The sequence below is a fragment of the Solanum stenotomum genome, chromosome 1 (genome assembly GCF_019186545.1).
Source record: "Solanum stenotomum isolate F172 chromosome 1, ASM1918654v1, whole genome shotgun sequence".
Taxonomy (NCBI): domain Eukaryota; kingdom Viridiplantae; phylum Streptophyta; class Magnoliopsida; order Solanales; family Solanaceae; genus Solanum; species Solanum stenotomum.
The window spans coordinates 42803491-42875579 of record NC_064282.1 but is presented as its reverse complement, the minus strand read 5'-3'; the positions used below and the strand labels follow the sequence as shown (position 1 = coordinate 42875579).

Genomic DNA, 72089 nt, shown 5'->3' with positions numbered 1-72089 from the left:
TAGAACTACTTTTGACCAATTCCAGGTGGATGAATCAAGCAGGTGCAGCCTAACAAGGTAACTTTACATGCACTTGCTGAACCCAAAACCTAGAGTAATATGGAGGAACTTAATGTAAAAAAATGCAGCTAGGCCAAGAGCAAGATTTACACTATGGTTGCAAGTGAAGAATAAGCTGTTGACTACAGATAGACTTATCAAGTGGGGGATATCTGTGTCTCCAATATGCCCCCTATGCACTTTGCACAATGTTTCTAGGGATCATATTTTCACTTCTTGTGTCTATGGAGTAGAAATTTGGAGAATAGTGCAACAGTTGATCAAAGCCAAGCCAATTCAATCCTTGCCATGGGATCAACATCTTACTGAAGTGCTAAGGTGTGTGAAGGGTAAAAAATAAGCATCTCAAGTTTTCAAAATGGTCTACACAGAGTACGTACACTATCTGTAGATACAGAGAAGTATGAGAATTTTTGAAAAAAAGAGTAGAGAAACAAAAGCTAAAGAGATAGCTTTTGTTTGTAGTGTTTGAGCCCCACCCAAGATTAGTGCTCTCATATCTAATTTCAAATTTAGTTGTGACTGAGTAGGAGCTTTTTGATGTATTGGATAACTAGCTATGTGTAGTTAGCTATGGAGATTGTAATCGTTTTACATTGGTGATTAATGAAATCATTAGTTACCAAAAAAAAGATCAAGTTTTGACTAGGTAAGACCTAAATTCAAATCACTTTAAATTATTGATTTCATATTAATTTTTTTTCAACAGATATTCGATACAGTTCCTAGGAGAAAACTGTAGTTGGAGTTTACGAACTTCAAGGTTGAACAAATCTCAAATGTTCAAGATTAGAGATTTTGAAAGCGAACACACATGTTTGTAGCTACATAATTCATTATTGGAAAGACAAGCAACCAAGAGTGTTGTTGGGAGTATTATTGTGGGTACATGTGTTGAACCAGATGTTATTTACACACAAAAAGATATATAACATGACATGTTAGCTGAATATGCACTACAAGAAAGTAGCCATTTCCCAACAATTTTTGTTGTTGCCTATATTGTATATTGTTGCCAAAAGTACTTTTGGCAACAATAAAAAAGTTGTTGCAATAAACGCCGATGCGAAAAGTTTTTGCAACAACATAATACCTTGTTGCCAAAAGCTTACCTAACGCAACCAAATTTTTTTTTGCCATACATTTGTATAGTTGTGGCTTATAAAAATTTTCACAACAAAATCTAATATAGCCATAAATTAATCTTTTTTTACCAATAATATTTGTTGTTGCAATAACTTAGCAAAAGTTAGTTACTTATCTGTTAGAAAAGAGTTTAGCAGCAACAATTTTTATTGCAACAAATCAAATGTTTTTTTTTTCATACACCTTTAGCAACAATTTATGATAGTTTCTACTTACACAATACACATTTCTTTTAAAAAATCTACACAAAAATATTTAAATTAAGAAAAATATATATTTGCAAAGGTTAATACATAAGATTGATGCACTAGAAACTTATTACATATGATGTCTTTACTTTTATATTTTTTCTTACATAGCAAGATGTTCTATTCTAATCCTACTAGTAATTTAGAAAAATCAGGAAGATTAGAAACTTATTACATATCATGTCTTTACTTTTATATTTTTTCCTACATAGCAAGATGTTATATTCTAATCCTACTAGTAATTTAGAAAAATCTGGATGACTAGAAACTTATAACATATCATGTCTTTACTTTTGTATTTTTTTCCTACATAGCAAGATGCTATATTCTAATCCTACTAGTAATTGGAAATAATAAAATGATTTTGTTGATATATTCGAGTAATTAACCGTTTCACAATTAGGAAATTAAATTTATTGTTATAACCTGAATTTTCCAACAAAATCGACCTATTTCTATTTAAACCATGATCCTGAGCAAGTGCATAAATATACTCCTGAAAGATAAGTGGATATAGGAAGATGTTTTGTTGTGAGCTATCTGGGTGTAAATATCTGTGGATTTCTTCCATTGAAATTTGATTTGAACCAAAGATGGAAGATTTTGAGAAATTTAGAAAAATCTTCTTCTAGTAGTACTTGTATTGCATCAGTGTTGAATATGAATGTTCATCCGGTAAATAAAAGATAAAACATAATTATATTTTGATAGTAAATTATAAAATACACAAATATAAATTTAAAAAGCAGAAAGGATCACATAATAATACACTCTACAAGTATGCCCAACTCACTTTGATCTTCAAGTAAATCTCCTTATTTCATTTGCCCTTAGTTAAAAATTGTAATGATAATGTCTTCGGCAAAAAGTTTCTAGTGTTCACATATTTTCAGTTTGTGCTGCTAGAATTTTATTACTTGGATATTAATATCATTTGAAAAAAGTCAAAACTTATCATAAACATTAAATAAGAACCTCATACATGAATATATAACATATGAATACCAATGGGACCAAAAAAATAGAAACAAAATGTAAAAGGTAAAGTTATTTGGAACTTCAATAACAATTGAATATTTAATTTTGTAGGTGTTTTTCAAGGTTCCACTCTACTATTGAAATCAAAGGCAACTACATTACTAAATATGATCTATCTTGCTCAATACTACAATATTACTCCACTTCATATTAAATATTGAATTCACGCTAAACACAAAGACATTTAGAAAATATACCTCACTTGATTTCTTTTCCAGCTCTACGATTGTTTTCTCAAGTGATAACTTTTCACTCAAAATCCTCTTCTTTTTGTCTTCTGTAGTACACAACATAGTCTGAGCTCTCATCTCTTCTTGAATCTTCTGTAAGTCACATGAATTTGTGTTTTGTAGTTGACTAATTCGGCAAAGATCAAAGGCCAAATGCAAATCTATAGCTCTACCTAATTATTTGCTTCAACCAACTCTTTTAGAATATTGTTCTTCAAACCTAGAGAACCCAACTGATGTTAACATAAAAGAATAAACTCCATTTTCATATTACTAGCAGGATATACTTTATACATTCAACATTCAATTCTGAATTTGCATAAATAATAACTAGATTAATCATTTTGTTGTTTTTAACAAGTTGATCTTGGAGGTATATCCACCAGAAGATGTGATGCTCAAAGAACTAATAACATATTTTTTTGTAGCACCTAACAGTAGCACTTCAGTATGTAATAATAATACTAATGCCCTTAGATGTATTTTAGACTTTCATATAGTGTCTTAAAATAAATTATGAATTTCACTCTTCCCTAATCATTTTGGTCTTCACCAAGCACATGAAAACAAGGTATCAACCTTGAAATTAATTGTACTCTCTTATACAAACGCAACATATTTTCTATGCAAATAGAGGGATTATATTCATTACTCAAATATTTATTCAATAAAATAACACCAAAGAAAAGAATAATACACGAGACTCTGAATATATATTGGCAAACTAAATGTAACCTATCTATGTATTGAAACTAAAATGAAAGTAAATTAGTGTTTCAAGTTTCATTTTTGCTTTTATGAGGGGAAACTAATCCTCTTATTAGAGTGCTTGTTTATTAGAATATGACAACTAGTCAAGAGAACCATATACTGAGAGTACTGACGAAAGAAGAAAGGAAATTTTTAACCGTTTCTGCACAAGACTTTGAGAATACATTGCCAACAAACTGCTTGAAGTGGATAAGGAATAGCAATCATAACTTAACTGATCATGTCCCCCAATGCATACAAGCTGCTTGAAGTGGATAAGGAATAACAATCATAACTTAACTGTTCATATCCCCAACGCGTACAAGTTGCTTGAAGTGGAGAATGAATAACAATCATAATTTAACTGATCATGTCTCCGACGCGTACAAACTGCTTGAAGTGAATATGGAACAACAATTCCGTTTGGACTGAATATGCCCTTTATAATTTCTAGAACCTCCACAACAGATTCAAGAGGAGACATCTTTTCAAATCTTACTGCTATTTCTCTAGCTACAAGTGCAATTAGAAGTGGTCCATCTAAATTTGAAGAATAATTATATAACAAAAAAACTCAACTTTCATATTCGGATCCTTAGTCAAGTATCCAAAAATATCAATCTTCGCACCCCAAAAGTCATAGAAAAAAGAAATTACAACCTTATTCAATAATTCAAATCATAATATCTCCATTGCATTTATTTTAAGTTGATAAAACTCTAACACAAGACTAAAAACATATATTGCTACAATCTGTCGTTTCTGCAGAACTCTTTAAAGTTGTTAATGTTGTACCCTACAATCATATTCTTGAAAAAAAATCATCCCTTTTTAAATTGATACTGGAGCTGATAATTTTTGTAATTGAATATTTGATTTCTTGTGGAAATTCTCAAATAACAATTAAATCATATGATTTTCTCTAACGACAGAACAATCGATTTGCGGAAGTAAAACAAAATCTAATAACACTTATAAGTAGTTGAAACATAATGTTAGTTCATAATGAAGAGATATTTTTACCTGATAAAGTATTTATCTCATTAGTTGTGGTCAACTTACTAACAATTCTCATATGATCATTTTCGTGAATCAGCATAGTCATTTAATGGAGAATGATCCAGAATATTTGTTTTTCTGTACCTATCAGTAGGATATTTGCAAAGATGCATGATATATTGGTATGCATCCTATTGTGAGATTGTACCACCCCAGATTCGAAAAGAGGTAACATTGTAGAATTGGGACTTACAGGTGCCATCCACAAGGGCCAACCACGGTTCGTGGGTCGACCTACGTCCGTAGGTGGGGCCGTGGGTAGGCAAGTCAAAATTTTCAGGCAAGGACCACGGTGGGAATCTACGGACCGTAGGTGGGACCACGGTCCATGGTCCAGTAGACGTCGTTTGGCCCAAAAGTCTCTGACAAAGAACTACGGTCGACCAGGACGGACCGTAGCTCAGTCGACAGACCGTTAGTCGAGGGTCCAAGGCCTTGAAATCCAAGTCTCTGATCATTGAACCACAATTGATCAGGATGGACCGTAGTTCAGTCGATGGTCCGTCGGTCGAGGTTCCGTGGTTCGTGTCTGGCAGTTATTTTTAGGGACTTATGGTTCTTTTTCGGTTTTAATTAAATCAATGTGGTGTCGTTTTGCCTAAACCTAGACTACCTATATAAGGATTTTAGACCCCTAAATTCACTCAATTAAGGTATTATCTCAATTCCCAAAAGAAAACCAAAAACCTCTCTCATATATTTTCTCTCTAGAAGGTGGAAGAAGAAGAAAAAGGTTGAAGCTAGGTCAAGAACAAGTCTCCCAATCTTCAAGCAATTGGTTGGCATTGTGACTAAGGTATGATGGCTTTTCATCCATGGGATCCTTTCTCCCATGGAGTCCCTTGATTTCCCCAATTGTGAAGTCTAAATCTCCAATTCTAGTTAGGGTTTCTTCCAATGTTGTGGATTGTGATGAATGTTGATCCAAATAGTTGGATTATAATTGTTTATGATTGAATTGATAGAATTGCATGAATTTAGGATGAAATTACATGTAACCATGCTTAACCGATGATTTTAGGGTTGAATTGCTATGATTGGGTTGATGCCATGAAGGGAAACTTTGTGGGTTAGATATATCCTTATAGGATTGATGAATTGTGACTATAATTGCTTGAGAACGAAGCATAAATGATGATTATGAGATGTAGTGCTTTGAGAATGAAGTCTATTCTATGAATTGTTGAATGTTAATGATATGATGTGGAAGGGATACTTCCCATAGTGAATTGCTAAGCATGATTGAATGAATGTGAAAGGTTTACTCACATAAATGATTCTAGGTTGAAAGGATTGTTCATCTAAAATGAATCTAGACTAAAATGCTTAATGAATGATGAGGCTAGAGATGACTACCCTTGACCTCCATATTGAAGGATATGTGGTGATTTCCTATACTCTTTAGAATTGAACAAGAGGTGATTCCCCACGTTCTAATACTGATGAATGGACATGGAGACGAGTACCCACGACCCTTATGAAATGATGTGGAGGCGATTAACCGTGTCATATGATGTGATTGTGGAGGCGAGTACCCATAATCTTAATGTAAGTAAGGCAAGGGGCGAATATCCATTAGCTTTTGTAAGCTAAGCACTGAGGCGTATCCCCATGTTTTTAAAAGTAAGTATGTGATGTGATTACATTATGAAGTTGATTTTCTTGGAGTGTTGCTAGATATGCCTTCCATGATGTGAGCTTGACTAGAGGTGGATGACCTATGTCCTGACTAAGGCCAAGTGAGGTTACTTAAAAGAGTATTTCTCTTTCATTATGATGATCATTATGTCTTGATTATACTTATGCCTTATGTCTTATGATGACTAATTCTTATGTTTATGTTGTTTATGCAAGCTATCATATTTAATACATTCTTGTACTAACGCATAGTCTTACCTACATTTCTTATCAAATGTAGGGTTCGGCGTTCCCGATTCACACACTTGTTGCTAGGTTCTTAGTTGATCAAGGAAGTGAAGCTTTGGTCAGTCCTCATTGTATTCGAGGATTGGATCACCCATTCTCTTTTATGTCTTTCTTTTCATGTTGGACTAATGTATGGGCTTCGTCCCAATATTTAATTCTTATGTTAGATGGTTTGACACAATGTTGTTAGACATCCGCTCGTTTTATGAAAGACTTTGATTGTTTGAAATGTTTTAAATTTCTGCACCTTTTCTATTACTTTATGTTATGATATGATAAGTGGCTTGTATGAGGCCTCTTGGGGTCTTATACACCTTGTACATCTAAGGGGTACCCCTGGGTCGTGATAAACTTGGTAATTAGAGCACAAGATTTAGAATGGTTCTAGGATCTCTCAAACTACGTCTAGTAGAGTCTTGTTCATAAGTGTGAAGTGTGCCACATTTATGAATGAGAGACTATTGGATGTTTAGGAAACTTCACTTCTTCACTTCTCTAAGTCGTCCTTGGAGTTTAACTCTATAAGTCTTTCTCCTAATCCGTGTTCGATGGTTTTCTGGATATGAATACTAGAAGGGAAAATTTTAGAAGGACGGAGGGAGAAAATATTGATCGAGAGGTTCCTCCCATGTTCCTCCCTAAGCTCCTCCTCAAGCTCCAATTGACTCATTGAATGAGAATGTAACAAATGTAGAGTTTAGGTCGGTGTTCCAAGTATTTGCTCAAGCCGTGACAACACAAGCCAATAGAGAGGTGGTAATCCCCATGAACCCAAATGTGGGTACGACGGCGTCAAGAGTAAGGGATTTTACAAGAATGAACCCTCCGAAATTGTTTGGCTCCAAATTTGAGGAAGACCCTCAAGAGTTTATCAACGAGGTCTACAAGGTACTTGCTATTATGAGGTGACTCCAGTAGAGAAGACGGAGCTAGCCTCTTATCAACTCAAAGGGGTTGCTCAAATTTGGTTCAATCAGTGGAAAGAGGAAAGTCCGATGGAAGCGGGTCCCATAGAATGGGAAAGGTTCAACAGTGCATTTCTTGACAAATTCTTCCCTCTAGAGATGAGGGAGGTCAAGGTACTTGAGTTCATCAACCTTAGGCAAGAAAATATGAGTGTAAGGGAATACACTTTGAGGTTCACTCAACTATCCAAACATGCTCCTTCCATTATGGCTGATCGTAGGCCAAATATGAGTAAGTTTGTGTTGGGTGTGTCCGACATGGTAATCAAAGAGTGAAACACTACTATACTTGTCCATGGCATGGAAATTTCTTGCCTTATGGTACATGACCAACAAATTGAGAAAGAAAAGCTCAAGGAAAGATCTAGAGAGGCAAAGAGAGAAAGAGTGGATAAGATGGTAACTATTCACATGCTAGGTCCGGTGGACAGGGTCTTTAAAGGCTTCGTCAAAACTTCTCCGGGCAAGGTTCTTCTAGTGCTCCTTCAAGGCCTAATAATTATAGGGTGTCTAACCCAAAACTGCAAGGAGATAGTAATAGGCCTTCAATGCCTACTTGTGCTAAATGTGGGAGAAATCATGAAGGGAAATGTTTAGCATGGTCGAATGCTTTCTTTGGATGTGGGAAAATGGATAAAAAAAAATAAGGAATTGTCCTTTGGTTGCTAAGAATGATGGAGATGGTTGTCGTAGGTCTCAACCCTATCCTTCATTTGGTCCAAGTGGTTCGGGTGGGAATGATCCTAAGCAAAGCCTTTTCTATGCTCTCCAAACTTGCGGTGATCAAGAGAATTCCCCGGATGTGGTTGTAACACTCCGAAAAATAATAAGTTAAACTAGAGCCTAAATGTGAGGATGAACGTCTTGAATGAGAGTTATAATAGTCAAGGCCATGAGGCAAGTGTCATGGCCAAGGGACCAAGCCATAGCCAAAGGCCAAGGCTGCCCCTAGCCTTTAGCTACTGCCTCAACTTTCACGAGAAGGACCACGACCACAGCTTGTGAAAGTTGGCGTGGCCTTGCCTTGGCCATGAATGTTTGGCCACCACTTTCCTAGCTACTGCCTCAAACTTCACGGCCCTCACCACGGTCCATGTTCATGACCACGACCATGGGAGGCTACTGCGTCAAGGACCACGACTCGTGGTCTTCACCATGGATCGTGGAGCCCCTCGTGGTGATGCCTTGGGTGTGTAGGCCTTGTGCCACCTTGGAGGGGCTACTGCCTCAACCCTCCACGGGCATGACCACGTGTCGTGGTCCACTTCATGAACCGTGAAGGGGCTGATGGAGATGACTTGGGCTCATGAGCCAAATGCCCCAAACACCAAGCCACTGTACCAATATTTACGAGATGGACCACGAGTCGTGGTCCTCACCACAACTCGTGAAGATGGGCGTGGTACCTAGGCGTGTGATTTTAATGAGGGTCATTGATGTGCCACGAAATCGTAGTACATTTGATACTTCATAACTATGAACTAACACTGGAATTAAGTGATATTTCAGGATTATTTTATGGATTTGCTAATTGTGTAGGCAGAATTTGGGTTTTACAGAAAAAGAAGCAGAACTGATGTCGACCAAGTGAAGTTCACGGCCAATGTAACGAACCGTTAACTTCATAACAGTCCGTGGTTGAGCTCGTGAAAGTGGGGCAGAACTGGGCCCTGAAAGATGAAAAGCAAGAACAACCAAGTGAAGATCACGGAGGGGCATACGGGCCGTTGTTATTTCCATGGATCGTGGTACCTACCGTGAAGTTGAACCAGTATAAAAGCAGAAAATAGTTGAAAGAAGATTTGAAAACAGAGTGAAGACCACGGGTGACTTCACGGGCCGTGGTACTCGCTACGGACCGTGGTGTCTCTCGTGGTACATTTTCCAGTGACTAAGTTTGAAGACCCACTGTGGGGAAGATCCAAGGCAAGACCACAGAGGGCTTCACGGTCCGTGAATCCCTTGATGGATCGTGGTAGTGGCCGTGACAAGGCCCGACAACTCAATCCTAACTTGATTAGGACTCATTTTAAACATTCTATTTTGAATTACTTTAGGTCATTTTGTATATTATTATTCATTATCTGACGTTACACAACAGGGGAACAGAGAAAAACTTGAGTTTTAGATTTTGGATTCAAATTATTGTCATCGGTGGGATAGTGTTTCTTTCAATCTTGAGATTATCAAGTGGTTGTTGATTTACCGATTATTTTTGTAAGTAATTCTTAATATGTTTTCATTATCTATTATTGATTCTTGGCATAAGAACATGAGTGGCTAAACGTCATGACTCGGTGTGTGGGATCTATGATGATATTCTAGTTGAGATTCCGTAAAATGAGTAAAAAGGCAATCTTTGTTTACAACTTGTAGTTTACAACTTTAATTATCATTTTAGGCTATTGAGTGCACGCTTTAGACATGCCTGTATCTGGTGTTTGTTCGAGAGAAAAGCATCAGTTGGGAAAAAGCTAAACTAAGTTTACGAATTGGAGTTAAAGTTGGATTTCAAGAGAAGGGATCTTTAACACCGTATTAAATTAAGCGAAGTCCTATACCGATAACACTTTAAGTTCGACAGAATTAGAGTGGATATTATCTAATTAGGCTGAGAAGCGTTAGATTTATTTAAATCGCAAAAAGTCTGTAAACATCGATTTACTTGACACTCAAATTACGGAAGAGCGTTATAATCGACGTCATAGTGAACACAAAACCTGGTTTCTTTAACTTGATTGAATCAACTTACAATGAGAATTTTTTGTGAACTGTGTAACTAACTTTTGACTGGAAGTACTTGCTGATAGAATACTTTTCAATTAAACCCAATTTTACTTTCCTTGTTAATTGTTTAGGAAATAGTAATGACAATTGAGTAAATGCGATAGTGAAACTTTATCTGTAAAGAAATTTTCTGTGGGATTGACCTCAACTCTAGTTGAGTTCTGTAAATTGACAACGACCGTTTACACTCCTTACTTGGAGTGTAAGTTTGGACCTATCAGTCATTTTAGTCTTTCACTTTTTAAGTCCAATCAAAGTGAGGTAGTTTTGAGTATTTTAGGGGTAAAATATGTATTGATTTTAAGTCAAAATTCACAAGACTTACTCATTAGTTCACAACACCCAAATATTTCCCCAAAATCCTTTCCTCTCAATATTTTTCTCTATAGAAGTTCCTCCATTGAAGAACACCAAGAATTAAAGGTTAGGGCTCAAGAATCAATCTTCTCAACTCCAATTCATGGGCAAAGCTTCAATTAAGGTATATGAAACTTGATTCATGGAACACTTTCCTCCATAAAGCACTTCAACTCTAATTTCAAAATTTGGGATAGTGTTCAAAAACTAGGGTTTTTATTCTAGACATGGGTTCTTCCTAAAAATGATTTTATTATGTTAATTGCATTATACTATGGATGATTTGATGTTTAATGGTGGTTTTCATTATAAAATTCCCCATGAACCCATGAACCACCCCATGACCCCAATTTCATGAATTGTGATGGGTGTATTGATGCAAGATAATTACTGTGAATTATTCCTATGTTAATCTAGTTATTGAATCTTGTTTTATTCATGATTAAAGTAGTATTTCTAAGTGTGATTGTGAGACTTGGTTCATGACCCTTGAAGAGGGTAAAATGAGAAGGTTTGTTCGTGATTGATGAAAGTTGTATGTGAAGTTATAATTCACTTGAAAGGTAAAGATCTTATCACCCTTGTGTAAATTGAGGTATTGTTGAAAAGTCAATTCTCCCCTTACCCTTTTACACATATTCATGTATGACTTGTCTAGGATGGTGATAACATTGTTGTGTTGATTGAAAGGCTAGTTCTTATGAAAACACTATGAATGTAGTGTGAAAGTTCTAATCACATGTTAATGACAATTCTAAGGTTGACGGTACATTCTCACCTTTAATGAATTTATGAGCTATTTTGATGAATTGTATTGAATGAAGGATGGAGAATTCCTTCATACATGTAAATAGAATTTAAGACTAATTATGTATAGTTTGGGAAATAATGCTTAGCACCGAGTGGATATGGAAAATGAGGTAAAAGGCCCTTCCGCCAATGCAAGAGGTTGGGTCATCTAAGTGAACTCATGAGATGGAAGCTCCTCCGCCAATGCAATAGGTCGGATTTCTAGAAGCAATATCCCTATCCCATAACTATGTGCCAACATAGGACTTTAGCTACTGGATCCACCTTATATCTATACATGTAGTTCTACCTTAGGCAAGTAGGACACCTTCTTTCGGTGTGAGGTTACACGATACCGGATTCCATGTAGCTCACATGTTCTATGTCGGTTATGGGTACTCTTCCTTATATGATAAGATAACGAATGATACATGAACTATACTATGACTTCTTGGTGAGTTTACTTAGTAGGAGTGGGGGTATGGGACTTCACTTCCACATTGCACAAGTAGACTTAGTAGGATGTTATGGGATGGTTCCTTTATGTTACTATGAGATATGAATGTATGCATGTATGTTGTATGGATAGTTGATATGAATGATTTTCCTTATGTTCAAGTAATGTACATGACTATTTCCTTAACTGTGAATATTGATGATGATGAGGTGTAAAGGTGATATGTATTACTAAGGTAGCTTCAAAAGAGTACTTGGTAGGGTTGGTATTGTGGGATGCCAACCATACATTGCACAAGTGTTCTTTAGGGGTTGCTAAGATAATGGTTTCACTATGTTAAGAGCATAAATGTGATTATGACTTGTGTTGTACATTGAAAATGCATGTTGGTTTCTAAACTTGATAAATGCATTCTTTTCAACTAAAGTGTCCTTTTTATCATATTGCTAGGATTTCATGCATGTTTCCATACTTAGTACATATTTGTGCTTATCCCTTCTGCCTCTATATTTGATAAGTGTAGGTTCCGTCTAGGTTACATACTCTCTCTTTTGTGAAGAAGACTTGGATTGCTTATCTCCAAGTTATGGTGAGTCCTCAAGTTCGAGGACATATTTCCATTTCTTACTTTCTATTGTACTTTTCTTATATTTAGACTTTATTGATGTAAAGGGCTAAGTCCCAAACTTTGTATTCCTATGTTTTAGATGGTGTATGAGACAAAGTCTAGATTTCCTATGATTTTCTTTTATGAAAAGTGAAGTTGGAATTCTATTGTAAATGTTTTAAATTTTTCCGCATTATTTCTATGTCTTATGTTATGATGATGCTAAAGGCTTGTATGAGACCCCTTTGGGGTCAAGTATGCCATGTCGCATTCGGGGTCTAGACTCAGGTCGTGACAAAATTTGTATCAGAGCATAAGGTTTTGTGAATAATATTTAGGTTGATGTCTCATGAACCACATCTAGTAGAGTCTTGTTCTTGGGTGTGAAACACGCCACACTTATGAATGAAAGGCCATATGATGTTTAGGAACTTTCTCTTTTTCCATTACTCCTTAGTTATGCTTGGAGCTCTAACTCTATGAAGTCCTTTCTCCTAATCCTTTTCTTGTGATTATAGGCAATGAATACAAGAAGGGCTAATGCAAGAAGGGCACAAGAGGAGAAAGTGAATGAGGAGGTTCCCCCTCAAGCTCCTCAAGACCTTTAAGTTCCTAATGATGAAGGGGCTATGACTAATGTGGATATAAGGGAGGCTCTCCAAACTTTGACTCAACTCATGACGGTTCAAACTCAAGCCGTCACCACTTAAGCCCAAGCCATAACGGCCTAAGCTAACCGAGAAGTTGGGCCCGAGGTGAACCTTAATGTGAGTACCATGGCCTCAAGGTTGAGAGATTTTACTAGGATGAACCCTCCTATTTTCTTGGGTTCCAAAGTGAATGAAGACCCACAAGAGTTTTTGGAAGAGGTCTACAAGATAGTGGAGGCTATGGGGGTCACTTCTATTGAGAAAGCCGAATTAACCGGGTATCAATTAAAGGATGTGGCCCAAGTATGGTACACTCAATGGAAGGATAATAGACCTTTAAGGGAGGGTCCCATAAGTTGGGAGGTATTCAAGAAATCATTCCTTGATAGGTTCTTTCCAAGGGAGAAAAGGGAAGCAAAGGTGGAGGAATTTATCAACCTTCATCAAGGAGGTATGAGTGTCCAAGAATACTCTTTGAAATTCACTAAGTTGTCCAAATATGCCCTATCTTTGGTTTCTAATCCAAGGGATGAGATGAGCCGATTTGTGACCAGTGTGTCCAATGCCATTGAGGAAGAATGTCGTGCGGCAATTCTCCATGAAAACATGGATATCTCATGGTTGATGGTATATGCTCAACAAGTTGAGGAGACAAGGCTTAGGAAGAAGAGTAGAGAGGTAAAAAGGGTAAGGACTGATGATGGAAATTCTTCTAAGGGTAAGTTTGAAGGCCAAAGTGGACCAAGTTTCTCGAAGAGGTTTTCCAACCAAAGCTCCTCCAATACTCCAAGGCCCAACAAAGATAGGGTGTCTAGCCCTAAGCCTCAAGGAGGCAATAGGGGTGGATCTTCCATGGAGAGGCCTACATATGCCAAGTGTGGTTCAAAGCATGAGGGTAAATGTCTTGCCGGTATGGGTGTGTGCTATGGATGTGGAAAAAGTGGGCACCAATTGAAATATTGTCCAACCCGTATGACCAAGGAGAGAGAGGGAAATCAAGCTCCTCCTGGCAGTTTTAATGGCAATGCTCTCAAGAAGAATCGCTTCTATGCTCTCCAATCTAGAAGTGATCAAGAGGGGTCCTCGGACGTTGTTACTGGTATGTTGCAAGTATTTTCAATTTATGTTTATGCATTATTAGACCCCGGTGCCATTTTATCTTTTGTTACCCCTTTTGTGGCTATGAAATTTGAAGCACCTCCTGAAGAGTTGAAAGAACCTTTTTTCGTGTCTACCCTGGTAGGTGATTTAGTTGTAGCTAAAAGAGGTTATAGGAGTTGTCCTATCTCTTTATCTCATAGAGTCATTTTGGTTGATTTGATAGAATTAGATATGTTTGACTTTGATGTTATCTTGGGGATGGATTGACTTTATGCTTGTTTTGCTTCCATTATTGTAGAACTCGGGTAGTAAAGTTTTAATTTCCAAATGAGCCCATTTTAGAATGGAAGGGGGAAATTCAATCCCTAGAGGTAGATTCATTTCATGTCTAAAAGCTATTTAAATGATTTCTAAGGGGTGTGTCTATCATATTGTTAGGGCTATGGACACTGAGTCTGAGACTCCTTCTTTAGAGTCGGTCCCCGTAGTGAGGGAGTTTCCGAAAGTCTTTCCTGATGAATTACCCAAAATTCCTCTCGAACGGGAAATAGACTTCGGCATTGCTCTTTTGTTGGATACTCAACCCATATAAATCCCCCTTACCGGATAGCTCCGGCCGAACTAAAAGAATTGAAGGCACAAGACAAGGGTTTTATTCAACCAAACATATCTCCATAGGGTGCTTCAGCATTATTTGTGAAAAAGAAAGATGGGTCACTAAGAATGTGTATTGATTACCGCCAATTGAACAAGGTCACTATAAAGAATAAGTACCCTCTCCCTAGAATTGATGATTTATTTGACCAACTCCAAGGGGCGAGTTACTTTTCAAAGATTGACCTAAGGTTAGGCTACCGCCAACTTAGGGTGAGAGAGGTTGACATTCCTAAGACGGCCTTTCGTACATGATATGATCACTATGAATTCCTAGTCATGTCTTTTGGTCTAACAAATGCCCCGGTGGCATTCATGGATCTAATGAATAGGGTATTTAGGCAATATCTTGATTCATTTGTAATCATCTTCATTGACGATATTTTGATCTGTTCAAAGAGTGAGGGTGATCATATGAGGCATTTGAGGATAGTGTTGCAAATCCTTAAAGACCACCAATTATATGCTAAGTTTAGTAAGTGTGAGTTTTGGCTAAGGTCGGTTGATTTTCTTGGCCATATTGTGTCGGACAAGGGTATTGAGGTTGATCCTAAGAAGATGGATGCGGTCAAGAGTTTTCCTAGACCTTTGTCTCCTACTGATATTCGAAGCATTTTGGGTTTGGTCGGTTTTTATCGGAGATTTGTTGAGGGATTTTCCTCTATCGCTTCTCCATTGACGACCTTAACTCAAAAGAAGGCTAGATTTGTGTGGTCGAAAGCTTCTGAGAAAAGCTTCCAACAATTAAAAGATAGACTTACCTCTGCTTCGGTGTTGACCTTGCCGGAGGGTACCGATGGGTTTGTGGTATATTGTGATGCTTCTAGAGTGGGTTTGGGATGTGTCCTTATGCAACATGGTAAAGTGATCGCTTATGCTTCAAGGCAACTCAAGGTCCATGAGAAGAATTACCCGACTCATGACCTTGAACTAGCGGCGATGGTGTTTGCTTTGAAAAGATGGAGACATTACTTATATGGGGTACATATAGACGTGTTTACCGACCACAAGAGTCTTCAATATGTTTTTAGCCAAAAATACTTGAATCTCCGACCAAGGAGATGGTTAGAGCTTTTGAAAGATTATGACATGAGTGTCCTATACCACCCCGAAAAAGCTAATATGGTTGTGGTTGCCCTAAGTAGATTGTCCATGGGTAGTGTGGCTTATGTAGAAGATGAGTAGAAGGAATTGGTTCGTGATGTGCATAGATTGGCTCGGTTGGGTGTCCAACTAGTGGATTCCACCAAGGCTGGATTCATTATTCATCATAGTTCCGAATTGTCCTTTGTGGTTGATGTGAAGTCTAAGAAATATCTTGATCCTATATTGATGGAGTTAAAAGAATCTGTTCTCAACAAGTCCGTTGAGGTTTTCTCCCAATGGGGAGATGGGGTGCTTAGGTACCAATATAGGTTGTGTGTTCTGGATATTGATGGTTTGATGGAGAATATTCTAGAAGAGGCTCATGGTTTACGATATTCTATTCATTCGGGATCCACCAAGATGTATCGTGGCCTACGAGAAGTCTATTAGTGAAATGGTATGAAGAAAGATATAACGGGTTTTGTGTCCAAATGTCCGAATTGTCAACAAGTTAAGGCTAAACATCTAAAACTGAGAGGTTTGCTCCAAGATATAAATATTCCCACTTGCAAGTGGGAGGAGGTGAATATGGATTTTGTTGTGGGTTTGCCTCGTACTCAGAGGCAACATGATTCTATTTGGGTCATTGTTGATAGGATGACTAAATCAGCCCACTTCATTCCCATCAAGGTTTCTTTTTCGGCGGAAGACTATGCCAAGATGTACATCAAGGAGGTAGTGAAGTTGCATGGAGTTCCTTTGTCCATCATTTTGGACCGGGGTGCTCAATTTACTTCACATTTTTGGAAGGTGTTCCAACAAGAACTTGGTACCAAAGTTAAACTTAGTACCGCTTTTCATCCTCAAACAGATGGTCAAGACGAATGCACCATTCAAACCTTAGAGGACATGTTGACGGCGTGTGTGATTGATTTCAAGGGTAATTGGGATGATCATCTTCCCTTGATAGAATTTGCCTACAACAACAACTACCACTCAAGCATTGCCATGGCTCCGTTTGAAGCACTTTATGGTAGGATGTGTAGATCACTGGTGGGTTGGTTTGCAGTAGGTGAGTTTGCTCTAATTGGTCCCGAACTAGTCTATGATGCCATTGAAAAAGTTTGACTCATTAGAGAGAGGTTGAAGATGACCCAAAGTCTGCAAAAGTCCTATTCTGACAATAGAAAAAGGGATCTTGAATTTGAGGTTGGTGATTGGGTCTGCTTGAAAATCTCACCTATGAAAGGTGTGATGAGGTTTGACAAGAAGGGGAAACTTAGTCCCCAGTATGTGGGCCCATACCAAATCTTGAAACTTATTGGGAAAGTTGCATATGAATTGGACTTGCCAAGTGAGTTGGCTCCAGTTCACTCGGTGTTTCATGTTTCCATGCTTACGAAGTGCATTGGTGATCCGGTATCCATCCTTCCTTTAGAGGATTTAGGAGTTGATGAGAACCTTTCCTATGAAGAAGTTCCGGTTGAGGTTTTGGTCCGACAAGTTAAGAAGTTAAGGAACAAAGAGGTAGTTTCCGTTAAGGTCTTATGGAGGAATCATTTAGTTGAGGGTGCTACATGGGAGGCCGAGGCTGACATGAAGCCCCGCTATCCTCATCATTTTCCTTCTACTCCTATCCCTACTTGAGGTAAATAGTTTCTTGAGTTTGGTGTTTTGAAAATCATTTGTGCTATGAGTTTTCTTTATGATTTCCTTATATTGTGCATGTTCTTGTGAGAATTCATGTTTAGCATATATTGAGTTTTCATGATTTATATGTTCCTCATGTTGGTTTTCACTTTAGTATGATAATTGCATATTTGACTTCATGAGGTGAAATAATGAACATGTTTTGCTATACTTGTGATGATATGGCTTAATGGCTCTTTATTGATTGTGTTCAGCTCAATCTAAGTTGGAGAAGGTAGTTCCTCCTATGATCATGTGAAATGATGAGTTTGGTGCATAATGAGTTGTGGATTATGTTCCTACTTGCTTGTGATTACATTGTTAATGTCTTGAGATAGAGTTGATGTTTCCTCCTTTTAATTGTGCATAGTTTTGATGTTGCATACATGTTGGGCAGCTAGTCTTGAGTGTTTACTTTCGTAAGGTGTCTAAATCACCATTCGAGGATGAATGTTCCTAAAGGGGATATAATGTAACACTCCAGAAAATGATAAGTTCAACTAGAGCCTAAATGTGAGGATGAACGTCTTGAATGAGAGTTATAGGAGTCAAGGCCATGAGGTAAGTGCCATGGCCAAGGGGACAAGCCAAAGCCAATGGCCAAGGCTTCCCCTAGTGATGAGTCCACAAATTGGACTCATTTAGGGCTAAATTTTAATAGAAATTGTGTCCTCAAATGCTTATTTTATCTCAATATCTGATGAAAACCCTAAAGTTTTAGGTATTTGAAGTTTTAAGGAAAGCATGGACACTACGTCGCAAAAAGGAACGAAAAGGCTGAAAAGAACGAAGAAATAAAGGCTTGAGGATCGCCGAGTCCACTTGGCGAGTCACCGAAGGGTCTTACTTCGCCTTTTGTTCTAGTGCTGAGCCTTGAAGGAAAGGATAAAGTCGGTGGAAAAAGGGAGCAATCGGCGCATCGTCGAGAAGTTCCGCAAAGCAGTACCATGTCGCCCAATGACCCAGAACACGATGCTGTTGAGAGATGGTGCAAGACGACGATGAGCTACACTAAAGGGTGAATTGCCGAGTTGATCGGCCACTCCGGCTAACGACGCCGAATGATCCGCTGCAGAACAAATTTGTGAAAACTATAAATACTAGTTAGAGTTGTAGTTTTAAGTGTGGAACAATTATTATAATTTTCACTTAAAGTCGAACAAGTGTGAGAGTTTTCATATGGAATAGTACTTTTTGATATTTTTGGTCTATGTTTGAGAGGGTTTTGAAGACTTGAAGAAGAAGAGGGTTTCATCTCTAAGGATTTGGACTTGGGTCTCTTGGATTCTTCATTCTTGGCATGTAACAAGACTTAAATCTTCATACCCATTTGAATGCAAGCTCATTTAGGTATAAATTTCTATCTCTTGTTGTGTGGCTAAAAACCCCAATTCTTGGGGTGTGATTTAGCGAATATGGGTTAAGATAATTGTTGGGTCTTGCTTGCTGATAGTCTATTCGTAGTTTAAATGTGATTTTGTTAAGTGATTGTGGATGAATTTAATGATTTTGTAGTTGAAAATACAAGTTTATTTATGTGTTTTTGGCTTTCTCGAGAAAGAGGTCGTAAAACTAAAACCACTAAATTGATGGCCGGTGTAAGTGGGTAGACATGAGGTTCAGCTTGAGAGATTGAACCCTAGTCCCATGTCCACACACTCAGCTCAAGAGAGTGACTGGGTTAAGGCGTAGGCTGGTCTTCATGCGGCAAATGGGTGTCCGAGAGGAATGCATTTGAAACGGGGTAAGTTGCTCGAGAGAGAGCTTATCCCCCTTAAAATCTAGCGTAGTCACTATTATTCTATGAATCTTCTATCGAAAGAATGTAACCAATAATCTAGTTTAACCCGTATTCCCGTCACATCCCAAAGATCCCCTCTCATTACTTAGAATCCCTTGTTTATTTTGCTGTTTTTACTTACTAGTGACAAAACCCCCCATTGTTAATTGACACTTTTGTGTGTCCCCCTTTAATTTACAATGTTTTTAATCAGTAATGTCTTTAACTACGAATAGTTAGAACTATATTTTATTCTTCTATTAATTCTCAAAGCCACTCTCTTGGGAACGATCCCAACCCTTGGTTGGGTTACTAAACTATTGTACGATCGTACACACTTACATCAAAAGTTGTGTCTTGATTACGCAAACATCAAAATGGCACCGCTGCCGGGGAGTGGTGTTATTTGGGAATTCTTAGTTAAATATAATTTTTGATCCTTCTTAGTTTTAGCTTTACTAATCTAAATTGTAGTTTTGTTTTGCTTGTTTTAATATCAAACTAGGGAAATAAGAATGGATGATCATTATCGGTACCACACAGACCATCCCCTCCTGAAACTACTGAACCTCAGGGACAACCACCTGACATTTAAATAGGTAGGGGATGAGACAATTCAAGAAATGTGGCTGAAGTTTCAAGTGGTGTTGCAACATGCCCATCTCATGGGATGACGGACAAGGCACTACTGGAGTGCTTCTATAAGGGTCTTAGACTCGAGAATAGAAGTTTAGCTAATCAACTTTGCGAGGGCAGCATGCTATACCAGTCCTATGAAGTCGTAGCAAAACTCCTTGATGGCATGGTAGATGCCAGCAAAGAAGCCAAAAAGAAGTAGGAGTGGGACGCACTAGTCACCCAATTGGATGCTCTATACAACCGAGTCACAGAATTGGAAGTACAAGCCATGGGAAAAGAAAAGCACTTCTCCCTCCAAGAATGTAGTCATGAGAAGAAACAGGGAGGTGTGCAAGATGACGAAGCTCTTTCACTCATTCAGCAAAACATTGAGGCATATGAGAAGATGTTGAATGAGATGAAGGAAAACATTGAAATGCTAAATGAAGCATCAACCTCTAAATCCATGACTATTCAACTACAAGATGTTCAAATCGACCATTTGATATCAAGTCATTACCCACCATTTGCCGAGGACTCACCTAATTCCAACACGGGCGACTCCGAGGATGAAGAATAGTTAGTGACTTGCGTCATGCCGCGACGTTAACTAAGGCACTATTTGGGAGGCAACCCAAAACCCCATAATATTTTATATTTGCGTATTGGTAAAATAATAGTGTGTCATTTATTCAAGTTGAAGTGTGAGAAGGTGTTAGAAAAAGTGTTGGGTGGCGAGCAACAGGTCCAGTCGGCGAGTCGCCAAAGAGGTTGGCGTACCAAATCAATTCCACCGTTTGACTCAAGATAGCTTCAAATTGGAGTCTGTAAAATTTGGCGAGCCCAGAAAAGTATTGGCTAATCGCCAACCATATCAGCGACCCCGATGTTTACCGCCGTTTGATCGTCCAAATTTGCTTGGAAAGTTCTGTAAAACTCAGCGAAGTAAACAGCTATTCGGCGAAACACCGACTGCCTCAACAATCAAGACTACTACCGCCGAATGAGCATGAACTGGATAGTTTGCAAGCGAAAAGAATTAAAAGTCTACAATTTGTGTACTTTTACACGCTTTCATTCCTCCAACTGCATATTTGCACACTAATTTCCATAAATTCCTGCATTACTTAAGCGTTCTAGTTATCAATTTGTGCTCGGAACATAGATTGCACTTTAAATTGGTTAGTGCAAAAGGGTGGCTGTGAAGCATTCGAGAACGTGGGTTGAGACTAGACGCATTGGGCTGCCTAGAGTGGAGAGTTTGAGGAACCACTTAGTAGTTCGCTTAATGTCCACACCTCGCCTTCTTTTTAATGCTAAAATTGTTGAAGGTCTACAACCCGAAGTAGCCGAGATAACTACACCCAAAGTCGCAAGAAGAACCATGCCGCCCCGACAGATGAGGCAGTTGCTTAACCAGGATTATCCTTTGCCTCCCTCTCCATTATTCTCTATTTGTACTTTTCGATGTTTGTTATTTAAATTTGAGGACAAATACATTTTATTTGTGGTGGGGTGAGGTCCACCTTTTGTGTGAATATTGATGCTCGTGTTTTGTGCTTATATTTCAGTTGTTCTGTTTTAACTGATATTATCACTGCCTTTCTGTGGATATTTGAGCTTGTGGCTCTTTTTATTTTAATTTACGAAATGATTTGACCCTTCCAATTTTTTTTGAATTTTTCGCACATTTTTGCCACCTCTCATGTGTTGAATGTGGCTGTTCTTTTGCAAAAATTTGAGTCTCGGTTGCAATCAATATTCATGACTTGAATAGTGTTCTCAATCGAACCAACATGAATGCGCGGCTACGATGAGGACAAATGAGGTTGCATAGATAATATGTGAATTCCTTGCATCTCGTTATGACTAGCCTAGTATCGAATTGAGTCTCTTGTGATGATCATTGAACACTAGCAAAAGTGTGGAGTCTTGTTTGACTCATAGTGTCAATGCCTAGTGTGATGAGCTTACTTTTGAACTATGCATGATAGATCCTAGACTTTGCCCCGTTGGTCCAGTCAACTAAGTGATGCTATCTCTTGATATGATCTTACACAACTTCTACGAGTGTGAACCAATTTTACATATACCTCTTTTGTGACCTACCTTGTGAGTGTGTGATTCTCTCTTAAACACCCCTTGAGCCTTACCTTTCTTTGGAAGAAACTTGATGAAAACTAGACCTTTCTTAATCCATCACCCATAATTCTAATGAAGTTGTGGTTAGTTTGAATAGCCAACTTAGGCCAAAAGTCTAAGTTGGGGGTGTGGTGAAAAGAGAAGGCAAATCAAGAAGTGCAAGAAAGTCCCTCCTACCTATGATTTTGAGGAAAATGGAACCCCTCCATATAAAAATAAAGACAGAAAAGAAAAAGAAAAATAATGAAAAAGAATGAAAAAGAAAAGTTGTGGAATAAAGTTGAAAAATGAAAGGGGGTTTCCAAACAATTCTTGGAAAGTAAATAATAGGATGACTTATAAGCACTAATGAAAATGATGAAGGAGAAAGGAAAGAAAGTATTGTGAGAACCACATCTCATGAGGATGAAGGTCACTGAGCCTAAATGACCATACCTTTGCACTCAGCCCCATTACAAGCCTTGGAAAGACCTTTTTGTTCTTGAGTGAGCTGAAACAAATGTTGATTGGAAAATACAGGCAAACCTATGGGTGAAATTATGCATTATGTTCTTCTTTGTGAGTGTGAGCATTGCATCTGATTCCAAGTCTTTAAACTGTGAAACCATTGTGTGAATATGTAATCATTCTTTGTGTGAGGGCATTTGAACACTATAGTTGAGCTTGAACTTGCATTTGAAGCAAATATTGTGAGCATGAGATTCGTTGATATTGGTGAGTCACAACTTGAATCTTTGAGTGTACATTTGATCTTTGCATAAGTAAATTGAGTCTTGTTGTGTGCATTCATGATTGAGTCTTGTGTAGCACTGTTCGAATGGTTGAACTTGAGTTTGCTTGAGGACAAGCAAAAGTTTAAGTTGGGGTGTTGATGAGTCCACAAATTGGACTCATTTAGGGATATATTTTAATAGAAATTGTGTCCTCAAATGCTTATTTTATCTCAATATAACTGATGAAAACCCTTAAGTTTTAGGTATTTGATGTTTTAAGGAAAGCATGGACACTATGTCGCAAAAAGGAATGAAAAGGCTGAAAAGAACAAAGAAATGAAGACCTGAGGATCACCGAGTCCACTTGGCGAGTCACCGAAGGATCTTACTTTGCCTTTTGTTCCAGTGTGCTGATCCCTGAAACAAAGGATCAACTTGGTGGAAAAAGGGAGCAGTCGATGCATCACCAAGAAGTTCTGTGAAGCAGTACCATGTCACCCAATGACCCAGAACATGACGATGTTGAGGGCTGGTGCAAGACGGCGATGAACTACACCAAAGGGAGAATCGCCGAGTTAATCGGCGACTCCGACTAACGACGCCGAATGATCCGCTGCAACACAAATTTGTGAAAACTATAAATACTAGTTAGAGTTGTAGTTTTAAGTGTGGAACAATTATTATAATTTTCACTTAGAGTCAAACAAGTGTGAGAGTTTTCATATAGAATAGTACTTTTTGATATTTTTGCTCTAAGTTTGAGAGGGTTTTGAAGACTTGAAGAAGAAGAGGGTTTCATCTCCAAGGATTTGGACTTGGGTCTCTTGGATTCTTCATTCTTGGCCTGTAAAAAGACTTAAACCTTCATACCCATTTGAATGCAAGCTCATTTAGGTATAAATTTTTATCTCTTGATGTGTGGCTAAAACCCCCAATTCTTGGGGTGTGATTTAGCGAATATGGGTTAAGATAATTGTTGGGTCTTGCTTGCTAATAGTCTATTCGTAGTTTAAATGTGATTTTGTTTAGTGGTTGTGGATGAATTTAATGAATTTGTAGTTGCCAATACAAGTTTATTTATGTGTTTTCGGCTTGCTCGAGAGAGAGTTCATAAAACTAAAACCACTAAATTGATGGCCAGTGTGTGTGGGTCGACATGAGGCTCAGCTTGATAGAGTGAACCCTAGTCCCATGTCCACACACTCAGCTCGAGAGAGTGAGTGGGTTATGGCGTAAGCTAGTCTTCATGCGGCAAATGGGTGTCTAAGAGGAACGCATTTGGAACGGGGTAAGTTGCTTGAGAGAGAGCTTATCCCCCTTAAAGTCTAGCCTAATCAATATTATTCTATGAATCTTCTATCGAAAGCATGTACCCAATAATCTAGCTTAACCCGTATTCCCGTCACATCCCAAGGATCCCCTCTCATTACTTAGAAACCCCCGTTTATTTTGCTGTTTTTACTTACTAGTAACAAAACCCCCCATTGTTAATAGACACTCTTGTGTCCCCCCTTTTAATTTAAAATATTTTTAATCGTTAATGTCTTTAGCTACAACTTGTTAGAACTACATTTTATTTTTCTATTAATTCTCAGAACCACTCTCTTGGGAACGATCCCAACCCTTGGTGGGGTTACTAAACTATTGTACGATCGTAGACACTTGCATCGAACGTTGTGTCTTGATTACGCAAACATCACCTAGCCTTTAGCTACTTCCTCAACCTTCACGATAAGGACCATGAGTCGTGGTCCTCACCATGGCTTGTGAAGGTGGGTGTATCCTGGCCTTAGCCCTGAAAGTTTGGCCACCATTTTCCTAGCTACTGCCTCAAACTTCACGGCCCTCACCACGGTCTATGGTCATAACCACGACCATGGGAGGTGCTCGTGGAGTTTCCTTAGGCAAGTGAGCAAAAAGCCCCAAGTGGCGAAGCTACTACCTCAAGGACCACGGGAGGGACCACGACTAGTGGTCTTCACCGCGGCTTGTGGCGCCGCTCGTGGTGATGCCTTGGGTGTGTAGGCATTGTGCCACCTTGGAGGGGCTACTGCCTCAACCCTCCACGGGCATGACCACGTGTCGTGGTCCACTTCACGAACCGTGAAGGGGCCTGTGGAGATGACTTGGGCTCATGAGCCAAATTCCCGAAACACCAAGCCACTGTACCAATCTTCATGAGAGGGACCATGAGTCGTGGTCCTCACCACGGCTCGTGAAGATGGGCGTGGCACCCTGGGCGTGTGATTTTTAATGAGGGTCATTTTAGTCTTTTACTTTTTAAGTCCAATCAAAGTGAGGTAGTTTTGGGTATTTTAGGGGTAAAATATATATTGATTTTAAGTCAAAATTCACAAGACTTACTCATTCAGAACACCCAAATATTTCCCCAAAATCATCTCCTATCAATATTTCTCTCTCTAGAAGTTCCTCCATTGAAGAACACCAAGAACTTGAAGGTTAGGGCTCAAAAATCAATCTTCTCAACTCCAATTAGTGGGCAAAGCTTCAATTAAGGAATGGGAACCTTGATTCATGGAACACTTTCCTCCATGAAGCCCTTCAACTATTATTTTGAAATTTGGGATATTGTTCAAAAACTAGGGTTTTCATTCTAGCCATGGGTTCTTCCTAAAAATGATTTTATTATGTTAAATGCATTATACTATGGATGATTTGATGTTTAATGGTGGTTTTTATTGTAAAATTTCACATGAACCCATGAACTACCCTATGACCCCAATTTTGATGAATTGTGATGTGTGTATTGATGCAAGATGATCACTATGAATTGTTCCTATGTTAATCTAGTCATTGAATCTTGTTTTATTCATGCTTAAAGTAGTATTTCTAAGTGTGATTGTGAGACATGGTTCATGACCCTTGAAGAGAGTAGATTGTGAAGGTTTGTTCGTGATTGATGAAAGTTGTATGTGAACTTATAATTCACTTGAAAGGTAAAGATCTTACCACCCTTGTGTAAATTGAGGTATTGTTGAAAGGTCAATTCTTCCCTTACCCTTTAACACATGTTCATGTATGACTTGTCTAGGATGGTGATAACATAGTTGTGTTGATTGAAAGGCTAGTTCTCATGAAAACACTATGATTGTAATGTGAAAGTTCTACTCACATGTTAATGGCGATTCTAAGGTTGAAAGTACATTCTCATCTTTAATGGATCTATGAGCTACTTTGATGAATCGCATTGAATGAACGATAGAGCATTCCTTCACACATGTAAATACAATTTAAGACTAATTATGTATAATTTGAGAAATAATGCTTATCACCGAGTGGATATGAAAAATGAGGTAAAAGGCCCTTCCGCCAATGCAAGAGGTTGGGTCATCTAAGTGAAATCATGAGATGGAAGCTCCTCCGCCAATGCAATAGGTTAGGTTTCTAGAAACAATCTCCGTATCCCATAACTATTTGCCAACATATGACTTTATCTATTGGATCCACCTTATAGCTATACATGTAGTCCTACCTTAGGCAAGTAGGACACCTTCTTTTGGTGTGGGGTTACACGACACCGGATTACATGTAGCTGACATGGTGTATGTCAGTTATGGCTACTCTTCCCTATGTGGTAAGATAATGAATGAGACATGAACTATACTATGACTTCTTGGTGAGTTTACTTAGTAGGAGTGAGAGTATGGGACTTCACTTCCACATTGCACAAGTAGACTTAGTAGGATGTTATGGGATGGTTCCTTTATGTTACTATGAGATATGAATGTATGCATGTATGTTGAAATGATAGTTGATATCAATGACTTTCCTTATGTTCAAGTAATGTACATGACTATTTCCTTAATTGTGACTATTGATGATGATGAGGTCTAAAGGTGATATGTATGACTAAGGTACCTTCAAAAGAGTACTTGGTACGGTTGGTATTATGGGATGTCAACCATACATTGCACAAGTGTTCTTTAGGGGTTGCTAAGGTAATGGTTTCACTATGTTAAGAGTATAAATGTGATTATGACTTGTGTTGTACATTGAAAATGCATGTTGGTTTCTAAACATGATAAATGAATTCTTTTCAACTAAAATGTCCTTTTTTTTAATCATATTTCAAGGATTTTATGCTTTTTTCCATACTTGGTACGTATTTGTGCTAACCTCTTCTTCCTCTACATTTTGATAAGTGTAGGTTCCGGCTAGGTGACATACACTCTCTTTCTTGAAGACGACTTGGATTGCTTAGCTCCAAGTTGTGGTGAGTCCTCAAGTTCGAGGAATGATTTCCATTTCTTAGTTCCTATTGTACTTCTCTTATATTGAGACTTCATTGATGTATAGGGCTAAGTCCCAAACTTTGTATTCCTATGTTTTAGATGGTGTATGAGACAAAGTCTAGATTTCCTATGATTTTCTTTCATGAAAAGTGAAGTTGACCTTCTATTGTAAAAGTTTTAAATTTTTTTGCATTATTTCGATGTTTTATGTTATGATGATGCTAGAGTCTTGTATGAGACTCCTTCGGGGTCAAGTACGCCGTGTCGCATCCGGGGTCTAGACTCGGGTCATGATAGTGGTGATTGGTATGTTAAAAGTTTTCTAAATAGATGTGTATTCTTTGCTTGATCCATGTGCTACTTTCTCCTTTGTGACTCCCTATGTAGCCATGATCTTTGATATGCTTCCCGATTTATTGTTAAAACCTTTTTCTGTCTCTACCCCTGTTGGTGATTCTGTGGTAGCTAAGAGGGTTTACAAATGATGTCCTATTTCCTTGTCCCATAGAGTTACTTTGGTGTATTTGGTAGAACTTGACATGATATATTTCGATGTCATCCTTGGGATGGATTGGTTATATTCTTGTTACGCTTCTATAGATTGTAGAACTCGGGTAGTCAAATTTCAGTTTCCAAATGAGCTTATCGTAGAATGGAAGGGGGGGGGGGGATTCTATGCCTAGAGGTCAATTTGTTTCTTACCTAAAAGCTAAGAAACTGATCTCAATGGGTTGTGTCTACCATATATTGAGGGTGAGGGATGTGGAGTCTGAAACTCCTATTCTTGTGTCGGTCCTAGTTGTAAAAGAGTTTCCAGAAGTTTTCCCCGATGATTTACCTGGTATTCTTCCTGAAAGGGAAATAAAATTTGGGAATGACCTTCTCCCTGATACCCAACCTATCTATATTCCTCCTTATAGAATAGCTCTGGTAGAACTTAAGGAGTTGAAGGATCAGTTAAAGGACCTATTGGATAACAGTTTCATCCGACTGAGTATCTCTCTATGGGGAGCTCAGGTGTTGTTTGTTAAGAAGAGGATGGTTCACTCCATATGTGTATTGATTATCGGCAGTTGAACAAAGTAAACATCAAGAACAAGTATCGTTTTCCAAGAATAGATGACTTATTTGATCAACTTCAAGGGGCGAGTTATTTCTCCAAAATTGATCTCCGATCAGGTCATCACCAATTGAGGGTTAAGGAGGAAGATATTCCAAAAACGGCTTTTAGAACCCGATATGGTCATTATGAGTTTTTGGTGATGTCCTTTGGTTTAACTAATGCTCCGGCGACATTCATGGACTTGATGAATAGGGTGTTTAGACAATACCTAATATGTTCAAGATTGTATTCATTGAGGGTTTTGGAGGGGCTCCATGGATGAAAACTATCCATGGATGAAGGAGTACCATAACTTAGCTTTGAATTCTAATGAATTTGAGTAGAAAATGTGCTCCTTCAAACCATAGCCTCACCTTTCTTCTTCTTCTTCTTCTTTGGAGTTTTAGAGAGAGAGTTTTGTGGGAAAAGTTGGTTTTGATTTGGCATTTTAGAATTATGAGGAAGATGACTTAATTTGGGGGTCTTAAAACATTATATAGTTAGTCTAATTTAGCGTAAAACGATATCACTTAGTATTAAAATAAAAATGGAAAACCCCAAAGTGCCCCTAAGTGCAACTACCAAAATGCAGTTTCCTGGCCCACCCACGATCCATCACAGACGGACCGTGGTTGGACCCACAACCCATGCTGGTGAACGTGGTTTGGGGTTCATAAACCTGGTTTCTGAGACCTTGTTCCACGGCTCCACGACTACGGTCTGTGGGTGGACTCATGTGGCGTGCTGTCCATCCGTGGACTGAGGTTCTGAGGCTGGTTTTCTTGCAGGCCTGACCCACGACCTCTTACCCACGAGGTGTGGGTCACTGCAAGGCAACCTCCTAAGGTTTTCCCTCTAGGACCCATGGCTGGTCCTTTGGGCTTAAACCTTGACGTTCTGACATGAAAATATTTATTTTAAGGTACGAGGAGGTACATTCAAGGCTTCTAACCTAACGTCAAGCTTTAGCTAAGCCTACTAGTTTCTAGAGTGTTACAATATCTCCCCCTTGGGAACATTCATCCTCGAATGACGATCTAGACACTTTACGGAATTAAAGACTAAACTAGCAGCCCAATATGCATGAAACATCAAAATAATGCATAATTCAAAGGAGGAAACTTCAACTCCATCTAAAACATAGTCAATGCAACACAAGGAAGTAGGAACTACATCTAACAATCCATTATGGATGAAACTCAATATTTCACATATTCATAGGAGGAACTACCTTCTCAAACTAAAATCATGCTGAACACAATATCATGGAGCCAATAAGCAATTATTCTCAAGCATACTAAGCATGTTCATCAATTCATCTCATGAAGTCAAATAGGCAATTCATACTAAATGCACAACAACATGAGGAACATATATCATGAAAACTCATTTTCTTACTAAACATGAATTTCTCAAGAACACGCATGACATTAGGAAATCATGGAAACACACATATTACACATATGACTTCCAAAACACTAAAACTCAAGAGGAACTACTTACCTCAAGCTTGAATAGGAGTAGAAGGAAAGAGATGAGGATATAGCAACTTCATATCCGCCTCGACCTCCCAAGTAGCACCCTCAACTAAGTGATTTATCCATAAAACCTTTACGGAAGCTAGTTCCTTTTTTCTAAATCTCTTCAATTGCCGGTCTAGGATTTCTACCGAAACTTCTTCATATGAAAGACTTTCGTCAACTCCCAACCCTTCTCGGGGAATAATGGACACCAGATCTCCAATACACTTTTTAAACATAGAAACATGAAATACTGGGTGAACCGGGGACAACTCATTTGGAAAATCCAACTCATAGGCAACTTTTTCAATACGCTTCAAACTTTTATATGTGCCTACATACCGGGGACTAAGTTTCCCTTTCTTTCCAAACCTCATCACACTCTTCATGGGTGAGATTTTCAAATAAACCCAATCATTAACTTCACATTCTAAATCACTTCTTCTCACATTGGCATAAGATTTTTGTCTATTTTGAGCCGTTCTCAACCCCTCTCTAATGAGCCAGACTGTCTCAATAGCTTCATAAACCAATTCGGGACCAATAAGAGCAATTTCACCTACCTCAAACCAACCAACCGGAGACCTACATCTCCTACCATACAAAGCTTCAAAGGGAGCCATACCGATACTAGAATAATAAATATTATTGTAGTCAAACTCAATCGACGGCATATGGTCATCCCAATTGCCTTTAAAATCTATCACACATGCCCTCAACATGTCCTCTAAAGTCTGAATGGTATGTTCCGCTTGACCATCCATTTGAGGATGAAAGGTCGTGATAAGCTTGACCTTATTACCAACTCATTTTAGGAATGACTTCCAAAAGTGTGAAGTAAATTGAGTACCCCGATCCGAAAGAATAGATAAAGGAACCCCATGTAATTTCACTATCTCACTTATATATAACTTGGAATAGTCTTCCGCCGAATCAGAAACCTTGACGGTATTAAATTGGGCTGATTAAGTCATCCTATCTATAATGACCCAAATAAAATCATGTTGCCTTTGAGTGGGAGGCAAATCCACAATAAAGTACATATTCACATATTCCCACTTGCAAGTAAGAATACTTATATTTTGGGACAAGCCTCCCGGCCTTTGATGCTCAACCTTAACTTGTTGACAATTAGGACATTTGGATATAAATCCCGCAATATTTCTCTTCAAACCATTCCACCAATAGATTTCCCGTGGATCACGGTACACCTTGGTGGCTCCCAAATGAATAGAATGCCGAGAACTATGAGCCTCCTCTAAAATTTTCTCCCTCAAACCATCAACTTCCGGAACACATAATCGACCTTGGTACCTAAGTACCTCATCTCCACCTTGGGAGAAAGCCTCAACAGACTTCTTGAGTACCGACTCTTTCAAATCAACCAATAAAGGATCAAGATCTTGTTTAGACTTCACATCCATTACAAAGGATGATTCGGACCCATTATAGACCATGATGCCACCCTTGGTGGAATCCACTAGTTGGACACATAGTCGGGCCAATCTGTGCACCTCACCAACCAATTCTTTCTTTTCACCCTCCACATGAGCCACACTACCCATGGAGTGCATCCGCTACAACATTAGCTTTGCCGGGGTGGTAAAGGACACTCATGTCATAATCCTTTAAAAGTTCAACCACCTTCTTTGTCGGTGATTCAAGTCCTTTTGACTAAACATATATTGAAGAATCTTGTGATCGGTGATAACATCCATATGGACCCATAAAAGTAATGTCTCTATATTTTCAAGGCAAACACAACCACCGCTAATTCAAGATCATGGGTCGGATAATTCTTCTCATGCACTTTAAGTTGCTTTGAAGCATAGGCAATCACTTTACCGTTTTGCATAATGACACATCCCAACCCCACTCTAGAGGCATCACAATACACAACAAAACTATCCGTACCTTCCGGTAAGGTCAACACCAGAGTAGACGGGAGTCTATCTTTCAACTCTTGGAAGCTTTTCTCACAAGCACTCAAATTAGCTTTCTTTTGAGTCAAAGCCGTCAATGGAGAAACTATGGTGGGAAACCCCTCAACAAACCTCCTATAATAACCGGCTTATCCCAAAAAGCTTCTAATGTCGGAAGGAGTTAGAGGTCTAGGAAAACTCTTGACCACATCCGTCTTCTTAGGATCTACCTCAATACCTTTGTTTGACATAATATGACCAAGGAAAACTACATACCTTAACCAAAAATTCACACTTGCTAAACTTTGCAAAAAATTGTTGGTCCTTAAGAACTTGCAACACAATCCTCAAATGGTCCACATGTTCATTCTCACTCCTTGAATAGATCAAGACATCATCGATAAATACAATCACAAACATGTCTAGGTATTGCCTAAACACTCTATTCATCAAATCCATAAATGTCGTCGGGGCATTTGTCAACCCAAACAACTTAACCACAAATTCATAGTGACCATACCGGGTCCTAAAGTACGTATTTGGAATATCAACCCCTCTCACCCTTAGTTGGTGATAACCCGAACGAAGATCAATTTTGGAGAAGTAGCTAGCCCCTTGAAGTTGATCAAACAAGTCATCAATTCTCGAAAGGGGATATTTATTCTTAATGGTCACTTTGTTCAATTGACGACAATCAACAAACATTCTAAGAGACCCATCCTTCTTTCTAACAAACAACATCAGAGCACCTCATGGAGAGATACTCGGTCGAATGAAACCCTTATCTAGCAAATCCTTTAATTGTTTTTTCAACTCGACCGGATCCATTCTATAAGGAGGAATGGAGATAGGTTGCGTATCTGGTAAAAGGTAAATACCAAAATCTATTTCTCGCTCGGGACGAATATTGGGTAAATCCTCAGGAAAAACTTCTAGAAACTTATTCACTATCGGAACCGACTCTAGAGAAGGGGTTTCAGATTCAAAATCCTTCACCCTAACAAGATGGTAAATGCACCCCTTGAAGGTCATCTTCCTAGCTTTAAGGCAAGAGACAAATTGACACTATAGGGATAAAATTTCCCCCCTTCCACTCTATGATAGGCTCATTTGGAAACTAGAATCTAACAACCCGAATTCTACAATCGATAGAGGCATAACATGCATGCATCCATACCCAAAACCACATCAAAGTCTAACATGTCTAACTCTACAAAATCCACCTAAGTAACTCTATGGGACAGGGAAATAGGACAACTTCTATAAACTTTCCTAGCCACCACTAAGTCACCAACCGGGGTAGAGACCAAAAAATGTTCTACTAACACTTTGGGGAGTATTTCAAACTTCATGGCCACAAAAGGTGTCACAAAGGACAAAGTAGCACCGGGATCTAACAAGACATATACATCAATTGAAAAGACTTTTAACATACTGCTCACCAAATCCAGGGAGCTCTCTTGGTCATCTCGGGATCAAAGAGCATAAAAGCAGTTTTGCTTTTGGGTATTTGACTTTGAACCGCTTGGAGGAGCTTGTTACCTTCTTTCCCTTTTACCAAAAGTGTTGGGCCAATTGATGGCCACTCTTACCACATCCAAAACAAACACCCATTTCGGCTAGGCACTTTCCATCATGTTTTCTCCCACATTTTGCACAATCCGGCCTATTCACATATGAATCACTCTCATTACCTCCTTCAGGTTTAGGGTTAGACAATACCCTATCCTTATTGATCCTTGGGGAAGCATTAGAGGAACCTTAGTTGGAAAACCTTTGTTTGAACTTTTGTCGACCTTGTCCATCAGACCTAGCATTCGAGAAATTTACATCACCGATTTTAGCTCTATTCACCTCCCTATTTTTGTCTTGGAGTTTCTCATCCTTCAGTTGTTGGGCATACACCATAAGACGTGAGATATACATATTATCATGAAGCATTGGCGAATGACATTCTTTTCCTACCAATCTGGACACACTCGTCAAATACCTACTCATCATAACCCTTGAATCTGCTACCAAAGCTGGAGCATACTTGGACAATTGAGTAAACTTTAGAGAATACTCTTGAACACTCATACCTCCTTGACGAAGGTTAATGAACTCCTCCATCTTAGTTTCCCTCAACTCTCGAGGGAAGAACCTATCAAGGAACGCCGATTTGAACATTTCCCACTCTATGGGACCCACTCCTACCATCCTATTGTTCTTCCATTTACTATACCATACTTGTGCTACACTCTTCAATTAGTAAGCGGCCAATCCCGCTTTGTCTACCAAAGTCACCCCCATAATATCAATTATTTTGTAAACCTCTTCCACAAATTCTTGAGGGTCCTCTCCCACTTTGGAACCATGAAAATCTAGGAGGGTTCATTCTGGCAAAATACCTAACCCTTGAAGTGGCCGAATTCACATTAGGGTTCACATGAGTCCTAACATCTCTATTGTCCTGAGTTGTCATGGCTTGGTCTTGAGTCGTCATGGCTTGGTTCAATTTGGATAGTAGACCTAAAATCCATCTTGGTCACATTCTCAACCATGGGATCAATCGGAGCTTGATTATCTTGAGGAGGATCTCCTTCATTCACATTGTCACCCTCTATTCTTCTTGCGTTAGCCCTTTGTGTATTCATTTCCTAAAGACATACGAGAAGGATTAGGAGGGGGACTTTTATAGAGTTTAACTCTAAGGAACAACTCAAGAATAATGAAAGAAGTGAAATTTCCTAAACATCTTATAGCCTCTCATTCATAAGTGTGACGCGTTTCACACTCATGAACCAGACTCTACTAGATGTGTCTTATGAGACATCATTCTAGAATCATTCTAAACCTTGTCCTCTGATTACCAAGTTTGTCTTGACCCAAGGGTACCCCCTAGACGTAACAAGGCAAATAGAACCCCGAAAGGCACCATATAAGCCACTTAGCATATTATCACATAAAGCATTAGAACAATAAGAGTGAAAATGCATTAAAGTCCAAAAATCTTTATAAAGGAAAGTGGAAGTCTAGACTTGTCTCAATTAGCCATTTATTACAATACTTGAGTTAAAATAGGGTCACAACCCAAAACAACATAGTCCGAAAGTGAAAATACAAGAATGAAACTACAATGATAGTATCCCATACTCGAATCATGCGGACTCACCATGAGCAAGGAGAAATAGAGAAATATCCAAGCTCTAGCCACAATGGGGACCACCTTGAGCACCGGACCCTACACTTGGGAAAAATGTAGGAAAATATGGGTTAGTACAAAAATTCACCAAGTATGATAGTCATGTAAAAAATCATGAAAACATGCTAAAAGGGACATTTTTTTTGAATGCATACCATTTACTTGTTTAAAGAATCATTTTGAAAATAGTAGAAGAGGATAAGTCATAAGCGTATTCATTGCATAAATCATCACATCATAAGAACACCATACCATGAGTACCCTCAAAGAATACTTGTGCAATGCATGAATGAGATCTCATAATCCTACCCGTGCTAGGTAAAGCTCCTTGAGTAACCATAGTTCATAATTCATGTTCTTATCATATTAGGAATAAGCCATAACCGACATAGACCATATGAGCTGAACATGGAATCCGGTGCTACCAATACCAAAATGCTTGTCCTACTTGCCTAAGGTAAGACCATAATCATATTAGCTTTTAGGTGGATCGACTAGCTAAATAACCTATGGGGGCACATTGTTTATGGGATAAGGAAATTGCTACTAGAAACCCACCCTTTCTAACGGGGGAGCTTCCATCCCAAGAAGATACTTTCTAGAAACCCGCCCTTTCTAGCAGGGGAGCTTCGATCTCATATTCAATATCCACTCGGTGCTAAGCATAATTCCTATGGAGTATATATTAAGTCTTGACTTAAGTTCATATTCATGGAAGAATGCCTTGACACTCAATCCAACATAATTCATAAGATAACTCATAGATTCAATAGGTGAGAATAACCTTTCAACCTTAGAATCATCATATTTATTAGAAAATCTTTCACACCATATCATATTCATACATTAATGTTCACAGGAGGATAATCATCCAACAACACAACAACTAGATCATAATCATATTCACTTTACTCTAAAAGTGTTCTAAAAGCATATACATAACCCTCATAATCATGCATAATTCTCATGCTTTGCCCTTGAAGGACCATAGATCACATTCAATCAACACATATAGAATTACTACATTAGACATGGACAATAACATGATTCAATTAATTGATTCACTACATTCAAAATTCTATAATATTCTACTTGCATCAATCAATACCTACACTTTGAGATCCAATTTTGGAAAAATAGTGGAATTCATGGATTCTTGTGGAATTCAACATAAAACCATATAAAATCATCAATTTATCCATAATAAAACATAATTCAATCATTAAAAATGAATTTGAAAGGAATCCATGAGATTGAAGTCAAACCCCAACTTTTGGGATTTCTAGCTTGGAAATTGGGGGTTTTGGAGGGGCTAAAAAATTATCGACGGATGAAGTACTACCATACCTTAGCTTTGAATTCCAATGAAATTGAGTAGAAAACGTGATCTTTCAAACCCTAGCTTTACCTTTCTTCATCTTCTTCTTTGGAGTTCTAGAGAGAATGTTTTGGGGGAAAAATTGGTTTTGATTTGGGATTTTGGAATTATGAGGAAGATTTGGGGGTCTTAAAACATTATATATTTAATCTAATTTAGCATAAAATGACGTCACTTAGTATTAAAATAAAAATGGAAAACCCCAAACCCCTAAGTGCAACTGCCAAAAGGCAGTTTCCAGGCCCACCCACGGCCTATCACAGACGAACTGTAGTTGGACCCATGGCCCATGTTGGTGAACATGGTCTGGGGGTTCAGAGACATGGTTTCTGAGGCCTTGTTCCATGACTTCACGACCATGATCCGTGGGTGGACTTATGTGGCGTGCTGTCCATCCATGGACTGAGGTTTTGAGGTTGGTTTTCTTGCAGGCCTGACCCACGACCCCTTACCCACAAGGCGTGGGCTGACCCACGAGGCATGGGTCATCTCCATGGGTCACTGCCAGGCAACCTCCTAAGGATTTCCCTCAAGGACCCCTGGTTGGTCCTTGGGGTTTAAACCTTGGCGTTCTAACATGAAAACATTTATTTAAGGTACGGGGAGGTACATTCAAGGCTTCTAACCTCACTTCAAGCTTTAGTTTAGCCTACTAGTTTTTGAAGTGTTACACCGGTGAAGCATATGTGGTGGCAGAAGCCCTTAGTTGGTTATCCATAGGTAGTGTTGCACATGTTGATGATGAGAGAAAATAGTTGGTTCAAGATTTTCATAGGTTGGCCCGATTGGGAGTTCAACTAGTGCATTCCACCAAGGGTGGTGTTATGGTCCATAATGGTTCTAAATCGTCTTTCGTGGCTGATGGTAAAGCAAAGCAGTGTCTTGATCCGACCTTAGTAGAATTGAAAGAGGCGATACTTAAGAAGTTCGTAGAGGGTTTCTCCCAAGTGGGAGATGGTGTCCTAAGATATCAAGGTAGTTTGTGTGTTCCAAATGTCGATGACTTGAGGGAACAAATCTTGTCGGAAGCTCATAGTTCCCGGTATTCTATTCACCAGGAAGCCACAAAGATGTACCGTGATTTGTGGGAGATCTATTGGTGGAATGGGATGAAGAAACATATTGTGGGATTTGTGGCTATGTCTCCAAATTGCCAACAAGTGAAGGATGAGTATCAGAAACTGGGAGGGTTATCCCAAGACATTAGAATTCCTACTTGGATGTGGGAATATTTTAATATGGACTTGATAGTTGGATTGCCCCATACTCGGCATCAATATGATTCGATTTGGGTTATAGTTGACTGAATGACTAAGTCATCCCATTTCATTCCCATCAAGGTTTCCTATACGGCGGAAGATCATGCTAAGTTTTATTTGAGAGAGATGGTAAGGTTGTACGGAGTGCCCTTGTCCATTATCTCGGATAGAGGTACTTAATTTACTTCATATTTTTGGAAGTCCTTTCAAAAGGGTCTCGGCACGAAAGTTATGGTTAGCACAATTTTTCACCCCCAAACTGATGGGCAAGCGAAACAAACAATCCAAACATTGGAAGACATGTTGAGGGCTTTCGTGATATATTTCTAGGGAAATTGGGATAACCATTTTCCCTTGATAGAGTTTGCCTATAATAATAACTACCATTCGAGTATTGGTATGACCCCGTATGAGGCTCTTTATGGAAGGAGGTTTAGATATCCTATCGGGTGGTTTGAAGTGGGTGAGGTTGCTTTGATAGGACTCGAGTTAGTTCATGAGGCTATTGAGAAAGTTTGACTCATAAGAGAGAGGTTGAGAATGACCCAAGGTCGATAAAAGTCTTATGCGGATGTTAGAAGGAGAGACCTTGAATTGGACATGCTTGATTGGGTTTACTTGAGAATCTCACCCATGAACGGTGTGATGAGGTTCGGTAAGAAAGGGAAACTTAGTCCCTATTTTGTAGGCCCTTATCAAATTTTGAGGCATGTTGGGAAGGTTGCATATGAGTTAGATTTTCCAAGTGAGTTGGCGTTGGTGCATCCGGTTTTCCATGTCTTAATGTTGAAGAAGTGGGATGGAGATCCGACATCCATAATTCCCTTAGAAGGGTTGGAAGTGAAAGAGAACCTTTCTTATGAAGAGTTTCCGGTTTAGAACCAAAGAGATTCAAGAACAAAGAGGTTGCCTCCATAAAAGTGTTATGGAGAATCCATCTAGTTGAGGGTGCTACTTGAAAGGCCGAAGACGATATGATGTCCATGTATCCTCATCTTTTTCCTCCTATTCTAGCTTGAGATAATGAGTTCCTCTTGATTTGCTTTTGTTTGAAGTCATGTGTGTTTTATGTGTTCCCATGATTTCCTTAAGTTTGCATGTTCATGAAAAAGCTTATGTTTTGAAAGAAATGGCTTTTATGTTGTCTTTTCCTCATATTGTTGAGTATTGAGTATGAATTGCTTATAGACTTCATGATATAAGTTAATGAACATGACTTAGTTTGGAGTGGAGATTTCCCCCTTAAATATGTGCTTTGTGTATAAATTGCATTTAGCCTCCATGAGATTGTGTTGAGCATTGCTTTTGAGTTTGGAGAAGGTAGTTCCTCCTTAAGTGTAAGAAATCCAAAAATTCATGCATATTGGGTTGTTAGATGTAGTTCCTACTCCCTTATGGTGCATTGAGTATGTTGAGTTTAGAGTGGATGTGTCCTCCTCAGTTTTGTGTATATAGAAGAGTTGCATGCATTATGGGTTGCTAGTCTTGAGTTTTTTGCTTAGAAATGTGCCTAGAATCTCATTCGAGGACGAATGATCCCAAGTGGGAGATAATGTAACACCCTAGATTCGGAAGGAGGCCACATTGCAGAATTGGGACTTACTGGTGCTATCCACGAGGGCCAACCACAATCAATGGGTTGACCTACAGATTGTAGGTGGGGTCGTGTGTAGGCATGTCAAAATTTTCAAGGAAGGACCACAGTGGGAATATACAGACCGTAGGTGGGACCATGGTCCGTGGTCCAATGGCCATCGTTGGCCCAAAAGTCACTGACAAGGAACTGCGGCTGATCATGATGGACCGTTGGTCAGTTGACGGTCTATCGATCGAGGGTCTGTGGGTCCAAGGCCCTGAAATCCAAGTCTCTGATCATCGAACCTTAATCGACCAGGACGGACCGTAGGTCAGTCGACGGTCCATCGGTAGGGGTTCCGTGGTTCGTGGCTGGCCGTTATTTTTAGGGACTTATGGGTCTTTTTTAATTTAATTAAGTCAATGTGGTGTCGTTTTACCTAAGCCTAGAAAACCTATATAAGGATTTTAGACCCCTAAACTCACTTAATTAAGTCATTCTCTCAATTCTCAAAAGAAAATCTAAAACCTCTCTCAAATATTCTCTCTATAGAAGGTGGAAGAAGAAGAAGGAGGTTGACGCTAGGTCAAGAACAAGTCTCCCAATCTTCAAGCTTTTGGTTGGCTTTGTGATTAAGGTATGATGGCTTTTATTCCATGTGATCCTTTCTCCCATGGAGTCCCTTGATTCCATAATTGTGAAGTCTAAATCCCCAATTCTAGTTAGGGTTTCTTTCAATGTTGTGGGTTGTGATGAATGTTGGTCCAAATAGTTGGATTATAATTGTTTCTGATTGAATTATTGCATGTATTTAGGTTGAAATTATATGTACCCATGCTTATCCAATGATTTTAGGGTTTAATTGCTATGATTGGGTTTATGCCATGAAGGGAAACTTTGTGGGTTAGATATATCCTTATAGGATAGATGAATTGTGACTAGAATTGCTTGAGAATGAATCATAAATGATGATTATGAGATGTAGTGCTTTGAGAGTTAAGCCTAGACTATGAATTGTTGAATGTTAATGATATGATGTGGAAGGAATACTTCCCATAGTGAATTACTAAGCATGATTGAATGAATGTGAAAGGTTTACTCACATAAATGATTCTAGGTTGAAAGGATTGCTCACCTAAAATGAATCTAGACTAAAATGCTTAATGAGAGATGAGGCTAGAGATGACTACCCTTGACCTCCATATTGAAGGATATGTGGTGATTTCCTATACTCTTTAGAATTGAACAAAAGGTGATTCCCCACGTTCTAATATTGATGAATGGACATGGAGGCGAGTACCCATGATCCTTATGAAATGATGTGGAGGCGAGTCCCCGTGTCATATGAAGTGATTGTGGAGACGAGTACCCATAATCTTAAGGTAAGTAAGGAAAGACGCGAATACCCATTAGCCTGTAAGCTAGGCATTGAGGTGAATCCCCATGTCTTTAGAAGTAAGTATGATTGACGTGATTACATTATGAAGTTGATTTTCTTGGAGTATTGCTAGATATGCCTTACATGATGTGAGCTTAACTAGAGGTGGATAATTTAATTCTTGACTAAGGTTAAGTGAGGTTACTTAAGGGAGTATTCCTCTTTCATTATGATGCTTATTATGTCTTGATTATGCTTATGCCTTATGTCTTATGATGACTAATGCTTATGTTTATATTGTTTATGCAATCTATCATATTTAGTACACATTCTTGTACTAACGCATACTCTTGCCTACATTTCTTATCAAATGTAGGGTGCGGAGTTCTCGATTCACACACTTGTGGCTAGGTTCTTAGTTGATCAAGGAAGTGAAGCTTTGGTGAGTCCTCATTGTATTCGAGGATTGGATCACCCTTTATCTTTTATGTCTTTATTTTCATGTTGGACTATTGTATGGGCTGCGTCCCAAGATTTACTTCTAATGTTAGATGGTTTGAGACAATGTTGTTAGACTTCCGCTCGTTTTATGAAAGACTTTGATTGTTTGAAATGCTAGAAATTTCCGCACCTTTTCTATTATTTTGTTATGATATCCTAAGTGGCTTGTACGAGGCCTCTTGGGGTCTTATACACCTTGTTACATCTAGGGGGTACCCCTAGGTCGTGACAGAGATACACAACTTTAAAGGAAATTAAACACACATTACTTGATGTACAATACTAAAATATTCAAACAAAGAACTTTCAAACACCATTGGTTTTCTCCAATCCTTTTTAATCCTTGCCACATGATTTTCATTTCTTGACCCATTTTACTTTCTCTTGTTCAACTATGAAAAGAAAAAATCACAATATCTTAACTACTTGGATAAATGTTGACAACAATTTTTATAATTACTCTTGTAGAATGCGTTCTGTAGTTCATATATCTAAGAGGGAGAAGGGGAAGAGACACCAATATTTTAATAGAAAGCAAATAAGTAACAAGGCATATCACCCAATATTGATAGAGCAAGCTAACTTTAAAAAAGAAAATATTTTAGTTTCCTCCTTGTAACATCTATCTTTAACAGATCTCTAGATCTCTAGGACGAAGAAATTTAATTCTTTCTTCTTTACAACTACCACACCAAATCTAATTTTTCTAAGTTTGTAAAGTTATAAAACAAGAACGCAATAAAAAAGTATTCAGAATCTATTCAAAAAATCCAACCTTACAATCACAAGCATGACATGGATGGATTTTGACATTTCGGATGTAACATAGAAAGCAGTGAGCAATTATAGCAGAATGAGTCCCGGTGTCAAAATTTGTGTGTCAACATCGATTCAACTGAATTGAATCTACGACACAATCCAATTTCTATTCCCTAATTTGGATCATTCAAAAGAATCAAAGAAAATTACAACTAGAATTAGAAGAAAAGAGTCTTACCATATCAAATCTTAATCCAATCATCAAAAGAGAAGTGAAAAATAGTGATTTCAAGGTCTGATTGAATTGGAGAAGGTGAGAGCCAAATGTGAAATTAAGAGAGGAAGTGAAACTTTGGGGGAAAGGGAGAAAAGTACAAGGAGGGAAATATTACCACTTTATTTTCACTTAAAGGTGAGATTAATTAATTCTTTGCGGCAATCGAAAACATGTTGTTGAGAAAGTTAAATATTTCACCAACAAAATAAAAAACTTTTAGCAATAATACAAATGTTTTGTTGCAAATATAATTATGTTTAAACTTAAAATTTTACTTGTAAATATATGGCAACAAGATAATTTGGCAATAATAAAAAAAACACATTATTAAAAGTTTTAATATATGGCGACAATAAAATTGACTTGTTGCCATTTTCTTAAATTTAGCAAAAAATTATGATTGTTGAAAAAAAGTTGTTGCGAATTCTATATTGTTTTGTAGTGATGGTGTGCAACTCATGTATATGCAAGCTTGGAGAGGTAAAAAAACAACTCTTGAATTAGTCTGGAGTGATCCAATTCAATCAGATGCAAAGTTGCCAAGTTACTTTCACATACTAGAGGCAACTTACCCTGGTTCTCATATAAGATTGCACAAATCAGAGGATGACCATTTCTATATGCGTTTGTAGCTTTTTTCACATCAATTAAAGGATGGGAATATTATAGACCAATTGTAGTTATTGATGAAACTTTCTTAAAAGGAGCATACAAAGGGACACTACTAACAACTAATACCTTAGATGCAACATGAGAGTCTTTTGACTATGATACTAGTGCTTTCTATATTGAATTTCAAAATTGTGTATTAAATCATGATTGCAATAAAAATATATCAAACAAATTGTACATGGTGCAGGGAGTATACTGCCACTTGCTTATGCCATTGTTGATTCAGAGAATGATGCATCTTGGAGTGATTTTTTGAGAAATTCAAAGACGCCTTCGGTCAAAGATTTGTGAATCATTTTCGATATGCATGCAACATTATTAAGGTAGTTTCAAGAGTCTATGATGAATTACCTCATTTTGCGTGTATGTGGCACTTGTTGCAAAACAGAATGAAAAATTTCAGAAAAAGTTAGCAAAGGATAACTGAGTTATTCTTCTTCATATCAAAAATATACAGCATGACAAAATTTAATTAATGTATGACAATAATTGAGAAGATAGATAAGAGGATCAAAGATTACTTACTAAATATTGGATACAATAAATGGTTGCATGTGCATGCTGAAGTAAATAGGAATTGGATGATGACATCAAATATAGTAGAACCATTCAATTCAAGAACAAGACATGCCAAAGTTCTTACAATCTTGCACCTATTGAAATTCATGAGTTAGCTTGTCAAGAAATTGAATAACAATAACAAATCAAAGGCGACATTTTTAGGTTTTCACCTTGGGAAATAGTATGTAAACATTTTGCAGCGCAACGAAACTGCATCAGAGAAATTAAGGGTATGCCTAGTCTGTAAATTGTTTTTGCTAATATTTTCTATTTTGATTCATATCTAACATCTCTCTTGACTATATTCTTTTTCTTTTCGTAGGATATAAAGACAAATGAATTTGTGTATATGGTATTTTATGGTATTACACGATTCATAGTATGTCTTCGACAACATACATGCACGTGTAGGAGATTTCAATTGAATGGGTTGACATGTTTGTATGCTTTGACAGTTTTAACAATAAAACATACTGGTTATGAGAAATATTGCTTTGATTATTATACAAGAAAAAATTATTGTTGACATATTTGTTTCAAATGGGTCCCCTTCCAGATAAAAGCACACAAAACACACCAACACATGTTCTTGAAGAGGTTGCACTTTCACCACATGAAAAGAGACCTCCAGAAAGGCCAATAAATAAAAGGCATACACAACTGAGAGAAGATGGATTCAAAAAGGCAAAATTAACATGCATCAATTGTGGACAAGAAGATCACAACAAGAAGACTTGCAAAAAATGTTAGGGCTTATGATAAAGAATAAAGAATAAGGAATAAAATCTGTTTAAGATTTTGTTTTAGAAGCTGATTAGTTTACTATAAGAATTTGGATCATTTCGTTGTCTTCTAATTCGGTATCATACATGTCCCTAGTATTGTGTATGAAATTTTGTAGTTGTATATCACTATAAAATGTGTGTTAAGAATGTTACGTATAAATTTTGAGAAAAGAAGTATTAAATGTGTATTAAAAATAGTATAATTCATTTGTATAATACATGTAAGTGTTGAGAAAAATTTTAAGTTGAAACCTGCATTATGAATTAGTGTTGTATTACAAATGTATTAAACATGTATTAAAAGTTGAATTCCACATGTATTGAAAATTTACATTGTATTACACATGTATTAAAATTGAAGTCTAGATTAGTCTACATTATGTATATATGTTACACTGCAACATCTAAATGAACATCTAGAAAAATACACACTACGCAACATAAATGAAAAAAAGAGGTATTTTTAGGGTAAAATCATGTAACTCATCTTAAAAATATTCATAATAGTAAAATCTGAATTAAAAGTGTTAAATTTCTCTAACCATACTAACTAATATAACTATATTTCTTTATCTATGTTTTATTTCTTCTTCACTTTGAAGGCCACTTACTTGCTTCCTTCATGTATATTCCCATAATAGAGCTCCATATCTCTTTCGGAGAATGTCTGACTTTACTTGTTGATTTAGGATATGTTGGTCGTTACTTATAAACTCCGCAAATGCAACAATGAAAACTCCAAAGTCTCTAAAACCTTCAATACAAAATTGTTATAAAAATATCTACTTAATAAGACCAATACAAAAAGAATACCTATTTGATAATACTTACAACTAGTTATCTTGTTGTCTGGGAATACCTTTAGTTATGAAATGAAACTCAATTTTCTTGAACTCATCTCTCCTACTATATTTCAGTGTTATTTTCAATTCAGGACGCTTATCATAGAGCTTGACCATGATTAAGTAATATGGTAAAACATTTGAAAGCATCTGGACAATATTTTTAACCTCATAATTCACCCTTTTCCTAGCCATAAATGAATCATACACCTTTGAAGACCTTTGTCCAATATCAAACACTAAAAAAAACCCAATGATGTCCCTCTTTAATGATTAATGGAAAGATAACAATATCAACTTTATCCCATGAGGTACTTGCCAAGAAATGACGTCCACATATATACCGAGCAATATCATCAGAATTTTTTACTTTATTGTTCTTCTTATTCTCAAGAGCATCACAAAGTTGAAAGAAAGAATGAGTAATCTTTGTCTTGAATGCATAATGAGTAGTTATAAATCGAACATTACTGGTGGCTTCATGATTTCCTTTCTTTCTTAGATAATAGAAAATGATATCAACATGTTGCAAAAAATTAAAATTGAAATCTAAAAATCTAACAGTATCAAGAAATACAACATTCAATTAACCTCAAGAAATTTCAAACATAACATTTGAACTAGATCTAATACTCTAGGTAGCAACAAAACAGTACACTATCATTTTTTGTGGAAATTAAAAATTTCAGAGCAAATCATATATCATCAAGCATTAATAACAAATATTGATGTCCAAATAAAGTTTATACAGCTAATCCCATCACACCATTGTTGTTCAAAATGTGCCAATTTAAAATATTAGTATTTTTCTTCTATAGTACAAACACCTAATTCAAATATTAGACTGATAACATTAACAACATATGTATACAATTTCTTTTCCTAATCAAAACACAAAAAAAATTGAAACATAAATACTGAGAAAGAATACAAAAGAAAATAAAAAGAAAGACAATAATACACTATATGACTATCGAGAACATAAATCATAAGAGATTTATGCTAAACATAATGCAATAAGATGCTAAAATATACGAAAAGAACAATAGAAGATGTGGAATTAAAAAGTAAGGCCAAACAGAGAGCCATTGAAATATTACCATATGGTAAGAAATGGCATGTAAACAAATGGTCAAATGTCAAATTAAGCAAACACAACAAAATAGCAAAAATCTCCAAATGTAAATGAATTACCTCTTTTTTCTATCCGTATAAAGTCACTTAGTAAATGAATCGATCTAATCAGATTCATTATCTCCTCCAGTTGCGTAGTAAATTTTTTTTTTGTCTAAACAACATGACGTGATACAAAAATGTTGTGTGAAGGGAGATGTTATTAACTTTTCTGCATTTTTCTTTCTACCAGATTTCTTCTGTATCATTTTCTTTTTCTTTTGATCAACAAAGGCTCTTTTCTTTAGTTGATCTAAGACCTTCATCAAGAAAACTAAATTGATCAAGAGATTCCAAAGTTTTTTAACAATCCTTTGTTGCATCTACATACAATAGAAATATTGATTAATTTACAATCAGTAGATTCATCACTTAGTTATTGATGTTGGCTTTGTTGACTACATTACCATCAGGTTGCGCCCCAACTGTATTCACATCAGCAGCCTCTTGGATTGCAAACAAAATAAGAAATTTAATAATGTTATTAGAATAAAATGAAAAAAGTTTATTTGAACTTAAAAAACTTAATACCATTTATATCAACAACCTTCGACAAAACTTTTTCAATAGCAATTCCTGCAACATCTTCATATGTACATAACAAAAAAATTTGAAAATAAGAGAGTTGAATGAAAATATACGAAATATGTAATATATTTGTATAAAACCCTTCATTACCTATTTTACTTGATACTCTTTCAAAATTTTCAATGACAACAAATTTAACTGAAGCTTTAAGAACATGAGATTTTTCATTTTAATTTGATCCCATAACTTGAGCATCGTGCCCTTTTGATTCATGTACAAATTCATTAACACAAGGAGAGAATGATGTATATGTAATTAAAACATATTATAAGAAACATATATTAAAATTGTGACATGACATTAGTTTTGTAATCCACCGAGAGGTCAGTAAGATGAACTAGAAAATGAAATAAGACATCAATAACAGTTGAATGCCAATTTAGCCTTACAATTAAAAGGAAGTTAGTAAATAAATATCGAATTCCTGTCACTTCTTCATGAACTAGAAGAAGTTATTGAACAAGAAAAATAATATAATGCACTATGTATTAAAAGTATATTATGCCTATAACAGAAATGTATTGAAAATATAACAAAACTCCATTAAAATCTAATCCACCCAAAAATGTCTCGCCAGCCGGCTTGTTAGATAGTTCCCTAGCTTTTTAGATAACAGAGCTGCTACAATCACTCTTAGCAAACAACAAAGAAATATCCTACCATAGTTGTTTGTTGCAATTCACCAAAATATCTTTAACTTGATTAAATCCTAAATTTATCTTCTCTTCGAGTGCTTTACTGTTTTCATTCGCCTAGTAGATAATCAAATATAACACAACTATTAAAATATAACAATTTGAAAAAAAAAGTCTAAAGTGAAGTTTGTATATACCTTTACAAGTTCTTTTTCTCAATTCTATAACCTCATTAGTCAACATGTCTAGACCATGACTTGACCTTTTGTGCTCCAATTTAAAAATTTAAGTATTATAATCACGAGGTTCAGCAAGCCTGAATTTTGAAACTTCATCTTCACCATCCACTATGTTCTCAAACTGAAAAATCAAATAAAGAAAATAAAAATAGATATATTAACTTGAGTTGAACTAAATAATGTCATAAAAGGTATTAGCTTTGTACAAATACCTTATTTCTGTAGGAATGAAGAGACTTTTTTCACTATATTTTAGCCATGGACTATCAACAATTGTCTTCCAGTTCAAGATTCATGGAATTGAATCAGAAACCTAAATAGCTATATCTTCATCGATTTTTGAACAATACTCAAATATCAAAATTTGAAAAGCAAGAGGCAAACCACCCAATCTATAATATTTATTGGGTGACTTAAGCGCGTGTCTCACTGAATCACAAAACTACTTGTAGACATCTAAACCCCACAGATAGGAAATGAATTGTCCACTTTCCACAAGGTAAAAAATTTCTATTGCTAATTTGGTGTTCATTGTTTTCATATGAAAATAAAATTCATTAATGAAGAAGAGAACAACCAATGAAACACTGGAGCCATCATCTATAAAATTTTCTGCTAGAAACACCTAACGTAGATGACTCTATTAAACAATGATTTGTTCCAGAAAATAACTGCTCAGCAAACTACACTTGGAATCGGGAACATTGGAACGAGTGCCATTACTAACACAATTTAAGCCAGTAACTAATCCAAATTATCTAAGATCAAAAAACAACTTTTTGTCATGTATTTCAATAGCAAATACATCATCTAGAGTGTGTTTTAACTCCCTATTCATAAGGCAATTAATAACTTGGAGTTGTATGTTCACTTTTGAAAGGTCAAGGAAGTAACCAAATAAGGTATTCCTGAACAAGTTAAATTGTTTTTTAGATAAATATACTTTGATTTGGTCAATGACAGTATGATTAGTTTGAGATGACCACCTACTAGTGATATATACAACATTCAGTTGTTTCCAGAATTTACGATCCTGTATATGTATTAAACTTAAATTTAAAATGTATTACTACATATTAAAGTTAAATTAAAGATGAATTACACATACTATGTATCAAAGCAAGGCAACAATTAGTATAAAATCATTCCTAAAGAACAACTAACTAAGAAAAACACATAGAAATAGATTCAAAATACTATCACACATCGGATCTCTACTCTCCGGTAGAATGACATTTACACATATATATAACGACCCATTCCCGTTGTTATAAAAAGTCAACAGGGAAAAATGTTGGGTCGAAAAACTTTTTCGTAGTAACTTAGAATTTTCAACCTAGTCCAGATTTGGATGAAATTTGAGTCAGTGAGGTCTAGGAAAATATGGTAACAAATGTGAGATCTAATTACGATTTTGATCACATGACTAGATAGCTTAGACGTTAAGGAAGCCGTACGACTTTACGAAATTGAATTCGAGCGAGTAGAACTCCCGAAACAGATCTTAACCTGAACGAGTAGTTTCTGAGTGTCATAGGTTGAAGATATGTTGTGAAATGGGAGTTTGAAAACTTTTAATCCGACTCACTAATTCCATGCAAGCTGCTGTGGCAGAATTATTCCTGCCAGGGTGGGGCCGCTGTAGAGGGATTAGGTCTGCCATGGCGGGACAATCGCAAGTTAAGTCAAAAATTAATCCCAAAACCATTATTTTCTGCAATATTCATTCTTGAGAGCTAGGAGACGGCCCTAGGCGAGTTCTTGACCATTTTTCACCATTCTTGAGGCTAAAGGTAAGGTTATTACTCTCCAAATTCAGTTTTCGATCCATAGAATGTAAATTCATCTGTAATTATCATTAGGGGAGGGTATTAGAGCTGTTTGGATGGTGGAAAAAGCCCTATTTTGGTTATTGGGATCAAGGGTTTGACCTAGGGTTGATAACGTTGATTTTAATCTGGGTAATTAGGCATCATTCATTGATCCTCGTGTTATATTTATTATTCGTAGACCAAGAACAAGCAAAAATAATCTAAAAAGGGAAGAATCAAGTTTCTTAGGGGATTCAAGCTTTGTTCGAGGTAGGTGATGGTTGTGATTTCATGTTTGTATAATATATGTTTTTAATTGCTTCATTGTATGGCATGTATGTATGTGAGTGTTGCAATATAGATCACACCCTATATAAATGAGTATGAACGATTGGCTATATGCCATGAATCACTTCTTGGTTGTATGATTATGGGAATGTGCATTGTGATTGTGATTGTGGTATGTTGCATGGCATGGGTGTCACCTTCCGACATGCTAACTTGGATCAGGTGGCATGTTTCGACGCATATATGAGATTGGGTGTCACGTCCGACACACTAACTTGGATCGGGTACCACGTACTGGTACACTAAATATTTGGGTATGGGTTCCATATGAGGACCAATGACTTGTTGTAAATGCATGCTTATTGAGAATGTGGAATTGTACATTGATCTTGAAATGATGACTGATATTGTATATGTTCGGTGAATGCATGTTTATGATGTTGTAATGACTTACATATGTTTCACTTATTGGGATAGCCGTGTGATTCTACCAGTACAATGTGGTTGTATAGTGATACTGCACTAGCTCTTTCTTTGTTGAGTACAGGGTATCTTTAGGCGACTATTGATAAACCTCGTTTAGAAGACCAGTGATCGAATCGAATTCAAGGGTGAGCTAGTTCTTCCAGGCTGCCATGAGTTCTATTTTGTTTATGTCCACATATTTAGACTTAGACTAGTACTTTACATTTTCTTATGTTTAATTGGGTTTTACCCATTTCCTTTAGACTTATGATCCCTGTTAGAGATTTGGTACATTGACTTTCAAGTTCTAGGCATTTTTCCGCAATTGTTTTAATTAGACTTTTGGAGTTTATGGGAACTCTATTTTTCCTTTAGCATTTAAAGCTGCTTCCGTATCATTAAATGCCTATGTTTTTGGTTGAGTTGTAGTAATGGTTCTCCCACCGGAGGGTTAGTGTGGGTGTCAATCATGATGGTCTGGGTCGTGACAAAGTTGGTATCAGAGGCTTAGATTCGTTGATCTCGATGTACCAAAATGAGTCTAGTAGAGTCTTGCGGAATACTACAAAGACGTCTATACTGTTCTTCAAGAGGCTATAGGACTTTAGGAAATCTCTTTGTTTTTTCTTGTCTCCTTCTGTGCTATAACTTGATTCAAATTGGTATCTGGCGATTCGAATTGGTATCTAATCTCCTTCATTATTCTGTCTGTAGATGGTTAACACTAGGTTCAACTGCGTCAGGCCCGTAGCTCCCGTCAATGCGCCAACTGAGGAATCCACAACAAGAGGTCATGGTCGAGGCAGGGGTAGAGGAAGAGCTATGGGCAGAGGCCGAGGAAGGGTAGCACCTACTAGGGATGTTGCACTAGTTGAGAATGCTCCAAGAAATGAGGCTCCTCCTGCGCATTATGAAGAGGTAGAAGAGAATATAGAGGTTGAAAATGAGAATGTTGGACAAGAGTGATATACCGTGATTTTACGGTATTTCTAATACATTTCACTTACAAGTTGTGTGTGTCTAGGGCCTTTTTATATTGGTGTTTATGTGTTTTTATCATGTTTTGCAGGAAAGGTGTTCAGGCGCGGAAGTTTAGAGATAGCTGAAGGAAATGCAGAAAAAGGGCATCCACGGAGGTGATCTACAGACAGTAGGTCCATCCACAGTCCGTAGGTTATGACCGTAGATCAGCAGGCATGGTATTGAGGACAAATCAAGGAAATCTCACTAAGTGTGGAACCACGGTGCCCATTGACGGTCCGTAGATTGATCTACGGACCGTACTATTGATCCGTAGAGTGAGACTGCGAGGGTTCCAGTACCTGATTTTTGAAGATTCTAAGTATGGAGCTACGGAAGGGATTGACGGAACGTAGGTCGATCTACGGTCCGTACTGCTGGTCCGTCGTTTGCTTCAGAGAAGCTGATTTTTGGAAGCTGAAATATTTTCTAAGTCCCGAGTGACGGAAGGGACTTATGGACCGTAGTTCCATCGACGGTCCGTAAGTTGGTCTCGTGGATTGAAGACGCGTACCTGAACAAAACTTTTCTTAATTTGTTTCCTCTTTTATTTAGGATTTGTTTTCTATAAATAGGACATGTAAACCTCGTTTTTGGGGGTTCGACACTATTATTCTATTTTTGCTTTGTAACTTTGGAGATTAATTTGCAACTCTAGCAATTATTGATTTCTCAAGTTCGTTTTGAAGATTTTGGCTTTGCAATTAAAGTAAAATTTCTGGGTTTATTATTCTTTCTAGGTAAGTTCATGATTTCTTCATCTACAATTATGAATTGTGTTCTTGCCAATATGAGTAACTAAATCCACAACTAGGGTTGTGGGAACCATGATCGATTAACAAAGTATGAATAGTAAATAAGCAATTCTTTACTAGTATTTTGCATGCATTGATAATTCTTTCGTTTAGAAGTCTTTTTAACGGTGCCCAACGTTAGAACTCGCCTTGTTACTACTTACCGGACCAAGGAGGTAATTAACAAGAATAGAATTATCAACATAGATTTAGTGGATACTATCTAATAGGCTAGTGTCGATTGGTGCGAAGCAATAACTAAGCCAAACATCAATTATGATGTCTAATATGAGGTAAAGGTAAGGGTTAGTAAATTATACACACGTAGCCAGACCAAGGTGCGGGGTGAAATTCTCTAGATGCCGGACCAAGGATTTAAAGATACCTAACTTATCACTTTGCATGTAATACACTAGAAAATGATTGCTATTACTAGGATCACTGCGTTATGAGATTGTGGGGAACACGTATACCCTAGTTATTTCTTTTATCTTGATAACAACCAAAGTTGCGTTTGATTATTGATTACTTATTAAGTTCTTACTATTTGTTTCACACAAGCACAACCCCCCTTTTTATTACCTGTTTCTGGAAATAATTTGACTAATTGAATATAATTGTCAGTTAAAGTAAAGTCTAAACCATTTTCCTCGTGGGATTGATCCCAACCTACAAGTTGGGTTCTTTACTTGATAACGATCGCTTATGCTTCTGTAAGGAGGTGTAAATTGAGCGTATCAAATTTGTCGCCGCTGTCGGGGAATCTGGCTTTTAGATCTATTTTTAACTACATTATTGAACGTTAGTCAAATATTTCCTAATTTTACTTTTTTCTTTGTTTTTGTCTCTCTCAGGTTCCGACTCTAGTGTATGCCAAGTACACGGAGCCAAGGTAAACCACTTACTTCGTACGATCCACAGTTGAACAGAACTTTGCGAAGAATGAACAATCAAGGACTTCCAGTTCATCCTATCGGAGGAAATCTAGATGAAGCAGTTGAGTTACAGCAACCAAGAGTTGTTGGTGGGGAAAATCGGGGTCTAGCTGAAAAACAATTGGGAGATGTAGTGAGAGTGCCTGGTCCACCAGGCCCACAACAACATGACAACTATCGAGGCAACATGACATAGCAGACTCTGATGGACCCATTGTCCTACCTCATCTACCTCCAGGGCACACATTTGTGGTGACTAGTAGTTTGATGCAGATGCTTACAGCAAGAGGCTTATTTTCAGGATCGCCATCGGAGGATCCACATGCTCACTTGGCCAAGCTAAGGGTGGTTTGCAAAAGTTGTGTAGGTAGACCAGACGTGGATATGAATGTCATTGGATTATGAGTGTTCCCTCTGTCACTGACAAGCGATGCTGCAGTATGGTTCACTGAGCTCACTTATAACTCAATTTTCACATGGGACCAACTAGCAGAGGTGTTTAAAGCAAAGTACTATCCATTGTCTAAGAAGCTCAATCATAAAGATAGGGTCAACAATTTTGTGGCATTACCTGGAGAGTCTGTGAGTAGCTCGTGGGACAGATTCACTGCTTTCGTAAGAAGTGTCCCAAACCACCGTATTGACGATGAGTCACTGAAGGAATATTTCTATCGAGGACAGGATGATAACAATAATGCAGTACTTGACACTATTGCTAGAGGCTCATATGGTGATTGTACATACGCACAGATTGCTGAAAAATTGGAGAGGATCTCTCGCAACAATAAAGCGTGGAGCACTAGGAGGTCAGATACTGGGAGAAACACTTTTGCCATTCATAATGCAACTGTTAACTCTGCAGATGATATTCGTGAGGAGATGGCTCAGATGAGGACAGAGTTGGGGTTGGTATTGAAGCATGTGAGTGGAGGATCAGAAAAGGTAAATGATGTAAACTACTTAACTAGACCTCCACCACCTGATGAGGAGTGTTACTATGAAGAGGACACTTATGCGGTGAACGATCAGACGGGGGGTTTCTGACCAAATGCCCAAGGATCCAACACGGAGAATTGGCGCCAAGGTCAAGGGAACCAAAGTCGGAACTATGGAATCTACAACCGCGAGGGTCACTATGTCCGAGATGGGAACTTCAATCGCGACAAAAACTACAACAGGACCAACTATGGCAACAGAAACAATCGGGTTGGACCCTATGTTCCCCCTCGAAATCGGGAATCTGGTGCTAGGGAAGCTGGAGGTAATATGACACGTATCGAAGATATGCTGCAGAAGATGATGAGAAGGTTTGATGCCACTGATGAGAATGTGAAGGAGATGAGAAACGACTTATCCGGTATTGGTCAAAAGGTTGATGCCCATGCAGTGTCAATAAAGCATCTAGAGCAACAGATGACGCAGTTGTCTACTACAGTGAACCCGCGTCAACCTGGCACTCTTCCTAGCAACACCATCCAGAATCCGAAGAATGATGGGCATTGTATGGCAATTACCACTCGAGGAGGCAAGCAAACCGTAGATCCACCTATGCCGTCTATGGTAGAAGTTGAGAATAGAAAAGAAGATGATGTGGTGAAAGTTAGAGAGGAGTCAGAGGTTGTGACAGAACAAGAAGTGGAGGTACCTCAGAAAGTGGTTCCCATACCTAGACCTCCACCACCTTTTCCTCAAAGGTTAGTGAAGAAGACTGAAGATGGGAAATATCGCAGGTTTATCACTATGTTGAAGCAGCTTTCTATCAATGTCCCTTTGATAGAAGCCTTGGAGCAAATGCCTGGATATGCAAAATTCATGAAAGATATGGTGACAAAGAAAAGGTCTGTGAGTTTTGAAGATGATGATAGATTGCAGCATTGTAGTGCTATTGCTACAAGATCTCTGGTGCAGAAGAAGGAAGACCCTGGTGCTTTCACGATCCCATGTACTATAGGGTTATTACACTTTGCTAAGGCATTGTGTGATCTTGGTGCTAGCATCAACCTCATGCCTTTATCTATTTACAAGAAGTTGGGTCTAGGGGATCCAAAGCCCACTGCAATGCGGTTACTGATGGCTGATCGGACTGTGAAGAGGCCCATAGGTGTGCTCCATGATGTGCTAGTGAAAGTAGAGTCTTTCATCTTTCCGGCGGATTTTGTGATCCTTGACTGTGAGGTTGATTTTGAGGTTCCCATCATCCTTGGGAGACCATTTCTTGCCACAGGGCGTGCGTTGGTTGATATGGAAAAGGGACAGATGAAGTTCAGACTGAACAATGAAGAAGCAACTTTCAATATCTGTAGATCCATGAAGCAGAATGGTGAGCTACAAACAGTATCTGCTATAACTTACAGAGTGGAGAGTGGGTCAGAAGTGCAAATTGAAGAGCGATTAGGTGTTGAGGCACTAGCAGCAGTCATGATGAATTTTGGTAGTGATGGTATTGAAGAATATGATGAGTTGGTAGCCGCACTTGATAAGTGTGAATACCGCTCCAAACCAAAGAAGTATGAGCTAGACATGAAGAATCGCGAGTCCCCACCCACAAGACCATCAATTGTGGAGGCACCGAAATTGGAGCTTAAAGCTCTACCACCACACTTGAGGTATGTATATTTAGGCGAAGAGAATACTTTGCCGGTCATCATTGCAGCAGATTTGAATGCAAGGCAAGTAGAGTGTTTGGTGACTGTATTAAAGAAGTTCAAGCGAGCGATTGGGTGGACTATTGCAGATATTATTGGGATTCCCCCCGGTATCTGTTCTCACAAAATCCAACTCATACCAGATCATAAGCCCAGTGTTGAGCACCAGAGAAGATTAAATCCACCTATGCAAGAGGTAGTCAAAAAGGAGATCATCAAATGGCTGGATGCGGGAGTTATTTATCCCATCTCAGATAGTAATTGGGTGTGTCCTGTGCAATGTGTACCTAAAAAAGGTGGTATGACTGTGGTTCCAAATGAAAGAAATGAGCTTGTTCCAATGAGGCCTGTCACTGGATGGAGGGTTTGCATGGATTACCGGAAGTTGAATGCGTGGACTGAGAAAGACCACTTCCCTATGCCATTCATGGATCAGATGTTAGATAGACTTGCAGGCAAGGGTTGGTATTGTTTTCTTGATGGGTATTCGGGCTACAATCAAATTTCTATAGCTCCAGAAGACCAAGAGAAGACCACCTTCACTTGCCCATATGGGACTTTTGCGTTCAAACGAATGCCCTTCGGATTGTGCAATGCTCCAGCGACCTTCCAGAGATGTATGATGTCGATATTTTCTGATATGGTGGAGGACACTATTGAGGTGTTCATGGATGATTTTTCAGTGGTAGGTGATTCGTTTGATCACTGTCTAAAACATCTGGCCGAGGTGCTCAAAAGATGTGAAGACTGCAACTTGGTGCTGAATTGGGAGAAATGTCATTTCATGGTAAAAGAAGGTATAGTGTTGGGTCATCGAATTTCAGAGAAAGGTATTGAGGTTGATAGAGCTAAAGTCGAGGTAATAGAAAAGCTTCCACCACCTATCTCTGTAAAAGGTGTTAGAAGTTTTCTTGGGCATGCAGGTTTTTATAGGAGATTCATCAAAGATTTCTCAAAAATTGCACATCCCTTGTGCAAACTGCTCGAGAAGGAGAATAAGTTCTGCTTTGATGATGCTTGTCTTAGAGCATTTGGAGAGTTGAAGGAAAAGTTGGTTACAACACCTATCATTATTTCACCAGATTGGGAACAACCGTTTGAGGTAATGTGTGATGCGAGTGGAGTGGCGCTTGGTGTAGTATTGGGTCAAAGGCGTGAGAAAATTCTTCACCCTATTTACTATGCTAGCAAAGCTCTGAATGTGGCCCAGAAGAATTATACAGTGACCGAACAAGAACTTCTTGCGGTGGTTTTTGCATTCGAAAAATTTCGTTCCTACTTGCTTGGTACTAAGGTCATCGTGCATACTGACCATTCTGCATTGAGGTATTTGATGGCGAAAAAGGATGCAAAACCACGATTGATTAGATGGGTATTGTTGCTGCAAGAGTTTGATTTTGTGGTAAAAGATAGAAAGGGAACCGAAAATCAAGTTGCCGACCACTTGTCCAGATTAGAGGAAGAGGCCATGCTAAAGCTTGGAGATAGGGCTGAAATTAATGATGCTTTTCCAGATGAACAGGTATTGGCTGCTTCTAATGATTTGATTCCTTGGTTCGCAGACTTTGCTAATTATTTGGCAAGCGATATTGTGCCACCCGATTTGTCTTTTCACCAAAGGAAAAAGTTTATGCATGATGTGAAGAAATTCTTTTGGGATGAACCTTATTTGTATCGTAGTTGTGCTGATGGGATTATTCGTCGCTGTGTGCCTGAGGTTGAGATGTTGAGTGTACTTGAAGCATGCCATTCATCGCCCGTTGGTGGGCATCATAGTGGTATTCGGACTGCACATAAGATCTTGCAGTGTGGATACTATTGGCCTACCATCCACCAAGATGCTCATGATTTCGCCAAGTCTTGTGATCGTTGCCAAAGAGATGGAGGGATTTCAAAGAGGCAAGAGCTCCCTATGAATCCTATACTGGTGATCGAATTGTTTGATGTATGGGGCATTGATTTTATGGGTCCATTTGTGAGTTCATATGGGATGAAGTATATTCTTGTTGCGGTTGATTATGTATCGAAGTGGGTGGAAGCAGTAGCGCTCTCCAACAACGAAGGTAAAAGTGTCACCGCATTCTTGAAAAAGAATATCTTCTCCAGATTTGGTACACCGAGGGCTATTATTAGCGATGGAGGCTCTCACTTTTGTAATAAGTTGTTCAAGGCACTACTTGAGAAATATGGTGTCCGTCACAATGTAGCCACTCCTTATCATCCACAGACTAGCGGTCAAGTTGAAGTGTCCAACAGAGAAATCAAACAGATATTGGCGAAGACTGTGAACGCCAATCGAACGGATTGGTCAAGGAAGCTTGATGATGCTCTATGGGCATATCGCACTGCATACAAGACCCCCATAGGTATGTCTCCTTACCAACTTGTATATGGGAAGTCTTGTCATTTACCAGTAGAGCTAGAGCACAAGGCTATGTGGGCAATGAAGAAGTTAAATTTGGATTGGGGCACTGCATCTAATCAAAGGATGAATGACTTGAATGTGCTTGATGAGTTTCGCCTAAAAGCTTATGAAAGTTCAGCCTTATACAAAGAGAAGATGAAGAGGTATCATGATCAAAGAATTGAAAAGCGAGAATTTGTGGTTGGTGATCTTGTGCTGCTATTCAACTCTAGGTTGTGCCTATTTCCAGGCAAACTCAAGTCCAAGTGGACCGGGCCATTTTTGCTCACAAAAGTGCTCTCGCATGGAGCGGTTGAGCTTGAAAATAAAGATGGAACAAGGTTTGTGGTGAACGGGCAAAGGATCAAGATCTATCTGGGAAATGCTGAAACTGTGCAAGAAGTGATTGAGGCTTGCAATCTTGATGAAGTCTGAGTAATCAAGAAACTTGCGTCGTGCCGCGACGTTAAATCAAGCGCTGCTTGGGAGGCAACCCAAGATGTACAATCTAGCCAACGATAGGGTTCTGTTTTCCATTTAGTAGTTTAGCTTTCTTTAATTACTTGCGTCTTTGTATCAATGTAGGTAGGTGCTTTAGTGTTTTAGTTCTTAGTGTTGGCTAGAAGTAATATAGGGTCTGTGTCTAAAAAGTGTCCAGAAAATGTAAAAAAATAATAGCCTATTGGTTGCTACATGTGCAGGTACACCACGCAAGAAATCTGCAGAAAATGGTCTGGTGCAGAGGTCTACGGATCCTATCGACGGTCCGTCGATTAATCCACGGACCGTCAATGGTATCCGCAGATCCCAGGAAAGTCCCTAAATTTGTCCAAGTATAATAAGTGATCTACGGTCCTGATCTACGGACCGTAGATCGACTCACGGACCGTAGACGGGGTCTCGTGAGTCCAAACCCTAAAGTTGTCTGACCCGACCCGGACCCCTATTACTTAAAAGCCCCCATGTTTCAAACCATTTCCCTTCCCTCCATTACTCCCAAAAGCGTTTCACCCACTCTTTAAACTCCCCCAATCATTCCATAACTACCACATAATATCCTCCCTTCCATAAATTCCCAAAATCCCTTCCATACGAAAATTAACCCATCCCATAATCTAACAAAAAAGGTTCGGTGTTTGGTCAGTAACGAAGAGGTGACTCCTTAGTCTTGCTAAGCATAGTATCATCACGCAATCACCCCACTCCTTGTTGCTTGTAAGGTAATAGACTTTCCCTTCACTTTGAATTTCGATTCATAGATTGAATATAGAGAGTCGGGAGTTGGGTCTTGACCTTGGGTAATTGTTAGATGAAATTGCATGATAAAATTGAATATTACAATGCCCTTGGAACGATAGATAGTGATTGTATAACATTAGTGTATGTGATCATAAATACTATATTCTAGTTTCGACTTAGGGTTCCACATCTAGTCTAAATTGTTGGGTATAATAATCGGTCGGAATCTTAAGAATGACGAACTAGCATATTTTAAGTTTGTAAATGCATGATGAGGTTGTCTTATTGTTGAAAACAAAAGCCAAAAATGTATGATACCTGGCACTGATGGCTTCCACGATACCCCGTCTACGGACCGTAGATGGGGTTCGTCATTGGATGCACCTGCAAATTTTCACCAAGTGTAAAACCACGGAGGTGGACTACGGTCCGTAGATCCATCTACGGACCGTTCTGCACTTCCGTGGTTTCCATCTGTGACCTGTATGTCAGGCCCCCTGATCCACAGAAGAGATCCACGGACCGTAGATCTGTCTACGGACCGTAGGTCTCCTCCGTGGATGACCACTATAGCATCTGTCAAAATTTTTTTGTGGGCTTAGTTTGGGTCGTTATGAAGTCTAAAAGTTTTTTTTTGCTGCATATGGTTAGTTTTGGCACTAATATCGTTCCCGCAGGTACGATGACACCCAAGAAGATGGTCACCTACTCAAAACGGGGCAAGTCCAAATCTGTTGCCCCTAGTTTCCGGTTGATTGATGAGAACACTGACACCGACTTTGACCCAGCATATGTGCCTCTCAACCCTAGGGCTTCTCGCGCTGCACCCAGAAGCACCCCCCGGAAGGTGCTCCCCGACGTAGTCACTGTCTCCCAGTCTGATGAGGAGCACACACTGATCGGGTCACCAACTGGGGCTGCTTCCAGTTCAGAGGGACCTATGTCCGGATCCGAGTCTGCCCCTGCCTCAGGCTCCCAGTCTGCCCACTCTTCAAAATCAGAGTCAGTCCATGCTACAGGGTCGAACGCCAAATCATCCACAGGGTTTGGAGAGAATGACCAAGCAGCCTCGTCTGATGAGGCAACTAGCTCAGAGTCCATACCTGTACCAAGGACTGATGACCCCACTCCAGTAGCCGGCGAGCTGAATAGGTGGTGTGTCGAAGTCAATGACAAATCTATCGGGATGCTAATATGGTCAATAACAAACAAAAGATGGCCCGACTAATTCAAGAGGAGCGCAGAGTCTTCACGGGGAGCTTGCATACTGTTCCAGATATTCACCGGCTGTTCAAACTTCACAAGTGTGACTGGATGGCTCGAGACCCAGGAACATATAGCGAGGAGATTGTCCGGGAGTTCTATGCTTTCTATGCTGCCACTCTCCACGGTTCCATTTCCAAGAGGTCAAAGCCACTAGCTCAAGATCCGCTCACGTCCACCTTGGTTCGAGGGTGTCCGGTGGACATTTCACCCGCTACCATTAGCCGTTTTCTCTATGGTCCTACCACGGGCTACTCTTGGTCTCCTAACACTTCAGAGTTTGATTATCGCTGGGACATCGTGCGGAGTAGCGCTTTTCAGAGGAATGCTGAGTAGCGAGAGGTTGTTATACTATGGCTGGCCAGGTACATTGCTGCGGATGGCGAGCGGGCGAAATGGGTCTCTGCTCCACGGTTGGGCATCCGGAAGGCCACATTAAATTTTGTGGCCAAGTTCTTCTAGCTGCTGGTACGTAACAGAGTGTCGCCTACAAAAGCTGAAAATCAAGTCACTTGGGACAGAGCGGTGGTGGTTGCAGCATTGGTAGCAGGAGTAGATATCGACTTTGCTCGCATGCTGCTGGCAGAGATCCACGAAAGAGCTTTCAGGACCTCCACTACTTACCCCTTCCCATGCTTGATTTTTCATTTGTGCAGGGACTCTGGAGTGCCGATCTGGCATTGTGACAAGTAAGTCCACCCTAGAGGGGCATTGGACATCGGCCTTATTCGAGATGAGGCAAATGTGGCAGCACATCGCAGAGAGCCCCAGATTGAGGTACCTCCCTTGGGCTTCGATCTTGCAGACACTGTGGGGCAGGCACAGGGCGGTGACCGCATTATCCCAGACCACACCGACACTGTCCCAGGCTCCTCTTCTCAGACAGCTAGTGTTACTCCTAGTTCTTCCCGATCCACACCACAGTTAGGAGCAACGGTTGTCCCGATGGCCAGAGTACAAAAGTTAGAGGCGCAGATGGCCATACTGCTACATCACATCCAGCCGTGGATGCAAAAGTCGTTGCCGAGTCTGAGGCTAGAATGGAGCACAGGATGGATGGGATGATGGATCGTAGGTTCCTGGCTGTTAATAAGCAGCTTGACGCCTTTGAGTTGCGAGTCCTGGAGCGATTAGCTCCGGCCACAGACTTATGTTCTTTGCAGTCTGACGTAGCCAGCCTCCGGACTGTCGTTGATGCCATTTTTGCTACACCTTCAGCCGAGCCTCAGGCTACCCCTACTGCGCTGGCTAATGATACAGTGCTAGATGCTCTATTCAGTGGCATCGCCGAGGAGGGGCCTGCACCGATACATGCCAAGGGCAAGCGGCACCACTCTCATCGCACGGAGGAAGAGAAAGCTCAGAAAAGACAGCATCGGTAGGAGAAGGAGGCTAGGAGGGCTTCGATCGCAGACGAAGAGTTGCGCTAGCAGAGGGTGCGTGAGAGAGCTGTAGGGGCATCGATCTCTGCCCCAGTTGCAGAGGTTCAGCCTATTGTGAGGGGCGTTGTGAGCACCACTGATGGTGCGGAGCGGTTGATAGAGAGCACTACTGAAGGTGCTAGGATTGCTGAGGTGGGCACTACTGAGGGTGCCCCCACTGATGTTCCAGAGGGCTCCGGGAAACCGGATCCCCCTACTTGTTGATGATTCGCCGGTGCTTTGCGCCACAGGTTTGCTTCACCCAAGTCCATTCTCTTTTACTGTCTATGTATGCATTGTGGACAATTGCATCTATTTTTGTTGGGGGTGGGGTAAGTGGATTGTGAGTGATAGGGTGAAGTCTGAGTAACCCAACTCATGAATCCTCTCTTGGGGTTTTCTTGCCTGTGTTCTTTTCCCCCAAGAGACTGTTTAATTTTTGTTGAACCGGCATGTCTTAGGATTGTATGTGTAGAAGCATGATACTGAATGAAGGATGATGGCTTATAAAAAAATGATACCCGTCAGATTCTGGGTTGTATGCTAAAAGTAGGCTACGATTAGTTGATTGTGTTGGCTCTGAGTATGAAATAGTAACAATCGACTTGATAACATGACTAGACTTGAAACTTGAACTGGGTAATCTGATAATGAAACGATGTGCCAAGAGTGGGTGAGAATCATTGACTGTTCAAACGATTTTGTGCAAAACTAGAACTTGCCCGGTTAGTCCTGCTAAGACAATCAATCTAGAGGATAGAAAGTGGTCATAGGCCATTGTTCTGAAAAATCCACAAATTGCCTAGAAGGATTCAACCAAATGAAATAACTGTCCCCTTTGATCCAACCTTGAGCCTAAAAATAAACCATTTCTTTCTAAAACCCCAAACTCACTTTCCCATAATCTACTATGTTGGCCCTGGTCCCTCCTTGGACATGTGCACTTTGACTTAGGCCAAAAGCCTAAGTTAAGGGTGGCTAATGTAAAAAGTAACTTCAATCTTGGCCCTGACCTGACATCGGGTATTGTGCACCTTAACTAACGGAAAATTCATAAGTTGAGGGTGGCTATGAAAGAGGAAACTGAAAGAAAAATGGGTATGAAAAGAGTGGGAAAATAAAAATTAAAAAAAAAGAAGAAAGGGAAAACCTGAGGAAAGGATGTGACTTGTTAAAAGCGAAAGGAACATTAAAATAAAAGGAAAATGAGCTACAAAGTCTAAAGTCACATCCGTGGTTGAAGAAAATCAAGGGAAAGAAGGTAAAGCAATAATATGACAAAAATAGGGCAAAAAGAGGTTAAAAGCCTAGTGTAATGACAAGGAGGGCAGAAAGTCACTAAGCAGTACCCAAATGTACCACACCTGACCCTGAGCCTACGTTACAAGCCAATAAAGTCATATAGTGATCCTAAAGTCTAGTTTGGAGAGTCTAAGCATTGAAAATAAGGGCAAGCTTATGGCAGTAAACACTAACTGTATTTGAAATTACTTCTAAGCATGAGTGTTGAATAAATCCTTGTGTACTATGAATGAAATTAACTTTTTGCGAAAAGAGGATTTCGTTTGAAGTAAGGGCACTAGTTACATTATTGGAAAATTGGTACCTGGGTGACAGTGAGAAGGTGTCTGTTGTGTGTCAGTTGGTTGGTCTGTGTCATGATGTGATCCACATGAGTTGGCTTGTCCAGTCTAAGAGAACGAATGTGCACCCGAACAATGAGGAGGTTGTGAGCCATGTGATTGCTTGAGTTTAGAAATGCTTGCTTCTATACAAGTGTCGTTTAGAGTTTTAGTGCGTCGCTTGAGGACAAACAACGAATTTAAGTTGAGGGTGTTGATATACCATGAGTTTACGGTATTTCTAATACATTTCACTTACAAGTTGTGTGTGTCTAGGGCCTTTTTATATTGGTGTTTATGTGTTTTTATCATGTTTTGCAGGAAAGGTGTTCAGGCGCGAAAGTTTAGAGACAGCTGAAGGAAATGCAGGAAAAGGGCATCCACGGAGGTGATCTACGGACCGTAGGTCCATCCACGGTCCGTAGGTTATGACCGTAGATCAGCAGACATGGTATTGACGACAAATCAGGGAAATCTCACTAAGTGTGGAACCACGGTGCCCATTGACGGTCCGTAGATTGATCTACGGACCGTACTGTTGATCTGTAGAGTGAGACTGCGAGGGTTCCAGTACCTGATTTTTGAAGATTCTAAGTATGGAGATACGGACGGTATTGACGGATCGTAGGTCGATCTACGGTCCGTACTGCTGGTCCGTCGTTTGCTTCAGAGAAGCTGATTTTTGGAAGCTGAAATATTTTCTAAGTCCCGAGTGACGGAAGGGACTTACGGACCATAGATCCATCGACGGTCCGTAAGTCGGTCTCGTGGATTGAAGACGCGTACCTGCATAAAACTTTCCTTAATTTGTTTTCTCTTTTATTTAGGATTTGTTTTCTATAAATAGGACATGTAAACCACGTTTTTGGGGGTTAGACACTATTATTCTATTTTTGCTCTGTAACTTTGGAGATTAATTTGCAACTCTAGCAATTATTGATTTCTCAAGTTCGTTTTGAAGATTTTGGCTTTGCAATTCAAGTAAAATTTCTGGGTTTATTATTCTCTCTACGTAAGTTCATGATTTCTTCATCTACAATTATGAATTGTGTTCTTGCCAATATGAGTAACTAAATCCACAACTAGGGTTGTGGGAACCATGATTGATTAACAAAGTATGAATAGTAAATAAGCAATTCTTGACTAGTATTTTGCATGCATTGATAATTCTTTCGTTTAAAAGTCTTTTTAACGGTGGCCAACGTTAGAACTCGCCTTGTTACTACTTGCCGGACCAAGGAGGTAATTAACAAGAAAAGAATTATCAACATAGATTTAGTGTGATACTATCTAATAGGCTAGTGTCGATTGGTGCGAAGTAATAACTAAGCCAAACATCGATTATGATGTCTAATATGAGGTAAAGGTAAGGGTTAGTAAATTATACACACGTAGCCGGACCAAGGTGCGGGGTGAAATTCTCTAGATGCCGAACCAAGGATTTAGAGATACCTAACTTATCACTTTGCATGTAATAGACTAGAAAATGATTGCTATTACTAGGATCACTGCGTTATGAGATTGTGCGGAACACGTATACCCTAGTTATTTCTTTTATCTTGATAACAACCAAAGTTGCGTTTGATTATTGATTACTTATTAAGTTCTTACTATTTGTTTCACACAAGCACAACTCTCCTTTTTATTACCTGTTTCTGGAAATAATTTGACTAATTGAGTATAATTGTTAGTTAAAGTAAAGTCTAAACCATTTTCCTCGTGGGATTGATCCCAACCTACAAGTTGGGTTTTTTACTTGAAAACGATCGTTTATGCTTCTGTAAGGAGGTTTAAATTGAGCGTATCAAAGAGGAAGAGATGTAGGTTGAGACTACATCTATTCCTTCCTTAGAGCCAATGTTAGCTCAACTGATTATGTCGTTCCTGAAAGGATTGGTTGGTCCTGGAGGGCTTAACTCTGTTCAAGCAACTCAAGCTCCGACCAATCCCCCTATTGCTATCACTGTCCCCATGGTGGTGGAACTGTAGGCACCGATGCTTTCTTTCGTCCTTTGTTGGGTCCTCTTATGATTGGTAATGAACATGAGATGTTGACTAAGTACTTGAAATTAAAACCGCATTGTTCCATGGTCTTGGGAGTGAGGAAGCCTATGACTTCATCCTAGATTGTTATGAGAGGCTTCATAAGTTTGGAATTGTCCATTAGCATGTAGTAGAGTTTGTGACTTTTCAACTTCAAGGTGAGGCTAAGCACTGGTGGAGAGCTTATGTGGAATGGAGATTTTCAGCTTTATCCCTACTCACTTGGATCCAGTTTCATGGTCTGTTCTTAGAGAAGTATGTCCCTCGATTTTTGAGAGATCGTAATAAGGATGAGTTCATGGCTTCGGAGCAAGGTGGTATGACTGTGGCTGCTTATGAGGCTAAGTTCCATGCTTTGTCTAGATATGCTATGCAATTGGTGACTACTGAGGAACAGAGGATCTGCCTATTTGTTAAAGAACTAAATTCTGAGTTACAGGTATTGTTTGTTCATATAATTTCTGAAAGAAAAAGCTTCAATGAGGTAACACACTTTGTGAAGTAAGTAGAGGGGGTAAGGCGAGACGGCCAGGCTAAGGCATTGGCTAAGAAAGCCAAGAATTAAGGTAACTTTCTGGGTTCTTACTCCAGAGGTTCAGGGAGGCCAACACGTGCTGCCCAACCAATTTAGTCCTCTGTGCCCACTTCTATAGGTAATTACTCGAGAACTGCACCTCAGAATTTGATTCAGGATAGCCAAGAAGCTGCACCTTCGGAGGGCAGCATGCCATCTTTTGATCGCACTTGTTATAACTGTAGAGAACCTGGGCACATGAGGAGAGATTGTCCCACCCACACATGATGGATTTCGTGCAGTAGCAGACTAGAGCAGTGGTACCCGCAAGAAATAGTAATAATGGTTGAGGGTGTCCACAAGGTGGACGAGGAGGAAATCAGCAAGGCCGCGGAGGTAGGGGAAATGGTAATACAGGCAGAGGTACAGTACAACAAGGCAGGAAAGTCACCCGTCATGATGACAGGGCTCAGTGTTATGCCTTTTCGGGCAAGACCGAGGTGGAGTCGTCTGACGCAGTGATCACATGTACTATTCTTGTCTATGACCGGATAGCTACTGTGTTATTTGATTTGGATTTTACTTATTCCTATGTGTCAGTGCAATTTATGTCAGAATTCGCTATGATTTGTGATATACTTGATGCCCCATATATGTTTCTACTCCCGTTAGAGAGTTTGTCATAGTAACCCATGTTTATTGTTCATGTCCTATTTTGTTTATGGGTCTTCAGACTTGGGATGATTTGGTATTTTGGACATGACTAACTTTGATATAATCTTAGGCATGACTTGGTTGTCCCCCTATTATGCTGTGTTAAATTGTAACACTAATTGTGTGACTTTAGAAATTTCGGGAAAGGAAAACTTAGAGTGGGAAGGGGTGTACAATCCTAAGCAAGCTAAGATCATATCCTCCATTTGAGCTAGAAAACTGGTAGGGCAAGGTTGTTTGGCCTATTTGGCTCATGTTTGAGATGTTGAGATTAAGTGTCCATCTATTGAGTCTATTTGTATGGTGTCAGAATTTAGAGAAGTGTTTCCTATAGATTTACCTGGAATGCCTCCGAATAGAGATATAGATTTCTGCATTGATTTGGAACCTGCTACCTGCCACATTTCTATTCCTCCATATCGCATGGCTCTGGTAGAATTGAGAGAGCTTAAGGATCAAATCCAAGATCTTCTTGATAAAGGTTTTATCCATCCTAGTGCTTCCTCGTGGGGAGTGCTCTATCTTGTTTGTTAAGAAAAAGGATGGTAGTATGAGGATGTGTATACATTACCGACAATTGAATAGGGTTACCATTCCAAACAAGTACCCATTGCCTCAACTGGATGATCTTTTTGACCAGTTGCAAGATGCATCGAATTTCTCTAAGATTGATCTTAGGTCTGGTAACCATCAGTTAAAGATTAGGCCTGAGAATGTGCCTAAGACGACTTTTAGAACCCGTTATGGGCACCATGAGTTTCTAATAATGTCATTAGGGTTGACAAATGCGCCTGCAACTTTCATGAGTTTGATGAATGGAGTATTCAAGCCATTTCTTGATTCGTTTGTTATAGTTTTTAATGATGATATTTTGGTTTATTCAAAAAGTGAGGAAGAGTATGTCGACCATCTTCTTATTGTTCTGGGTGTTCTTGGGAAACAAAAGTTGTATGCAAAATTTTCTAAGTGTGAATTTTGGTTGACTTCGGTTACCTTCTTGGGGAATGCAGTTTCAAAAGAAGGCGTAATGGTACATCCCCAAAAGATTGAAGTGGTTAAGAATTGGGTTCGGCCAATCTTTGTGACTGAAGTTAGGAGTTTTGTGGGGTGCGCTAACTACTATCCTCGATTTGTAAAGAATTTTACTTCTATTGCCACACGTCTTACAAGGTTGACAAAAAAGGAGGTATCTTTTGAATGGACTGAAAAATGTGAAGAGACCTTTCAAAAGCTCAAGACTCTGTTTACCACAACCCCTATTCTAGCACTACCGATGGAAGGTAAGGATTTTATTGTTTAATGTGATGCTTTCAATTTGGGATTGGGTGTTATGTTAATGCAGGATAAGAATGTTCTAGTTTATGCATTGCGGTAGTGGAGGGTGCATGAGAGGAATTACCCAACACATGATTTAGAGTTGACAGTTATAATGTTTGGTCTTAAGATCTAGCGCGTCATTACCTTTATGGTGTCAAGTGTGAGGTGTTTACTGATCGTCATAGTCTACAACATGTGTTCATGTAAAAGGATCTGAACTTGAGACAGATAAGGTGGGTGGAGTTACTTAAGGATTATGATGTCACCATTCAATACCATCTGGGTAAGGTTAATGTGGTGGCAGACGCACTAAGTCAAAAGGCAATAACTATGTGTAGTCTAGCTTGCTTGAGTGTATCCAAGCAACCTTTGGCTAAAGAAATTCAGACCTTGGATTCTAAGTTCATGTTGTTCGGCATCTTAGAGAAAGGTGAGATGTTAACTAGCATTGATGTAAGGGCCACGTTCATTGAGGAGATCAAGACCAAATAGTTTGAGGATGAGCAATTGAAGGAAGTCAATAATAAAACAATGTCTGGCAAGGCACAAAGGACCACTCTTGATGCGGAGGGTGTGCTCTAGTTTAAAGGAAGAATTTGTGTTCCTAGAGTGGATGACTTGATTTAGAAATTGTTGGCGGAATCCTATAGTTCGCGGTATTCTAATCATCCGAGTGTGACTAAGATGTACAAAGATTTGAAGCAACTTTATTGATGGCCTGGAATGAAGAAAAATATAACAGAGTTTGTGGCTAAGTGTCAAAACTGCCAACAAGTGAAGTATGAACATCAAAGGCCTGCAGGTTTGCTTGAGAGAATGCCAATTCCCAAATGGAAGTGGGAAAGGATAGCTATGGACTTCGTGGTTGGTCTTCCCCAGACTTTGGGAAAGTTTGATTTTATTTGGGTAGTGGTTGACTGATTGACTAATTCAGCCAATTTTATTCCGGTCAGAATAGATTATAACACGCAACAATTGGCTAAGGTATATGTGAAAGAGATAGTAAGGCTGCACGGGGTTCCCCTTTCTATCATCTCAGACCCCAGTACGCAATTCACATCCAAGTTTTGGAGGAAATTACATGAGGAATTGGGCACACAACTCACTTTTAGTACAACTTTCCATCCACAGAAGGACGGACAGACGGAGAGGACCATCCAAGTGTTAGAAGACATGTTGAGGGCATGTTTCATTGACTTTGGAGGGCATTGGGATTAGTTCCTACCGTTGTGTGAGTTCTCCTATATTAATAGTTACCACGCCAACATTGATATGACACCATTTGAAGTACTGTATGGGAGGGGATGTAGATCACCCATATGATGGTTTGAGGCTGGAGATGTAAAACCTTTGGGGGTTGATTTAGTGAAAGATGCCAAAGATAAGGTGAGTAGTATTCAAGTTAAGCTCCTAGCAGCCCAAAGTCGACAAAAAAAGGATGCAGACCATAAGGTAAGAGACATGTCATTTCAGACTGGTGAGAATGTTTTTCTAAAAGTATCACCAATGAAAGGGGTGATGAGATTTGGCAAGAAGGGCTACCTCAGTCGTCAATACATTGAACCATTTGAAATTCTTGACTGGGTAGGATCGGTAGCGTATAGATTGTATTTACCTCCTAAACTATCGGGAGTCCATCTAGTATTTCATGTGTCCATGTTGAAGAGATATCATGGTGAGGGAGATTACATCATAAAATGGGACTCCGTCGTGTTAGACAAAGACCTTTGGTATGAGGAGGAACCGATTGCAATTCTTGATCGTGATGTCTGGAAGCTGAGGACCAAGGAGATTAAGTCCGTGAAAGTTCAATGGAAGCATCGTCCAGTTGAGGAAGCTACATGGGAAACTGAGAAGGATATGAGAGACAAGTATCCCCAGTTGTTCGTTGACTCAGGTACTACTTTACTCTAACTTTAGCCCTTTTTCCCTAGTTTGTCACTCGGGGACGAGTGATGGGTAAATTGGTATCTATTGTAACGACCCATTCCCGTAGTTATAGAAAAGCCAACGGGAAATTTTTTTGGCCTGGAAAACTTTTTCGTTGTAACTTTGAATTTCCCAACCTAGTCCAGATTTGGACAAAATCCGAGTCAATGAGGTCTATGGACATCTGGTAACAAATGGGAGATCTAATTATGATTTTGATCACATGACTAGATAGCTAAGACGTTAAGGGACCCGTATGACTTTACGAAATTGAATTAAGGAGAGTAGAACTCCTAAAACTGACCTTAATGTGAACATGTAGTTTCTGAGTGTCACGAGTTGAAAGTGTGTTGTGAAATGGGAGTTTGGAAACTCTTAATCCGACTCACTGGTTTCGTGAAAGCCATTGTGGCGGGATCATTCCCGCTAGGGCGGGGCCGCTGTAATGGGATTAGGTCCGCCATGGTGGGACAGTCGCGAATTAAGTTGGAAATAAACCCCAAAATCGTTATTTTCTACAACATTAGTTCTTGAGAGGTAGGAGATGACCCCAGGTGAGTTCTTGACCCTTTTTCATCATTCTTGAGGCTAAAAGTAAGGTTTTTACTCTCCAAATCCATTTTTCAGTCAGTAAAATGTAAATTCATAAGTAATTATCGTTGGGGAGGGTTTGGAGTTGTTTGGATGGTGGAAAAAGCCATATTTTGGGTATTGGGATCTAGGGTTTGACCTAGAGTTTATAGGGTTGATTTTAATCCGGGTAATTAGGCATCGTTTATTGATCCTCGTGTTATATTGATTTTTTGTAAACCAAGAACAAACGAAAAGAATCCGGAAAGGGAAGAATCAAGTTTCTTAGGGGATTCAAGATTTGCTCGAGGTAGGTGATGGTTGTTATTTCATGTTTCCTTGGGACATGAGAGACAAGTATCCCCAGTCAATTTCAAACTTGTAATTTTATCCCAAAAATCTAGGGTTTCACTCAAAGCGATGGATTAAATTAAAAAACGTTTTGAATGGTTTAATTGCTTTATAATATGATCAAACTGATGATTATCTACTTATTTTAAGATGAATTCCTCAAGATTTCATGAGTTCCCCCAATTCTTCCAAATTGGATCTTATAGTGTGGGTATTGGTTGAATGTGATTATAATGTATTGAATTATGAATGTTATGAATTGATTACTTGAATTATGTATGAATTGACGAATTTTTATGGTTTATTATATTGAATATCCCCCAAGAAGCCATGTATATCCCATGTCCCCAATTTACGAATTGTAATGTGGGTGAATTATAGAAAGATGAATATCATGAGAATGTGCTTGTAGTAATTGAACTATTTGAATCATATTGTTTTCCATTGATAATGTTGTAATCCTAGATGTGTTGATGAATCATGGTTATGATGTTTATGTACACGCTTCATGAGTACTTGGAAAGTAATGTGACCATGAATATTGATGTTTTCGTAATCAAGACACAACTTCCAATGCAAATGTCTATGATCGTACAATAGTATAGTAACCCAACCAAGGGTTGGGGTCGAGTCCCAAGGGAGTGGGCTTGAGAATTAATATAAATATGAAATCAAGTTCTAATTAGTCATAGCTAAAAATATAATCGAATATAAACATGTTAAATTTAAAGGGTGACACAAAAGTGTCAATTAATGATGGGGGTTTGTCACAAGTAAGTAAAAACAAGCAAAAATGCAAAGAGTACTAATCAAGGAGAGAGGATTCTTGGGATGTGATATGAATACGGGATAGACTAAACTATTGGGTACATGCTTTTGATAATAAATCCGTTGAATATTTGTGACTAGGCTAGACTATAGTGGGGGTAAATTCTCTCTCAAGCAACTTACCCCGAATAAAATGGGTTCCTCTAGGTCACCCACTTGCCGCATGTAGAACAACCTCCGCCTTAGCCCACTCACTCTCTCGAGCTGAGTGTGTGGGAGAAGGACTAGGGTTCACTCTCTCGAGTTGAACCTCATGTTGACCCACTCCCACCGGCCATCAATTTAGTAGTCTTAGTTTTACGACTTCTCTCTCGAGCAAGCTGAAAACACAAAGGTGAAATCGTATTTGCAACTACAATTTCATTAAGTTCCACCACAACTACTAAATGAAATCACATTTACACAACAAATAAACCATCGACAAACAAGACCCAACAGATAATCTAACCTATATTCACAA

The 72089-nt window shown here is 38.8% G+C and overlaps 3 pseudogenes; 1 reads left to right on the top strand and 2 right to left on the bottom strand.

Annotated features, from left to right (window-relative positions):
- The first annotated feature begins 27831 nt into the window (after nt 1–27831).
- On the top strand, nt 27832–43481 carry LOC125852414 (uncharacterized; annotated as a pseudogene).
- A 1067-nt stretch (nt 43482–44548) lies between these two features.
- LOC125861718 (uncharacterized) lies at nt 44549–46838 on the bottom strand (annotated as a pseudogene).
- Nucleotides 46839–47363: 525 nt separating this feature from the next.
- Nucleotides 47364–49119, bottom strand: LOC125852326 (uncharacterized; annotated as a pseudogene).
- Between the last annotated feature and the right edge of the window lie 22970 nt (nt 49120–72089).